General features: G+C 39.0%; 2 protein-coding genes across 2 annotated transcripts; one reads left to right on the top strand and one right to left on the bottom strand.

Annotated features, from left to right (window-relative positions):
- The first annotated feature begins 2,893 nt into the window (after window positions 1-2,893).
- On the top strand, window positions 2,894-27,958 carry RPP30 (ribonuclease P/MRP subunit p30). Its single transcript, XM_020964157.2, has 11 exons — window positions 2,894-3,026; window positions 4,750-4,805; window positions 6,067-6,123; window positions 6,597-6,671; window positions 7,576-7,647; window positions 10,690-10,779; window positions 18,824-18,940; window positions 19,503-19,532; window positions 20,260-20,297; window positions 20,843-20,922; window positions 26,423-27,958. The coding sequence occupies exons 1-11, from the start codon at window positions 2,945-2,947 to the stop codon at window positions 26,527-26,529; spliced, it is 804 nt and encodes a 267-aa protein (XP_020819816.1). The 5' UTR covers window positions 2,894-2,944; the 3' UTR covers window positions 26,530-27,958.
- A 5,267-nt stretch (window positions 27,959-33,225) lies between these two features.
- ANKRD1 (ankyrin repeat domain 1) lies at window positions 33,226-44,560 on the bottom strand. Its single transcript, XM_020964176.2, has 9 exons — window positions 44,453-44,560; window positions 43,573-43,752; window positions 41,506-41,643; window positions 40,909-41,016; window positions 39,470-39,568; window positions 37,661-37,759; window positions 37,380-37,478; window positions 37,178-37,276; window positions 33,226-34,139 (listed from the first exon to the last, which is right to left on the bottom strand). The coding sequence occupies exons 1-9, from the start codon at window positions 44,477-44,479 to the stop codon at window positions 34,029-34,031; spliced, it is 960 nt and encodes a 319-aa protein (XP_020819835.1). The 5' UTR covers window positions 44,480-44,560; the 3' UTR covers window positions 33,226-34,028.
- Window positions 44,561-60,948: the final 16,388 nt, after the last annotated feature.

Raw genomic sequence — 60,948 nt, 5'->3', positions numbered from 1 at the left:
CAAACATTCTTTTTCAACAACCCAACAACCCACAAGGTGACTCTACACATGGACATCATGAGATGGTCAATATAGAAATCAGACTAATGTATGCTTCACAGCCAAAGGTGGAAAAGCTCTATATAATCAGTTAAAACAAGACCTGGGGCTGACTATGGCTCAGATCATGAACTTCTTATTGCAAAATTCAGACTTAAATTGAAGAAAGTAAGGAAAACCAACAGACTATATATGTATGACCTAAATAATATCCTTTATAAACATGAGTGGAGGTGGTAAGTAGATTTAAAGCATTAGTATGTTAGATAGAGTGCATGAAGAACTATGGACAGAAGTTCACAATATTGTACAGGAGGCAGCAACAAAAAGCATCCAAAGAAAAAGAAGAGAAAGAAAGCAAAATAGTTGTCTGATGAGGTCTTACAAATAACTGAGGAAGGAAGGAAGGTGAATGGGAAAGGAGAAAGGGAAAGACATACCCAAATGAATGTAGAATTCCAGAGAATAGCAAGGAGAGATTAAAAAAAAGTTTTTTTAAATGAGTAATATAAAGCAATAGAAGAAAACAATAGAATGGGAAGGATAAGAGATTAAGAGAAGTTGGTGAGAATACAATAAAGAACTATACAAAAAAAAAAAAGGATCTTATTATCACCAATAACCACCATGGTTACCGATCTAGAGCCAGACAGCCTAGAGAATGAAGTCAAGTGGGCCTTAGGGAAGCATTGCCAAGAATAAGGCTAGTGGAGGTGATAGAATGCCAGTTAAACTATTTAAAATCCTAAAAGATGCTGCATTCAATATGCCAGCAAATTTGGAAAACTCAATAATGGCCTCTGGTTTGGAAAAGATCAATTTACATCCCAATCCTAAAGATGGCCAATCCCAAGGAATGGTTAAAATTACTGAACAATTGCACCCATTTCACACAACATCAAGGTAATGCCTAAGATTCTTCAAGCAATATGTGAACTGAGAATTATGAGAACAAGCTGGTTTTTGAAGAGGCACAGGAACTAGAAACCAAATTGTCAACATTCAACAGACTATGAAGAAAGCAAGGGAATTCCAGAAGAAAAAATCTACTTCTGCTTCATTGACTACACTAAATCCTTTGACTATGTGGGTCACAACAAAATGTGGCAAGTCCTCAAAGAGATGGGAGATCATCTCACCCATCTCCTGAGGAACTTGTATGTAGGCCGAGGAGCAAAGTTATCTAAACCCAGAACAATTGATTGGTTTAAGATTAGAAAAGGAGTAAGATGAGGCTGTATATTGTCACCATATTTATTTAACTTAATGCAGAGTAAATCAGGTGAAATGCCAGGCTGGATGAATCAAAAGCAGAATTAGGGCTGCTGGGAGAAATATCAACAATCTCAGCTATGCAGACAATATTACACTGATGGCAGAAAGTGAAGAGGAATTAAGAAGCCTCTTGATGATGTAGTGTCATTGGAGAGTTGGAGGAGGGTATAAAAGCTGGCTTAAACTTAACATCAAAAAGACTAAGATCTTGGCAACTGGTCCCACCACTTCCTGGCAAATACAGAAAGAAGAAATGGAAGCAGCATCAGATTTTTATTCTTGGGCTCAAAGATCTCTGCAGATGGTGACTGCTGCCATGAAATTAAAAGACACTTGCTCCTCGGAAGGAAAGATGTGGCGAATCTGGACAGTCAATTAAAAAGCAGAGACATCACTTTGCCAACAAAAGTCCCTATAGCCAAAGCTATGGAGTTTTTCCAGTAGCAATGTATGGCTATGAAACTTGGAATATAAGGAAAGCTGAGCGCTGCAGAATTGATGTTTTTAAATTCCAGGGCTGGAGAAGACTTTTCAGAGTCTCTTGGATAGTAAGGAGATCAAATTAGTCAATACTTAAAAGAAATAAGTTCAGACTATCCGTCAATACCGAAGCTGAAGCTTAAATGCTTTGGCTACATGATCAGAAGACCGGACTTATGGGAAAAGACCCTGATGTTGAGAAAGATTGAAGCCAAAGAAAGAAGAGGATGAGATGGATAGATAGTGTCACGAACTTAGAGACAGTTGGAGAGGTAGAGGAGGAGAGAAGGGCCGCCATGCTATGGTGTATGGGGTTAACAAAGAGTCAGACATGACTGAGCAATAACAGCACATGCTAAGAACTGGGGATACAAAGGAAGGTAAAAGAGCCCCTGCTTTCAAGGAGCTCAGTCTAATTGGGGTGACAACACGCAAACAACTGTGTACAAACATGCTGTATACTGGATAAACTGGAAATAATCCACAGAGGATTAGCGCACCTGGGATGCAAACGCACAAGTTCCTCACTCTAAATCCTGCACCCTTTATTTCTAATACTGATGCCAAAGGACTCTATAAATGTCTATAACCTATTATTGCCCAAAGGATGAATTTTATTTCTGTTCTCCATTTCTAAGAAATTCTTTTTCTTAGAATAAGTCAGCTGCTCAGCTCACCCCTTTCACCACCCCCCGCGTCTCTCCAGTAAGCCACGTGCTGGGGGGGGACTCAACGCCCCTTCCGGCCTGGGCTGGTCCAGAGCGGAGGGGCGGGGATGGGAGACTGGTGACTACTACAGTTGGCCTCCGGGTTACCATGGAAACTAGGCCTCGGGAGGCCAGAGCGAGGCACGCTACCATACTGAGGGAGACCAATGGGAGGAAGGAGGAGACGGGACGACTCGGAAACATTGTTTTTCAAGGCGCTGCATATTTTAACAAATGGTTGCACTTGTGTAAACTAGAAAAGTTCCCGAGCTTTGAACAGTATTTCCGAAGGGAGGTGGGGGGGAGGGGGAGAAGTGTAAGGCGGGGAGGGACGAGACCCAAAAAGGGACTACAACTCCCAGAATGCACTAGGATAAGGAAAGAAAGAGGTGGTGCTGCGCAGGCGCCTGGAGAACGTGTATCGTTTGTCACGTGTTGCCGGTATGGCGGTGTTTGCGGATTTGAACCTGAAGAAGGGCTCTGACACTAAAGTGCTTAAGGGGCTTCTGGAGAACGCAGCTCACCGTGAGTGCCCCCCATGGAGCCGGGTGGTGTGGGGGGCGCCCGGGCCGGCGTGAACGCTTTGTGATATCCGTTCTACGGGCGCCTTGCATATGGGGTTTGCGGGGGGAGGCCGCGGGATCTCAGCCCCTGACTGGGAGGGAGGGGAGCCACGTAGGGGGGAGGGGCGGGCCGGGCCCAGGATTGGAGCCGAGGGCATCACGGGGGTCCTCTAGTCCCTGAGACAGGGTCACGCGGGGGCCTGAGTGCAAAAACCAGCCCTGCTGTTCCTCGCTGGGTGACCTCGGGCGAGTCACGGAACCTTCCCTCGTCCTCAGATTCCTCCTGTGTAAAAGGAGGACCAAGGTGATGGCCAGGGACCTTTCGGACTCCCACCAATGTAGCAGTCTGTCTCCCACAGTGTCAACATCCGTTTTCCTCCTAGATAAAAGGAGGATAATGCATGCTTTGCATCCTCTTAGAGATGTGAGGATCCAGGGCGAGGATGGATGTTAAAGCGTCCCGCGACTGCCAAGCGCGATGTCGTTGTCAGCTGTTATATATGTAACAGTGTTCCGTCACGCAAGCGGAAACCGAGGCTTGTCAGTAAAGTGAAGGGACCTGCCCAAGGACACACTGATTCTTAGCCCAGTCAGGGCAGTTGGGTAACTTCAGGGGAGCCCACCCTCTCCCTCTGGTTTAACTCCTGTGCTTCAGTTTCCTGTCTAACTACCTGGGGGGGAAGGAGGTGGGGGTAGAGGCAGCCTTGCTTTCCCCCTTCTTCTGCTGCCCCGGAACTGTTTGCTCTCTACAGAGGACAACGAATTCTGTCCCTTTGAGTCCTAGAGGACAATGCTAAATCTATAGAGGAACTCATTGTTTGGAAAGTTGTAGTAGTTTTCTGGTCTTTGTTTATGAAGTCACATATCTGGGTTATCGATTTAGAAATCCAGCGTCAGTAGCCTGACCCCTTCAGTTTAGAGATTAGGAAGCTGAGGCCCATAGACTCCAATATAGGTTAAATGACTTACCTAAGCTCACATTGGTAGTAAGTAGCCGAGTCCTAATTTGAATCCAGATTATTTGATTTAGAATCCATTGTTTGTCATCGCTGGGTTTCCTTAGTTGGGCATCTGACTTTGAGTATTTTTATCGTTGTAGTAAACCAATGAAGCCTTAAGGGAAGCAATACAGGGATACCCCCCTAAATTACATTTGTCTAAGGAAAATGGGAGATACTTGGTTTATTTTATTTTTTTTCTTTTTGGTGAGGCAGTTGGGGTTAAGTGACTTGCCCAGAGTCGCACAACTAGTATGTGTTATGTGCCTGAGGCTAGGTTTGAACTCAGGTCCTCCTGACTCGAGGGCTGGTACTCTATCCACTGTGCCTCCTAGCTGCCCCTTGGTTTATTCTTAGTCAGCACTTAATGATTTCTTTAAAAAGTAAAATGCTGTTCACTGAACTTATAAAAAGTTGTTTTGATTAGTGCAGCAGTCAAATTTATTGATTATACATTGTGCAATAGATTGTATTTGTTGGAGGGAATTTCAAAGGATATAGAAAATAGAGCCCTAGTCCTCAGTATTTGCTGTACATGAAAGAAATGTGTAGTTAAAGAAATGAAGTACGCAGTTGGGGGCTGGTTAGTGCTGGGTCAGCCTCATATAATCTTGAGATCTTGGTAAAGCTGTATGTCATTGGCCTCTAGGGAAGGAAGAGTGTTTAACTTTTTGTTTAATTTTTTAGTTGGGTTTTCGACTGTTGCCATCAATCATGTTGTGGACTTTAAGGAAAAGAAGCAGGTAAGTTTCTCAATGTTTGTATCAGAGTAACAAAGTAGTATTGTGTTTCAGCCTCTTTGTGGTTTTCTATGGCAGAAGCTACTTAAAAACATGCATTTTAATTAAGCACAGAAAGCTTGGACTTTTTTCCATTCTTTCAACAAAGATTTATAAAGTCCCTACTATGTTTACTTAATTTGAGTTTCAGCAAGGATTTTCAATGTATTTAATATAGATAAATATCTGTAACATGATGAGGATACTTTCTCCACAAAGTCCTACTCCATACAAGTACCTCATATGTACCAACCACTGTGCTATGTGCTGGGAATACAGCAAAAACAGTTGCTTCCCTCAAGAAACTCATATGATTCGAAAGTGACCTGCTTGCACGAAGGATATTCCAGTAGAAAAACAAGCTCTGGCGGGCCCTCGGGGCAGACTGTCATCCAAAAACCAGCCTGGCTATATGCAGAGGGGCTCCTCCCTGGAAGATTGACTGCCATGTGGTAATTTGGGTTTTTGTGGCTATGGCAGCGCTTAAAACTGTCTGCCAAAACATTAATGGGTTTCATCGTCCACGGATAGAAGTAGTACATAAAAAGTGAACACAGATCTTTTGAAGTCTTGCAGACTACATTTGTGTGGTTTCTAGCTGTCCTATATATGGAGATGTTCACCCATATCTGTTACAGGAATGTACATGCTTAATTGTAGGAAAACAACTGAGGTAACTCACAAATAGATGTTCACATAACATGGTTTATTAGCTGCAAAGTAATATAATGGTAAAACCAATTTTATTAAAATTTTTTCTGGCATAAGGCTTGGTCATGAGGACATGTGTTGAGCACACAACTAGAAAATAGTTATTGGAATAGCTTATTAAGTTTAAGGAAATTTCTGAGTAAAAGTGTTGACTATATTCAAGGCTTCATTCTTGTTTACATTTTAAAGAGCTCAGTTTCATTCAAGTTCTTGTTAAAAGTTAACGCCCGTTTTTGTTTAAATTTTCCCTTCTATGTGTATTCAATGTTCATTATTCCATTGTGGACTGCTTTTATAACCTGAGAATTATGGTCCTTCCATGCTGTCTAGTTTTTCTCATCACCTTCTCTCATGCAGGTCCAAGGGTAGATCATTGTTTCACTAATTTTTCTGAAAGACCATTTGCCAGTACCTAACCAACACATCATAGTGTATTTACCTTTTAATGTTATCCATCTTAATACTACTTTTGATTAATTTACTCAATTTAAGTTGAACTGTTTTTATTTTGTAGGAAATTGACAAACCAGTAGTTCCTTCGGAGCTCTTTTCATCTTTGCCGATTGTACAGGTAGATATCATTTTCATGCTCAAAGAGTTAAGTATCTGATATCTGTATTTGATCTGTATCATTCCCCTCATCTACAGTGCTTTCCCGTTTTCTAGTCTAAAACTGACATCATCAAGTCTCAGCTTATCCATTTAGCCTCTCTTATGTACTTCAGCCCTCCTTATGTTTCCTCTTCACTGACCTCTTGTAGCGCTTTTGAACAGTAGTACAAGAGATACCTAATTATAAACTGTTCTGTATCAGTAATTTATGTCAGACTTTGTTTATCCCACTACATTGTATCATCCTTGAGAATAAGGGTGACATTTTATTCTTTGTTTTTCTCAGAGGGCCTGATCATGCTGTGCTCGCTCAATAAATAATTGTTGATTGGCTTTCCTGTGCTTTTTCTTTTAGTTAATATGTTTCTGTAGGGAAGAGAAAAGTAAAACAATTATACCTTGTACTTCTTTAATAGATTCTTTTGCCTACAGGGGAAATCAAAACCAATTAAAATTTTAAGTAGACTAACACTTATAGTATCGGATCCATCTCATTGCAATGTTCTGGTAAGTCAGTTTTGTTTTTCTCTTTAACATACGTGTCATAATATGCTTGTGATTTTTTTTCCCGTCAAATAATATTTAGTAATATTGAAAGGAATAGTTTTTTTTATCCTTTTAGAGTTTTCAAGTATGTATCTTGTTTGTTCCCATAGAGATTTTTCTGATCATCCAAGCTCAAAATGATGTCTTCCTTCTCTGAGTTCTTGCAGCATAAATTGTCTGTACCACTCATAGGACTACCTTCTATGATCAGTAGATTCTCTGCAAAAAAGCTCCTTTGTGACAAAATGGACAATTTTTTTTTAACTTCCTAAGTCAGTTTGAAGTGTGTTAGCATGTAACCTTTAGCTCTCTGACATGTTCCTGCTTAGCCAAGCATTTCATTGCAGCTGATACCAGTTTCAGTTTGCAGAACCCAGCTGCTAAAGAAAAACAGGGAAGACCTCAAAAAAAAAGCCTGGCTTTAGCACTTTCTGCTTCTTTACATTTTTGTAAAGCTAAAAGGAGTTTTAGACATGACTTGATCAGTTTCCTCAGCTGTGAAATGGGGCCATGGGAGGATTAAAGCCCAGAGAGTTAAGGTGGTTTTGCCCAGATCACATACCTGTTCAGTTTGCTGGAGCCAGAGCTCCTTCCAGTAAAGCACTGAGCATTTATTAAGCACTGCCTGTGTTCCAGACACCGTGCTAACCATGCGGAACACAAATGCAGGAAATGAAATCATCCTGACTTTGAAGGAATTTATATTCTAAAGGGGAGACCAGTACACATGTAAATATATACAGAATAAATGTAAAGTATGTGTATGCACAATAAATGTAAAAAGAATACAGATAGTACAAGGTGGCAAGGAAAGAAAGGCATGCATTTCCTCTTATGGCAGTATTTTTTTCTTTTCTCACAACAGAGAGCAACATCTTCCCGTGTCAAGTTATATGACATTGTTGCAGTTTTTCCTAAGACAGAAAAACTTTTCCATGTAAGTGAAAAATATTAAGTAATCTCATTTTTTTTCCCGTTATGGTTATACAAGTTTCTATCCCACTATTAACGTGTTATTTGTACGGCCTCTACCTGAAGACCACTAAGTTTCCAGGAGGAATCCTCCTCCAGAGGCCGGGCATTTTACACCTTTTATTCAGCTCTGATTGTGATAGGCAGGTTTGCCTGATATCCAGCCTACATTGCTCTCTTTACACTTTCTGTGTGTTGTTCACAAAGAAAGGCAAAAACAGTCCGCTGTTCTCTTGGAGCTCACATTCTCCTCAGAGGGAACAGGTCCTATCCCTCCTTTATGTGACAGCGTTCATGTTCCCTCTGGGTCTTCTTTTCTCCAGGCCTAACGTTCCCAGGTATCTTTCCCCTATACTTTGGGACACTGGTACTCTCTTTGTTTTTACTTTTTCCCTTCATACTTCTCTCTCTTTTTATCATCATCTTTCTCATTCTAACCCCAGGTCTTCTTTCACCCTGCCTTTTCTTCTTTCCTTTTCCCTCTCATTCCTATCTTTTCCCCTTAACTAATATGGATTTTGGTAATATTTATGCAATAAAATTTTATATTGCTTATTAATTTTAAAGGGCACACTGAACTGTTTTTCTCTTAATACACATGCCTACACTTCTTACTGAAATGTCTTTGCCTTATTTGTAGCCTTCTATTGATTTTTTTTCCCCCATTTTGGGTCTGTGACCCTAATAGAAAAATGCATTTGAATTCTTATGGTACGTGTGCTCTATTTGTTCTGTGATTCTGTTAATAAGAAATTATGTAATAAAGTTTTGAGCATAAAGGCTACATGTTGAGGGTCAGCAACCTTTAAGAAGTGGTATGTGAAGCTGATCTTTCTTTCTGATTTGCCTGGTATACTAGCAGGAAGGTCATAAAGACAAAGTGACCTCTGGTCAAAAAAATTTCCCTTCTCTCCCAATTAACAATTGTTTTGGGTTAACCAGGTCGTCTTTTTCCAATAGAAAGGGTAAACTCTATTCATACCGTTAGTATGAAATATTTTAGTCAGATTTCCCTGCCTCCCCCACTATCTAGTTCAGAAAACACTATTTCTGAAAAGAAAAAGGTAATTTTAGATGATGGAACACTTTGGGGAATTTGGGAAGGGAAGAGAATAAACATTTGTTAAGCACTTACTGTATGCCAGGCACCTTGCAAATATTTCATTTGATCCTCACAACAACCTTTGGGATAAGTGTTATTATGATCCCTATTTTTCAGTTCAGGAAGCAGAGGCAGATAGAGGTAAAATAACTTTCCCAGGGTCCCACAGCTAGTAAGTATCTGATGCTGGATTTTAACTCTAATCTTCCTGACTATAGGCCCACCATTCTGTCCCCTGCTAGGCTCCCTAGGACCTATGTAAGATATACTGGGGATTTTGGACAGCCAGAGCCTTGTTTAAGGGCACAGAAAGAGGTTCAGGAGAGGTTGCACTGAATGGGGCATGGGTAAGATACCAGAACCAGTTTTTTTTCTAGGGGCCTGTGGCACCCTAATCAACTGAGGTATTATATAACCAAGTTTAGGTTACCAAATTTGGGCTTTACTTTGTAGAAGGATTCACTACTGAATTCTTTAAATGAGATTCACATTATATTAAAATAATAACTATCATTTTAAAATTTTGATTTGTGTTCCCCAGAAAGTATAAGCATTTATCATCTTAAAATGAGATATGTCACATTGAGATTGCTTAAAGACTAGTGCTCATTTGTAAAATCCTGAAAGATATTTCTGATCGATATTTGTAAAATGCCCATCATCTTACATTTGACATTTAGCAAAATCTACAAAAATCTTAGTGATAACCTACATATTTTTGTAAACCAGTTCCTGGATTTTTTGGGAAAGAAAAGGCTTGATATCTTCTAAGCAATATTTCTGAAATTTTTAGTTAGTTCCCTGTTTTATCCAGTAGATGGAGTTATTGACTTGAAGAAGGTTGTGTGTTGGACATTCAATTCTACAACCACTGTCAACTCTTAATTTTCCTTACTAGTGGTCCTGTTTATCCCAGAGTATGACATAGAAGTTTTTGGTGACTGCTACATGAGGTAAAGTCTCAAGAAAAACACAATTGTTCCCACCACTTATTTTAGTGCCTTACATAAAATATCCTTTTAGTCCACTCTCTATCACATAGTCAAGATCTCTTGAGTAAGTTAAACAGAAATCAATCAGTGTATCTGGTGCCTCTTAGTTTGTATTGTGACTGGACTGGATTAAGTATATTTTGTTATCTTGTCTATGACAAAGACCTTTTTCTAATTGTTACAACTCTTGTCAGCTCATAATTATCCATACTAGTGGAGAAGTAGGGAGGCCTAATGAGGCCAATGCAGCTCAGAACTCCTGAGCTCAAGAGATCCAGAGCCTCAGCCTCTACCAGGGATTACAGGAAGAGGATACCATGCCCATAATTCTTGCTAAAACAAAACCTTTGTCCTAAAGCCATTCAGGTTAGAACCATTTTCTTCACTTAAGTTTTCTTTATCTTTTTATAATTAAAGCATGTGTAGTGATATCAGGGCACCTCACATGATTTCAGTTGAACCCTTCATTTTCAAGACTTAGTTAATGCACCAGAGTTACTTGGATAAAGAACTGCCATCCTTTATTTGACATAATGGATATACATTAGAGATACAAGGTGATAGTAGTGCAGTTGGAGTCAGAGTAAATGTAATTGGGAAACGATTAAAAAAAAACAGTATATCCTAGATAATGTCAATTTGTGGTTTTCTAAGTCAACATGGGCCTGCAAGGATCCTTGTGCAAAGTTTAGTGGGCCCCATGCCCCAGCTCCAGTGTAGAGAAGAGGCAGATCTGCCTTGGTAGAGGAAGCTGCCTTATCCAGGACTTCTCAGATGCCAATGAAAGGACAGGTCCAGTTCCTCTCCTTGTTCAAATAAGCCTCTCAATTTGGATTGTGCTATTTGTCCCATTATCTTTGGCATTAGAAATATATTTTAAAAAAACAACAACAATTTTGTTTTGCTTATACAGGTTGCTTGCACAAGTTTAGATGTGGATTTGGTATGCATAACAGTAACAGAAAAATTGCCATTTTACTTCAGAAGACCTCCCATTAATGTGGTAAGTGTCATACTTTGATCAGAGCTGTGATGTTTATTAAAGTAAAAAATAAGAGTAAGTGAATGGAGATAATAAGGACAGAAGAGAATTACTTTTGGGGTAACTTCTTTTTTAGGGCTAAAGGGGAGGAAGTTTAGCCTTTTAAGATATAAAGTAAACTATTGATATGAGCTTGAATAAGGTAACTAATAAAGCTTCTTAAGAGGCACATTTCTTCAGAAAGAATTAGATAATTATCAAAATGTGGAGGAAGGGCACTGGAAAAAAAAAAGAAATAAAAAAGAAGGAAAGAGAAGGAAATAAAGAAGCTTGGACTTTCTCCGAACAGCTTGAGAATTTTTCATCACCCAAGGGAGTGGGGACTAAAGGGAGAAACCTTGAGGAATCAAGATAAGAGGATTTTAGGAACAGAGATTCAGAGCTGAAGAAGACTGATAGGTCAGGTAGTTCGACCCCCTTGTTTCACAGATGAGGAAACCGAAGCCCAGAGAGGTGACAGTCACCTAGTGGTAAGTAGTAGAGCCTGGTCTAAGCTCATGTCTTCTCTTTCCAAAGCCTAAATTTTCCAATCCTGTAGCACTGGACACCTCTCTGAGGAGTTGGACTTGTTGATGGGTCTTTCAGCTGTAAATCTGTGATCCTTTGAATCCAAATCCAGGGTGCTTTTTACTGTATCATATAGAAATGACCTTATTAAAAGGAAGTTTCCCCTGGGAAAAGCAGCTCATGGAAGAGCTGAGCGCTAATAAAGTCATCCTATGAGTGGATTACTATAAACTTGAGCTTTGAGCTTCTACTGAAACATATTTTCCCTTACTCTAGTTTGTCTCCTGTTTTGTCCTATTCTCTCTTTCCAAGGTCACATCTGAACCAAATATGTGATCTAACTTCAAAATCAAATCATGTTTGGTAAATCTGGTTAATGTGTGTGTGTGTGTGTCTGTGTGTACATATATTCTGATAACTCTATTTCAGTATAATTGATTTTCTTTGTAATCCTATGTGTTTTATTTTGTGCATTGAAAAACATTATTCGGAGAGGGTCCATAGGCTTCACTATACTGCCTCATGTAAGAGTTCCCTATACCAGTGAAATCACTGAAATGATACAAAAACTCCTTAAGAGCCCCTGCAAGAGAGGAGTCTGGGCCCTCTGGCAAGCAGAGCAGCGGCAGCAATGAGCTGACGAGGAGAAGTGTCAAAATGGACCCCCAGATTCCCTGAGTTGCTGTTCTGTGGGGCAGATTTTCATTAATTCAGTCATTTCTTAAGGTTAGAGTAATATCTAAATCAGGGGTTCCTAGCCTGGGGTTTGTGAACTTTTTTTTTTAATCTTGATAATTATATTTCAGTATAATTGGTTTCCATTATTTAAAGTTGTGTATTTTGTTATGAATTTTAAAACATTTTCAGAAGGGATCCATTGGCTTCATCAGACTGTCAAAGGGATCCATTACTGAAAAAAGATTCAGAACCCCTGATTTAAATGGAAAAGGGTTAGATGAGAATTTTTTTTATAACTCCTGTCCTCACCTATTAAGAAAGTATAATTCAAGAGTGAAATAAAAGGCAAAGGCAAGTTCCCTTCTTTGCCCTCCAGTAATCGTTTATATACTACGTATGAAACAAAGACAGGATGTAAATCCTTGATCTTAGAAAGCGACACAGGAGAGTGAAAGGAATACAACTTGCTCATATTGATTATTGTGGCAGCCAGTCAAGTTGGGTTTCGAATATTGCTGTGTGTACTTGCTAGAGATCTTCTTAAAATTACACAAGTAATTTTACATTCACTTAGCTTAGTAAGGATCAGAAAGAGATTCTTCCCCCCCCACACATAATAGTATTCTATTTTTTTTTTCAATTACGTGGAAAGATAGTTTTTAGTATTTTAAGTTCCCAATTTTTTTCTCCCTCCCTCCCCTCCTTTCTGCCCAAGATAGCAAGCAATCTGATATAGGCCATACATGTACAATCTTATAAAACATGTTTCCACACTAGTCATGTTGTGAAAGAAGAATCAGAAAAAAAGGGGGAAAACCATGAGAAAGAAAAAAAGAGAGAAAATAGTATGCTTTGATTTGCATTCCGACTCCATAGTTCTTTCCCTGGATACGGATAGCATTTTCCATCAGGAGTCTTTTGGAATTATCTTAGATCATTGTATTGCTGAGAAGAGCTAAGTCTGTCAAAGCTGATTGGTGAACAATGTTGTTTTTACTGTGTACAATGTTCTCCTGATTCTTCTCACTTTTCTCGGCATGAGTTCATGTATGTCTAGAAAGAGGTTCTTGTTTCTTTCAAGGAATTCTTAGGACTCACGGATCAACTTTTTTCTTGGTAAAAGTGGTTGGCAAGCTTTTCACATTAGCTTTGTTAGTGCCCCATCAAAACCATCATCAGTCATTAACTCTGGTGATGTGGTTTGTTTCCTTTTTTAGTGACATTTTGATCAAAATAAAATAAATAATTTATACTAGTCCAGCAGACTAAAAAATAAGCTTGAGAACCTTTGACTTTGGAGGAGCTAACATCCTAGAAGAGTGAAGGGAGGATCCATGGAAGACATTATTTCACTCTGTTCACATAGCCATTACCATTATGCACTGAACAAATGTTTGGAGTGCAAAATCTGCATTAAAATACAGGTCTTTCTGATTCCCAAGTCCTGTTCTTCCTACTATTCCATTCTCTAGACATTGATGGCTTGATGTCACCTTGGAGGGATGTTTCCAGTAGAGTGCCTTGACTGTGCTTGACCTTGTATTTTTTAACATTTTCATCAGTGACTTGCATGAAGGCATAGATGTTATCTTTCTCAAATTCATAAGTCTTTTAATAATAATAAGGATAACACCAAATGACAGATTGAAGTTCTAAAACTTGGATAAAATAGTGGGGTGAATGAAAAAAGGTGAAATTTAATAGGAAGCAATGTCTTTTACTTGGGTTCAAAAAAATCAGCTTCTTAAGCCCAAGCTGGGTCAAGCACAATTTTTGTTGTTCAATCATTCGGTTGTGTTCACCTCTTTGTGACTCCGTGGACCATAGTGCCCCAGACCCTTCTATCTTCCACTATCTCTAGATCTATGTCCAAGTTCATATTTGTTGTTTCCATGATACTATGTCCATCTCATCCTCTGCTGCCCCCTTTTCCTTTTGCCTTCAGTATTTCCAACATCAGGGTCTTTGCCAGTGAGTCCTATCTTCGCATTATTTGGTCACAGTATTTAAGCTTCAGCTTCAGTATTTGACCTTCCAATGAATAGTCTGAATTTATTTCTTTAAGTATTAACCGATTTGACCTCCTTGCTGTCCAAGGGACTCTCAAAAATTTTCTATGGCACCACAATTCAAAAGCATCACTTCTGCAGCTCTCAGCTTTTCTTATAGTCCAAGTCTCATAGCCATACATTGCTATTGGAAAAACCACAGCTTTGGCTATACAGACCTCTCTTGGCAAGGTAACATCTCTGCTTTTTAGTATTCTGTCCAGATTTGCCATAGTTTCCTTCCAAGGAGCAAGTGTCTTCTAATCTTATGGTTGCAGTCACTATTTGTGATGATCTTTGAGTTCAAAAATATAAAATCTGACATGATTACTTCCATTTCTTCTCCCTCTATTTGCCAGGAAATGATGGGACCAGCAACCAAGATTTTAGTTTTTTTGATATTAAGTTTCAAGCCACTCTCCTCTTTCACCCTCATCAAGAGGCTTCTTAATTCCTCTTCACTTTCTTCCATCAAAAACTTCAGTCTACTTGACTCCAGACCCAGCACTCTATCCACTGTGTTACCTGGCTTCCCCAAGCACAATTAAGCAATGGGTTATCTGGAAAAGATCTGCATGTTTGGTTGGAGAAGCTGCAGGCTCAGCATGAGTCATCACCAGTGTCATGGGACTGGGCTATATTGAGAGGCACAGTGTCCAGGACCAGAGAAGTGACAGTGGCGCTGTGTTCTCTATTCAGATCACTGCTGGAGTATTGTGTTCACTTTGGGCCACCACATTTTAGGAAGGACATTGAAAACCTGGAGAGTTTCCAGTAGGGGACAACCAGACTGTCTTTGAGTTCAAGCATTTGAAGGATGGTCATATGGAAGAGGGATTGTTTTTGTTTTGGCTCCATAAGGCAAAAGTAGGAGCAAAGAAGCAAATTTAGATTTGATGTAAGGAGAATGTCCTAGTACTAAAAGCTTTTCAAAGCTGGACTTGGAGAGACTAGATTTCTCCCCTCTTGAGGTCTCTATGCAAAGGCTGGATGACTGTTGTCAAATGTTAGTAGAGAGGCTTCTTAAGGGCTCCTTTGGAATAGGTGGTCTGTGAGGTCTGTCCCTCCAATTCATCACAGCCTGCTTTCTGTAATTTACTTATGGTCAGTTTTATTGACACCTAAAGATGGTTTCAAGTCTATTGAACATTTTCAGTGATTGTTTGCATGCTTGTTTTCCTTCTCTGGTTAATGCTTTCTTGTTATCAGTTAAGATTCCTTTCTGTTATTTGACTAATTCACTTAGAGGTGCCCAGAATTATTGAGAGAGCAGGAGTTGGAATTGAAAGGGGAAATATATTGCCTACCTAAATGCTGAAGGGGTCATATGAGCTCCATTTTTCATTACACATAACCTTTCATTTCAATTCAAAAAGCATTTATTAAGCACCTACAATATATTAGGACTAAATTGTGTTATTGGATTGATTCATGACTGTTGATTTTCTCTAGAGCTAACAAACAAGAATTAAAGATTTAAAAGTAATTTGTCAAAAGAACATTATTCTCTTTTAGGTAACAAGCAGCTAATTTCTGTTAAAATTATCATGGAATAAGCAATCAAGTACCCATTTTTAAAATCTCACTTTTCTCTGAAGCTCTGCTTATTACTTCTAAGAATTTTATTACCAGTGTTCCTTGATTCGAAGTATTGTGCACCTGTTCTGAGTTTATAATGCCTTCTTAATTCTTACCACTCATTAGGGAAAAAAAAAATTAATTCCCAGTGCCAGAATATTTGGTCAATAAGAATAACAAAGGCAAATCATGCAGAGACATTACCCCTGTTCATGGAGAGAGCCATTCTGAATAACTGTTGATGAGCATAGAAACAGTTTGCATTTTGGTGTTCTTAGAGGCAGAAGGCTAGGTGTTAGTAGGTTTGTATTTTAACTCAATGCAACAAGAAAGTTTATTTGAGAAATACTAACACCATTCATTAATACTTTATCAAATTTATTCCAGAATTTTCTTGGGAGTTTAAAAGTAAGCAGAATAAATTGGATTCCAGAACATAAAATCTCATTATTTATGTTTTTTTTCCCTCTTTAATAATATGGATCATGTATAGTAGCTTTCCAAGAAATCATTTTCTCCTGTAATAATTTAAATAAATTAAGATTGTAAGGTCCATGAGTACCAGGATGTTTATTTTCGACTTTTGCTGCCTGCACCTAGCACCTAGTAGATACTTAACAATGATTGTTGAATTAAATTAGATAAAACCAGTTAGGATTATTGAGGAACCTCTTCATTCAGGGTTTTTAATAAAATGAATGGAGGATAATTAGGACAGAAGAGAATTACTTTTGGGGTGACTTCTTATGGCTGAAGGGAGGAAGTTCAGCCTTTTAAGATATAAAGTAAACTATTGATATAAGCTTGAATAAGGTAACTAATAAAGCTTCTTAAGAGGCACATTTCTTCAGAAAGAATTGGATAATTATCAATCAAAATTGTCACTGAAAATTTTCCCCCAAACCAAGCTGAAGATGTTTCTGACTTAATCTCAGTTGTTTGGGGGTATTGAATGAAAAACAGCAAGATCTCACACACTTACATTGTGCTTATATCTTTTGCTGTTTGCTCTGACTATAGAAATTTGCTATAAAGAGATAAAGTGGGGACAAGATTTAGAGCCCAAATATTTCAGGATAAAACATCCTTAGCTCTGCGTGAATTCAGATAATTCACAGTTCTCCAACCATGTAGTATCAAATCCTTATAGCCAGACTCAGGAGTAGCCAGATGGGCAGCATTCCTTTTTAAAGGAACATAATGGGGAAACTGAGCCAGGAGGATCCCATCTTAGACTGAGGCTAAAATTGTCCTCTCAGCTTTTATGAATGTATTTTCTCACCCTCTCACTGCCCTTCCCCAGTAGAACAACAAAAAAGAAAAGCCGTCATAAGAAATAAACAGTAATATGAAACAAATCCTCACATTTCACCTTCTGATTTCAAAAAAGGGAAGAGATCCAGAATCTTCAGTCTAGAGAGCAGTGAGCTTGACTTTGATTCCTTGAAGAATTCTAGAAAAGGTCATTGAAGAGATCGTTAGCAATCATGTGGAAAGTGGTGATTGCCAAGAGTCAGCACCACTTGGTCAAGAATAGATCATGCCATACTATCCTCACTTCCTTTTCTGTCAAGGTTATTGAATTGGTAGTTGAAGTAAATTCTAAAGAATATAGTTTACCTAGATTTTAGCAAAGCACATGATAAAGCATCTCATACTGTCCTTGTGGAGAAGTCAGATTTATGTGAATCAGATGTGGATTAATTGGTAACACAATTAGATAAATGCAGAACTGGATTCAGAGTATAGTAGTATAGTATATTCAGAGTATAGCAGGTAATGGCAGCATGTCTCCAGAGGAGGGCCGCAGGGATCTGTACTCAGCCACATGTGATTTAACATTTTTATTACTGATTTGGATAAAGACACTCATCAAATTTGCAAGTGGGACAGAGCTGGGAGAAAAAGCTAACATGCTGGCCAGTAGTCTGAATCTAAAAAGATGTTGACAAAATATAAAAGCATTGGATTGAATTAGTAAGATGCAATTCAGTAGGGATAAAGGTAAAGTCTTACACTTGGGTTAAAAAAATAGAGACTCACAAATACAAAATAGGGAGAGGCATGACCAAAGTCCTGAAGAAGATCTGAGGGGTGTCAGGGGACTACAAACTCAAAATGAGTCAGCAATGTGCTGTGGCGTTGGAAAAAGCTAATGTGATCTTGGTCTTCACTTAGGGAAGCATACATAGCTTCCAAGAATAAAGAAGTGATTGGTCCTCTATACTCTGCTCTAGAGAGACCCCATTGGGAAGCTTGTGTCCAGTTCTGGGAGCCATAGTGGAAATAAGGACATAAGGAAGCTGGCATGCCCACAGAGACAGGCAGCCAGGATGATAAAGAACCAAGTCCCTCTTAGGTTTGGCCCTGGAGAAAAACATGCTGATATCTGTGTTCAGTGATCTGAAGGGCTGTCACATGGAAAAGGGTTAGATTTGTTCAGTCTGACTCTATAGGGCAAAACAAGAGACGTTGAATAGAAGGTGCAAAGATAGAAATTTAGGGCTGATGTCAGGAAAAATGGCTTGACAGTGAGAGCTCTCCAAAAGTGGAATGGGCTGTCGCTAGAGTTGGTAGGTTCCTATTCATTAGATAGAGGCCTTTGAGCAGAGGCTTCATGACTACTTGGCAAGTTGGCTAGAGTAGAGATTCTTTTTGGTTATGCATTAATTGTGGCCACTCATATTCCTTCCAACGCTCACATTTTTTGATGTGGGTATAATGGAAAGAGCCCTGCGGTTGCGTTGGGAGAGTTGAGTTTAAATCTTGGTTGTGATGCTTTCTAGCCATGTGACAATTAAGTCCTGTCATCTTTCTGATTCTTAGTTTTCTCACCTGCAAAATGGAGAAGACTTTTCTTCAACAACTCTATGAGTTAAGAAAGCATTTTACAATTCTTAAAGCCTTGTGTAAATGGGGATTCATCATCATCATCATCTCCCCATCTCCTTGGGGAAAAGGGAAGGGGAGCTGTTTGAATCCCTTGTTTCATTCATTACCAGCTAACTGCCAGAGATACTGTAGCTTATTCTGTGGGAACCCTCTAATTCCTGAGCATATATTTATCCTTATTTTGTTCTTTAGTTAAGATATGACTGTTGAAATTATGTACTAAATGAAAAACAAACAGATCTGTACAGTGGAATAGAGCAATTGAGCATTTTCCATTTATCTTTTTTATTGTTTTTGGCCAGGCAATTGAACGCGGCATTGGCTTTGAGATTGTTTATTCTCCTGCCATCAAAGACTCCACGATGAGGAGATACACCATTTCCAATGCCCTTAGTCTGATGCAGATCTGCAAAGGGAAGGTATGTCTGCACTCTGAGAAAGCATTTCAGATTCTAGCAGATTAATTCTTCCTGACACAGTAGGATCAAATTTCCTCCCTTTATCCCAGTAACTTAATGCAAAAAGTATTCGAGGTACAAAAACAGGTTATATCACATTATAGGTTATTTTCAGGTTTTAATGGGAAGAGAAATCTTGTGGAGCCTGATTCCCAAACAAAACCCTGTAGACACCAGGCCTGCAGTGAGAATTTAGTATGGTGGAAAAAAGTGGAAATGCTAGATAAGAAACAGTGTTTATCTTTAGTAGACTAAATTAAAGTCATCTGACCTTTCTCAACCCTTTTTGAGCTCATTCAGCCTTTCTGAATTTTTCTATTTGGGAAAAACTGTGCTTCCCTTTGTGAGCCATCTTTAGTTTTATGCTCTTCTCTTCCCTGCCTTTGATATTTACCTTATTTTCCAATGAAATCTGTGTTTGAGCTACAGCTGATAAAAGTCAGGTTTTTGCATTGAGTTTGAATAATCTTGCGTATTTTAAAATGTGTATCTGATTAATTTTGATGACTTTTTTATTTTGTAGAATGTAATTGTATCTAGTGGCGCAGAAAGGGTAAGTGGCATTGCATATTTTGTTTTCTTGTCATGGCTTAAATTTTTTAAATATTACATTCTAAAGAAAAAAATTTAACTAGCAGCATTATCAATGCCGAGGTACCTGGTTTGAGCGAAAAGAGCTCTCACTGCCCTTGAAATCAGAAGCCCTGGATTCAAGTGCCAGGTCTCTGGGCAAGTGACTTAGCCCCTTTGACTCTTAGTTTCCCCATCTATAAAGTGGAGATCATATTTAGGTTCCCTTCCTCACAGGTTTATAGCAGAGGGAAATGTTTTGTTAACTGGAAAGTATTATATAAATGTCATGTATTGTACCTAAGTTGATTAAATGAGATAGTATCAGTCAAAAAGCATGTATTAAATACTTGCTATGTGCCAGACATTGTATAGAAATGACACTTAATACATAAATATATGTTATTTAAAGCCCTTTATTTTCTCAGTAACATTGTCTAGATATTTGACTGTTCATTCCATGTGAATTTCAAGGAATTTGGGGATCCCTGGTAGGACCCTAGAGCTAGAACTGGCGGGTACCTTAGAGACCATCAAATCCAATCCCTTTACAGTCAGAATTATGAAAATCACAGCCTGTGTGATGACTGTAGTAGTATTAGTTTTCTTTTCCTAACTTGCCTTTTTGAGTGCCCAGTTACTTATTTACAAAGCAAGTTGCTGAATTGTTATAAATAACTTTATCACAATTTAAAACTTTTGTTTTTCAGCCTTTAGAAATAAGAGGACCATACGATGTAGCAAACTTGTATCCTTTTTTAAAATCATTGTTATTAATGCAGATTTTGGCTTGGTTGGTAGAAATGTTAATGTGATCTAAAATATTTCTCCTTTATCAATGCATTATTTAAATTCTTGACCTTTTCTAGGATGGTTGTAGTTTATTCTATATTCAAATTATTTAACAATTACTGCTTTTGCTTAATTTGAGGATTAAAAAATATGTTATGCATTCATAGTTAGAAAATGTTAAGAAGCCAATCATTCTAGTCAAGCCTCTGATGAAACTCTGCTGATCACTAGAGGAAAAAATGGACCAAAGAGAAGTGCTTCCTTAAAATAGTTTTATTTTTACTAATTCTCTTTCTTCAAAGACTCCAAGATTTTTTTTGGAGGGATGTACAGGTAGGGTATGGATGGATGGAGATTGCCAATTAATGGTTTTAAAAAAAAACTTATAAAACTGTGTTTCCTATATGACTAGATAACCTCACATCTTATTTTTGTGTGTTCTGACCCATGTTAAGTCATCTTTTGTTGGTGTGATATTGAAACCCTTAATGAACCTGGCAGAGGCTTGTTGTTTGGGCTCTCTGAGAGTGATGCCAAGGCAGCAGTATCCACAAATTGCAGGGCAACACTTCTTCATGGAGGTGAGTGGTATGCTGTTTCATAGACTTGAAATATATTTGCATTTAAATTTCTGTGCCTCTGGTTTTGTTTTTGTTCAGATAATGCCAGAGATTTCCAAAAAGATACAAGTATTTGCTAATAGCAGGCAGTCAGTCAATAAGCATTTATTAAGCACCTGCTATGTTTTAGGAACTGTGCTAATAAAAGAGGTAAAAGACAGTCCCTGTTCTGAAGGAACTCACATCCTGGCCTCCTGGTTTTTCCTCACAGAAGACACTTCCCTCTCAGCCACATGTATTTTCCATAGCTTTTCCCTGTGCCTGGAATGCTTTCCATCTTCTGCTCTGACTGTTGACCTCCCTGGCTTCGTTTAAGTTCTGACTAAAATCCCATCCTTTGCAGGAAGGTTTTCCCAACCCCTCTTAATTCTAGTGCCTTCCTTTTGTTAATTATTTCCTTTTTATGCTGTATATAGCTTGCTTTGTATATAGTTGTTTGCATGTTGTCTCTCTTACTAGATTGTAAGCTCCTTGAGGTAGTAAATGTTTCTTGATTGAATCAGGAGGCAATCTTTTTTGTCTTCACTTGGCTTTATATTTCTAATAGATCTAGGCAGTTTCATTTGTGATAGCTTGAAATATTGTGTCCTGACTTTTAAAATTATTAAGGTTTTTAGGGAGTCCAGTAATTCTTAAATTATGTCTCCTTGATTTTTTTTTCTATTTCAGATGTTTTTAATATCAGATATCTTATTTTTCATCCATTTTTTCAAACTTTTGATTTGATTCTAATATTTCTTCCTGTCTCATGGAGTCATTGATCTCTTCATTTCTTCTAAATATTCGTATAGTTCTTATGAGAAGTCCATTTTTTCCTTTGAGCCTTCATTTGTAGTTATAAGGAGTTATTCTTCTAGACTATATTTTTGGGGCATCTCTAGATATGCAGTAAGGTTTTTATACTAGCCAATGTCTTCTTTGTTTTATTCATCTCTCCAGCTTTTGTTCTTGAAAAATTCAGGCCAAACTTTCCCGTGCTGCATTTTTGGGTAGGATGGTTCCTCTGCATGGTCCTAGCCTGGAGCACCTGGGTTCTAGCCTGACTCCACTGCCCAGGCTTTGGCCTCCCTGATGCTGTGAGTTTCAGGATCCTCCTTGGCATCTCAGGACAGAGTGCCAGGAGCCTCAGAGTTCCTTCAATATCTGTCTGGGGCTGAGCATTGACTACCATGCTGTACTGGTCACTGCCATTCTCTGAGTCTTCCAGGACACAGAGCCATAAGGGTGATATGTATCTGTAGCCTGCCTCTGTTCACACTAAAGAGCTACTGGCTTTGACAGCCCCCATTCTTGTTGCCTGGGTGCTTTTGGCCGCCTTCTTAGGGAGTGCTGGAGTGGAAGAAGTCACTTAGTGCAGTGAAATCTTACTGATGATCTTGGTCATTATTCAGTGTGGTGTGAATTTCAGGTTTTTACTAGCTTAGGTATGTGGGAACTGGACTGTCTGCCTCCATTCAGGGAGCCATCTCGGCCAGAAGCCAGTATTGATTAAAATTAATGAGCCATTAATTGGAACCTGAAAAATAAAGCACACTTCTCAGTCTTTCTTATTTAAATAAAGATCTGCTTATGTGAAAGGTAGCATTTTCATGTGCTTGTAGATTTAGGGTTGGAAGGCCCTTAGGGGTGGTTATCTGGTCCAGACAATACCCCTCATTTTACATGAGGAAATTGGGGTCCAAAATCATGCAGGGAGTGACAGCGCCAGGATTCAAACCAAAATCTTTTTACTGTTGATCCAGGGGTTTTCCACTATACCCAATGAATTGCAGCCATTTTGCCTGCATTTGACCAGTTTATTTAAATAAGAGTTCTTCAAAAAAAAAACCCTTCAGACTTTTAAAACTCAATATTAAGGACTATTTTAAAATTTTTAATATTTTGTTTTTCTGAATTACATGTAAAAACAATTTTAACCATTTTCTACAATTTTGAGTTCCAGACTCTCTCCCAACTCCTTCTCCTCCCCCATCACTGAAAAGGCAAGCAATTTGATGAAGGTCATACATGTGCAGTCATGCAAAATATATTTCCATATTAGCCATGTTGCAAAAGAAAATGCAGACCAAAAAGGCAAAATGATAAAGTTTAAAAAAAAACGTAAGCTTTATTCTGCATTCAGACTCTATCAGTTCTTTCTATGGAGGTGGATAGCATTTTTCATCATGAGTCCTTCAGAATTGTCTTGGATCTTTGTATTGATGGGAATAACTAAGTCATTAGCAGTTGATCATTGTACGATATTGCTGTTAGTATGACAGTGTTCTCCTGGTTCTGCTCCCTTCACTTTGCATCAGTTCATGTAGGTCTTTCCAAGTTTTTCTTTAAGCATCCTATTCATCATTTCTAATAGCACAATAGTATTCATCACTAAAGAAGTTAATTGTTTTACATAGAGACTTGCTGAGGTCATTAAGAGAATAAGGGACTTGTCCACAGTCATACAGCCAGTGTGTGAGACAAACTTGAACCCAAGACAATTTCAAAACTATAAATGGCAGAACAGCTGATCTTCAGTGGTAGAAGGATTTGCTTCTCTGGAATTCTCTACACCAGAAAGCCAGAAAAACCAAATAGAAATGTAATTATAAAATGTTTAACAAAATAAAGAAAAGTACAAAAGTAATGTCAATTTGTGGCTTTCTAAGTCAGTATACTGCAGACAGGGATCCATTTCTGTTCAAGTTTGACACAGCTAGTCTACCCTGTTGAAATCATGCATCTGAACCAAAAGAAAAAGTCAATAAATAAACTTGTGCTATCTAGAACATTCAACCTGGTTTTTGTTTTTGTTTTTGTTTTTTTGGTTTGTGCTCAGGATGGCACTGAAAAATATTCATGCTAAATATTTTGTTTCAGCTTAGCACTTTCAGTCCAAAAAACTATTTTTAAAAATCTATCAACTGCTAACAGTCTCAATATAATTGAGTTGTGCAAATTAACCTGTACGTTGCATATGTAAAAAAGCATTCTAACCTTTTTTCCTGCTTATGATGTAATGAATCTTGATTATTATTCAAAAGTTCATAAAACCAAGTTAGAGCTACATTTTAAAAATCTGCCACTTTTGAGATCAGATTCCTCATTTTTCTTGCAAGGATTCTATCTAAACCAGGAAGCACTAGCAGAATAAAAAAGGAATCTTTTCTGCTCCATAATAACTAATTTCGTGCTGCAGTATTTCATTGTTCACAAACCTCTTCAAGAGAACTTTTCTCCAGTAGATTCTTCACAAGACTGTTCCTTAGACAAAACTTAGTGTGGTGAGAAAGTGCTTTTTGTTTTACTTGCTCACCTGCAATAACACAGTTGATTGAAATATAAAGGTGAAGGGCCTGTTATGACTCAGAAATGGAGGTGGGCCAGAAAAAAGTAATACTAACAGAGAAATCCTCCTGCAGAGCTGTAGGAAGAAAAGTGTTGTATCTTGGTGAGTTACAGACTGTTTCTAAAATAAAATTACTTTTAAAGGATATAATTTCTGAAATTTCCTAAAATGATTCACATACAGAAGTTGAGTGCTTCTGTTTCCATTAAATCAATTTAGGTTAAGGAGTAAGTTCACATGGTAAAAAATAGATATTAGAACCAATTTACAGATAAAGGTTTAAGATAATCTGTTTTATTAAAAGTGAGTTTTACATTTTTAGTTTTACAATTTTGGTTTTACACTATCCATTTATTTAGCTGTTTGTATTCTATTCCTCATGGTCTTGATGTTATGAATAAACATTTCCAAATTCAATATTATTTTCCACTTAGGGAAATGGAAATCATTGGAATTTTCCATTTATTTCAAAACTCTTTAGTCCATAATTGCAAGTAGTATTTTAATGATCTTGAATGAGATTGTATCCTTAATATAAGTCAAAGTGCTTTTAAATGGATGAAGGTGTATTAGACCCAAACAAGTTAGCCATGCCGAATGGCAAGGAAGCCCTGAGGTTTTTCTTTGTCATTTTTTAATCTCTTCATTGAAAAAGGAACATTTAAATAGATCTGTTGTCATCCACAGCTAATATTTACTGAAAGGGCATTCATTGGGTTCTTGGGAAACACATAAAATGTAAAATAGGCAGGTGTAGAGAACAATCAGTAATGCACGGTAGTGTCTGTGCTAAATGACTGGGACAGACTATAAAGGCTGTGTGGGTTGCTAATTTCTAAAGATTGCTGTGATTGGGGTAAGCTTCATGGTTAAAGTGGAGTTTAAGGTGGGCCTTAAAAGGAAGGGATTGGCATAATAAGTGGTGAGGAAGACCTTCCCAGCAGAGGAAATATATAGCCAAAGAGAGTAACAGGCTTTCCATTGCCAGGAGGATAAAGTCTAATTTCCCTAACCTGGCATTCAAAGCCCTTTAAAACTTGGTCTCTATTGTCTTCCAGTATTCCCACCATGAACCCTGTGCCCCTCCCAGATTCGTATAAGGGAAAAAGCATCATACTTAGGAGTCAGAAGAACTGGGTGTAAGCCCCAAATTCAGAAATTTGCTGGCTGTGTAACCATGGAAGAGTCACTTAACTCCTCTGACCCCGTCTATCCCCACTGCTTAGCACAGTGCCTGACACAGAGACAGCACTTAATAAATGCTTGTTGACTATAAAATAGAATAACAGTATAGTAAACTGCTTTCTGGGTGGTTGTAAAGAAAGCTCTTTGAGAACCTTAAATACTGTGTAAATGTGATCCATTTCTCCCTGAAGTAAGCCCCTGAGATCAGGGCCCTTCACAGACTTCTTTGTATCTGTAACACCTGATGAAGTGCCATAGACGTAACACGCATTCAGTAAGCATATTGTTCGTGTGGATTGTCCCATAGCAGTGAGTGAGTCCATATGGTTTGTGACTTTGTCCAGGAATGCTTGGGAGCTCAGGAATAGGCAGACATTAGACAGTGACTTTGGACAGCAAGGGGTCAGCATGAGAGTATGGAGTACGAAAGGAGGAGATGAAGGAGAGACGAAGAAAAGGAATTAGAAGGGTGCCAAAGATTGTTCTTTATACCTGCAGCCTTCTCCGTGCCACTAAAAATGTGGCTTAGATTATGGAAGCCTGGTATGCTGTGTTACTATGTCAGGTTACCTTAATTTGGAGCATTGATCACACTACATGCATGAATCAGTATCCCTATGTAAATGGGTGTATGGTAGGACTTAAAAATAAGGCTGACCGTATTTAAGCCTAAGAGAAGATCCGGTCCCTTGGTTTATTCCTTGCAGGTAATTTAAAATTCATCAGGGCACTCGCATTCATATAATGATGATGAAGTGGTAGTTGAAGATGAGTCTCTTACTTTAAGGCTGGTTAATGCCAGTGAAACCTCATTTTAGTGACTGTCATCAGACCCATAGCAACCATCATAACTCTTAGTAGGATCTTGATATTTTATTAGCTTGTTTCATTCACGGGTTGAGTTCAAACAGCAGTATATGTGTTGTTTGTTTATTTTTTTAATTCTAGAAACCAGAAAGACTGCTTTTGGAATTATTTATACAACAAAGAAGCCAAGAACAACTGAAGAAGATGACAGTGTTCCAGCCTGCAAAAAAGCCAAGTGTGAGGACTGACTGAAAGAGGCTCTTTGACTTTTACCCCCTCGCCCCTCTCCTTTCATTGACTGTCACCAACAGTCATGAAGAAAACATTTCACCAGGGTCCCTGCTTGAATCTTATGTTGGAATTAATCATTTTATAAGCCCTTTTTATGTCCCAGTCAGTAAAAAAGGAAACAGACCAATGAACCACCAGTAATAACCTTGGCATCAATTAATTTTGTTTAAATGAATAATAGAGGAATGACATGTTGTCTCTGTTTGCAAGTAGGACATTGTGGAGAACATAAATAGTTGACAGTGTTTTAATTCATTGAAATTTCACTTTATCTCTATCTCTTGTTCTTTAAATACTTTTATGCCTTTTTGTACAACAGTATCACTAATTTATTTTTTCCATATTACTATTCGAGATAAATAGTATGTTTAGGGGTATATTAAAATTTTCCCTCTGAGGAAAACTTTTGTAATACTGATTTTGAGATGAACTTGTCCTTTTTTTTTGAGGGGGGGGATACTTCCCAACAAATACTCAAATGAACCCCTTTATAAAATGTATTCCCTCCATGGCCAAGAAGCCAAATTTATTGTTAACAAAAAAGAGAGCTATGTCTTTTAACTTTATAGTGCTAATGTTGACCATTGTATTTTACTACAGTCTGTTGCTTCTCATTGACTTAATTTTTGTTGTAGGAGAAATTGTACGCATTGTTTTTACCTAATTGTTTTTACCTATGCCTTTTCCCGTGTTTCTCTGTATTCTTCACATTTTTCATTGTTTACAGTGCAGTATATTAGTTCATTATATATACACCATAGTGTATTCAGCCATTCCCTGATCATTTGGTATGTATTTTGTTTTCAGCTTTTTGTTATCCTTTTTTTTTTCTCTTTTGGTGAGGCAGTTGGGATTAAGTGACTTGCCGAGGGTCACACAGCTAGTAAAGTGTCATGTCTGAGGCTGGATTTGAACTCGGGTCCTCCTGCTTCCAAGGCCAGCTCTATCTATGCAGGTGTTACGACCTTCTGAGTTTCCAGGAACAATGTCTGGAAGCTGGAAACAGAGACTGGGACAGTGTCCTCTTCTCATCATAGTGGTGGCAAGAAACCTGAGCCAGAGTTTCCCATCACAGCCTTTCTCTTATCCAGCAAAAGGCCTGAGCCAGAAATTCTCTTGCTGTAGTCTCTATCAACCCAAAATCATTCTGCCAGCAGATCTTCCCATCGTCTAGGATTTTGGCTAGCTGCTGAGTAATAAATACCTCAGAGTGTTTTTGCCTTTTCCTGTTTATTAGTGATTTTGCACATTTTTCAGGTGATTATGATTGTGTTTCTTTTGAAAACTGTTAGGGAATGGCTTGTTATTATATACATTTGTGACAACTTGTGAGATCTATAGATTTTTACTGTCGGACTTTAATATAAAAGGTTACTCTTACCCCCACTCCCCAGTCTGTCTCTTCTTCTGATTCTGGTTGCATTGTTTTCATCTAATATATTGTCTGTTTTCTCTTCAGGCCCTCATTTGGTTATGAATTTTTCCTCATTCCATAATTATGAGAGAGTGAAACTTCCATTAGACTCTAATTTATCTATGTTTGATATTCTATATTTAGATTCCTTATATTACTCTCCGTTTTATGGGTATACGCTAACGTACTCCCTCCTGCCTCTCTGCCTTTATTTACAGTCAACATACATTTAGTAAGTCAAGCATTTAAGTGCCTACTAGGTGCCAGGCCCTGTGCTAAGTGCTGGGAATACAAAGAAAGGCCAAAAAAGTCCCTGCTTTCAAGCTCACCGTCTAGTACAGACAACAGGCCACCAACCATATATTAACAAGGTATATACAGGGTAAATTGGAACTAATCTTACAAGGAAGACACTAGCATTAAGAGAGACCTGGAATGTTTTTTTGTAGAAGATGAGATTTTAGCTACAACTTGAAAGCGACCAGGAAAGCCAGGAGGTAGAGATGGAGAGAGAAAATTCCCAGGATTGGGGGTCTCTGCCAGTGAAAATACTGGAACTGAGAGATGGAGTGTCGTTTGGGGGAAACAACAAGGAGGCCAGTATAACTGGATCCCAGAGTTTATTGTCAGGAGGAGTGTAAGATAGAAGACTGGAAAGGTGTCGGGAGAGGGAGAAGCACATTATGAAAGACCTTTAACAACCAAGCATTGTGAATTTTATCCTGGAAGTGATAGGAATTGAATAAGATGGGAGGAGGGGGGGCAACTTGGTCAGATCTTCACTTTAGAAAGACCACTTTGAAAGCTGAGTGGTGGGGCAGCTAGGTGATGCAGCGGATAGAGCACCGGCCCTGGATTCAGGAGGACCTGAGTTCAAATCTGGCCTCAGACAAGTAACACTTACATAACACTTGTGTGACCCTGGGCAAAGTCACTTAACCCCATTGCCTAACCAAAAAAAAAAAAGTTCGGTGGAGGAAGGACTACAGTGGGGAGAGAAGAGGCAGAAAGACCAATGAGAAGGCTGTTGCAATTGCCCAAATGTGAGATGTTGAGAGCCTTCACAGGGATAGTGGCAGTGTCAGAGGAGAGATGTTACAAATATAGAATTAACAGGACTTGGCAACTGATTGAATGTGGAGGGGGAAGGGTGGTTAGAGTGAAGAGTCTATGACACACATGGGTTGCCAGCCTTGATAACTGGTAGGTTACCTGAAGAAAAAAAAAGAGAATTAGGAAGAGGGGAGGGTTGGGGGGTAAAGATAAGTTCTGTTTTGGATAGGTTGAGTTTGAGATATCAACAGCCCATCCAGTTGGAGATACCTGCCCAGTAGGCAGTTGAAAATCACTGTGAGAGTTAGAAGAGGGGTTAGATCTGGCTAAAGCTGAGAATCATTGGTATAGAGATGGTAATTGAAATTGAAACCATAAGAGCTGATGGGATCACCAATCAAAGTAGCATAGAAGAAGAAAAGAGGCCCTAGCACAGAGCCCTGAAATAGTACAAGTCTCATTAGTCTCTAATTTCTAATCTCTGCACCCCTGCAAGATTACCCTTCTACATCAGTTCTGATCCAGCCATTGCCTTACTGGGAACATTGAATGGCTTTTCATGGTCTTTAATCTGGCCAAACTGCACCACTCGATGTCTACCAAAACACACCAGGTCTTTTCCTTCCTCTGCACTTTCCCTTAGGTTTTCTTCTGCCTGAATTGTCCAGCTATCAAAATCCTACCCATCCTTTAGACCTGGTTCTGGTTCCACATGCTACACTAAACCCAGCATGACCCTTGAACTGGGATGTGCCTTCTCCCCTCTAAAGTCTAATAACAGTTGGTTTATACCTTTCTTATGGTATTACTATCCTTGTATTTTGTTCTAATCTGCCCTGGGGCTAATAAACCCCATAAGCACAAAGACTGCCCTGTTCATGTTTGTATCTCTCTCAGTGCTTTGAGTACAGTAGGCATCAAAGAAGTATTTGTTGACGTAGATGGACAGCTTTTCACAAATTAGAGATAATAAATCTAAGTAATTGAGAATTGTGTTTGGAGAAACCCACAAAATGAGCCTTTGACATAAGAAGCTTACAAATCTAATAGTCTTTTCATTCCTTTCCATTTATTTCTCTCCATTGTGTTCACTTTGGGGATATAACTATTAGAATAATTCAGGGTTTTCCCCTTATATGCTGAAAGCATGAGACGTTTCATAAATGAAGAACTACATTATTAGCCGACATAAAAATTGGTATTGATCAGTTATGGGCCCAAATTTTGTACTCAGTTGAATTAGAAAATCTCTGAATCTAAACAAAACAAGACTAAAAACAGTGCTCCCACCTCCCATTAAAAATAATGTTCCTTTGTTCCGGTGCTCATGATCCTCCAAATTTACTCAATACACACATTTTTGCTGAGGATAACTCTATTCAGACCTTTAAGTCCCAGACACAAACCTTGCCTGCACATAGTTCTGTATTGATGTATCCCAAAGTATTATGCTTTAGAGGTATTGGTAAGAATGTGCATCTTGGCAAAATCAGTGTGCTGGACATGTGGAAATTGCCCAGGCAGACCATTTAAAATTAAGGTTAACTAAGTGATGTCCTCAAGATTTGTTTTTGTTAGATTATGGATTAATTATGAGAATGAATGTATTAGGGGAAAAAAATCATATGAAGTGAACCAAAAGAGGCTGAAGTGAGAGTGATTATTATTAATAATTACTGGAAAACATCCTAGAATTCTAGTGCCAGAAGTGACATTAGAGATTATGTAGTGCAATCCTCTCATTTTGCAAACAAGGAAACAGGGTGAAAGAGGGAATGTGAGTTACCCAAGGATATAAGAGAAGACTGGAATCTAGGTCTTCTAACTCTTGGTCCTGTCCTTGTTGTGAAGGTAGAAGAGGCAATTATCCTGTGCTTCCTAAATGGGCCCAAACTTATGAATAAGTAGAGTGGATAGTCCATGGGAATTTTCAAGTGTAAATGAAAAAGAAAGCTATTATTCACTTGAAGTCGTTCAGTTGTGTCCAACTCTTCATGACCCCATTTGGGGTTTTCTTGGTGAAGATACTGGAGTGATTTGTCATTTCCTTCTCCAGTTTATTTTAGAGGAAACTGGGTTAAGTGACCTGCCTAGGGTCACCTAGCTAGTAAGTGTTTGAGGCCGGATTTGAAATCAGGAAGGTAAGTCTTCCTGACTCCCAAGTCCAGCACTCTATCTACTGTGTCACCTAGCTGCCCTTACTTGAAGTACAACTGGGTGTTTTGTGAGTGTCCTATCCTGTTTACTTTAACAGAGTAGTTGAGAAACAGGTCAGTATTTTAACTACACACTTATAGACTTAAATATGTTTGAAGGATCATATATCTTGAGCTAGTAGGCTGACTAGTCATAAGATCACAGAGTTATAACTGAAGGGATCTTACAGACCATTTAACAGATTTGGAAAATAAGGCGCAAGTTGGGTAGGAGACGTGTGTGTGTGTGTGTGTGTGTGTGTGTGTGTGTGTGTGTGTGTGTGTGTGTGTGTGTGTATAAGGCAATCCAAACCAAAGTCCTCAGCTCAGGTACAGTGCCCTATCCACTGTGCAGCCTCCTTGTTTCACAAATGAAGAAACTCAAGTTCTAGGGATGTTGTGACTTGTCTAAAATCACCCTGGGGGTGTCATATACGATAGATAATTCTGCAGGTGCAAATGATGGTAGCATGATGTTAAGGAAAGCCTGGTTCAGCTGCATAACTCTCAGCAATCCACTTTATTTGTCTAGACCTCGGTTTCTTCATCCACAAAATGTCATGGTCAAGGTTAGAAGGACTGTAAGAAGATAGATAACTAACATATTCTCCATTGATGGAACTGTGAGTTGGCCCCACCATTCTGGAAAACAATTTGGAATTATGTGAGAAAAGGTACAAAACTATTCATAAATGCTTCAATTCAAGGATCCCGTTATTGGGTTTATGTTCCACAGAGGTCATTGACTAAAAATTTAAAAAGATTAAAAAGCCCCCTTTTTTCCCAGAATACTCACAGTATCACTGTAATAATAAAAATCTTACAAACAGATTGGAGAATAATAGCTAGACAAATTGTGTCATATGAATTTAATGGAATGGTATTGTACTATAAGAAATGACAAGAATTCAAACAAACACAATAATAAGTAAATAAATAAAAGACTTGTTTGTATGACCTTTGACAAGTCACGTAACCTCTCTGGGTCTCATTTTTTCTCATCTGTATAAGAAATGAGAGGGCTGGACTAGACAACTGCTTAAGTCTCTTCCTTATCTCTCTTTTGTGGCCCTGTACAGCAGAGTTAAGAAAGCAGAACCAGAAGAATAACATACACAGGGGCTACAATAAAGTAAATGAAGATCCCACTAGAAAAAAAAAATGGAATTCAGGTCAAATATGGTGGTCAGTGTTAGTTCCAGATGGCTGAAGCAAGAATACACCCACATTTTCTGTTAAATGATAAAATCACATGTAAGACTGCAAAGTTACATGTACTATCAGTCACAGTTGCTTAAAGCATTTTAATTTTATTTTGGGGGTGGGGGAGGTGCTATGCAAAGGCTGTTTATTGGGAAGTGATCAATAGGTCAGAATGTATCAATATATTTTTTTTAACTGAAAGAATTTGGACTCTGGAACTATACATCTCAAAGCCCCTTCTAGAGGTATCATTGGGTATGCTAAAAAGAGCACAATTTTGGAGTCAGAGGATCCGGGTTTGAATCCCAGCTTTGCTACTGGCCTCAGGCAAGACCTTTTTTTAAAGCACTTTGGGCCTCAGTTTCCTTATTTGTCAAATGAGAAATTTGGACTAAGAACCAATCTAACTCTAAATCCAAAGCTATGACATTTTATTCTATATATTTTAATGTCCAATGTAACTTCATACACTTCTAAATGTGGTAGATTCAACATGGGAATATGTTTTTCTTCAGATATTCCATGCCAGGCTCCGTCTCCCGCATGTTCCTTTGTACTGTTCAGTTAGTCCTTTTTAACCTTGACCAACAGCAAGACTGTTTTTTCCCCTGGTCATTCTCTTTGCCCACCACTAGATGCCTCCTGCTGCCCAGCTCTGAGGCTGCTTTGGGTCATTGTTATTCTCTGAAAGCCAAGCCTGCTAGGGTGAAAGAGAGACTGCCTCTAGTTCTCTGAAATGTCCTTTGGTGCTTGGTTTTTTCCGGGTTAATAAGGAGCTAAAACTAGGATTTTACAAGAGCATTCAAGTTTATTGTAATTACGAATACAAAAATGTACATACAAAGCAATAGAAATTTACACATTTACAGTTTGGGTGAACATTCTCTACGTTTGTGCTGCATTCCCTGTGTAATTCGACACATTGGCTTTGTTCCCTTCCCCTGCCAGACACTCACATGCATAACAATCTCTCTGAACACAACACTCGCCTGATCTCACTACAGATTCCCTGGGCTTGGTCAAAATATCGGTCAGTCCAGTCCAAGGAGCAAAACGACATACTCGACTTTGAATATTCTTAGACTTTAATCACTTTCCTTTCCCTTTTCAACCAGCCTCCTTTCACTGTCTTTTTGCTGAATTTAGCGCCAGCAGCAAAACTTCAGGAGAGAAAACAGACCACAATGCCCTCCTTGAAGTTCCTTACACTCATGTTGGCCAGGAAAATGGCCACTGTCTAATATCAATGGGCATTTGTAATGCCGCTGGCTAATTAGATTTAGCAACTATGTACCGGAACTCTCTGGAAATTTTACACAATAATTGAGCTTTGATCGCCAAAGCAGCGCTCTTGAAATCTGTGGCTTTCACTAGCAACCAAATAAATAAATAGGAATAAATAAGAAAAATAAATAAAGCAAATTCACATTGACCTAAATGGAATTTTTACGTCTCTTTTTTCCCCCCAACTGTTTGTTCATCTTTTAGCACTTTCACTAAACACTGCTTTAGAACTAGATATGTAAGGTGAAATAGGTTTCCTGGGGGTCTCCCCACCCCACCCTCAACCGTCTGGCAACTGTTGGCTCCTTTAGAATGTGGATATGCGAGAGGTTTTGTATGCGTTCTCTTTAAGACTGTCAAAGATCGCCTTCGTACCATTTTGCCACTGGAGAACGAGATCCATTGGGGTTTTCCCATCCTGTTCGGAAGAGAAAGGAACATTTTACTTCCAGGTGGAAAGGACTGATAAATTCACAATTACAAGATTTGTTTGTTGTTTAAATACAGCAATGTATCCTTTCATGGTGTGCTCTTTGCAGCTGATGTTCAGCCTCGTGGTCCCATATGTGTGCGTGATTCCTTTATTATAAATTAGGTAGCCAGGGTAGTACTTTTGAAGTCCTCCAAGCCACTTAGGCAACATTGAGAAAGAGTTCTCATCGCTGTTTCCTCCCTTCTCTTTTGAGGGTTCACACACTGGTGCCAGGATAGTTAGGTTAACTCATGTCAAATTATTTTGAACTTGCTATCAATTACATACATACATTTAGAAATTCGCTGCTCCCCTGTTTTTATCATGTTTTTATTTCTGCTGCTAGAAAAAGTGGCATTTTTTCTAGTCCTGCTATTTCTATGCCCACATGTAGAGGTGAACCTTGCTTTAAGAAAATCTAAACTTAATCAAATAGATAAGAATCTAAGAAATGCCATACTTCGTGAAAACTGTGGCTTATTCAGCCCAGGGACTTGTCTCTGAAAACAACCTAGAGAAGGCTCGCAGGAGAGTATGATCTTCCATCATGATATCAACTTCAAAGGTTAGACTCTATCCCAGAACATTTTTTTCCTCACTCTCCTTGGTAGCTGGGATTATAAGAGTGTGTTACCATGCCTGGCTAGTGAACTTATTTTTTAAAAAATATTTTTATAAATGTATTGCAACATAATTTGTTTCCTTTGTAATCCTAGGTGTTTTATTTTCTGCATTTAAAAATATTATTTTGTTAAGGTGCTCAGATTCATATAATCTAGCCACTGCTCAGCTATCTACCCAATAGCTTACAGATGGTCAGATTCCTTAAGAGTCTAGCTAATATGGTGGATCTTTAATAAACCTTGTCTTTGGCTGAAAAAAATATTATTTTGAGGAGTCCATAAGTTTCACCAGACTTGCCAAAGGAAAGGTGGTTATTCATGTGACAAAAGGATTTTCTGCTCTACCAAAAGATTCTTTGAAATAGTGAGTTCTGGGAGTGCACTTAGAAATGTTTTGATTTTAAAAAGGCAATTTTCTTTTCTGGATGGAATAAATACATTATGTAAAGTGAGGTATAATGTGGTTCAGGAAATGTAGAATGTTTTTGACAAATACTACATTTAAGGCATGTTATTTTTAATTAATTGTACTAATTAGAAATAATAAGCTTGAAAAGATAGAATCATTCGACTTATTTTGCACAAATAAATCTACATAAACTTAGTCTCATTACCTTTTTATGGACATCTGCCTCAGGATTTATAGTTTGTAAAGGACAAAAAATTTTAAATCTAGGCCATTTTTAAATGAAATTTTATCTTATAGAAATGTTACATCCTCCATTTTTATGTCTATTTTCTAGGTGGCATTTTGACATCTAGGTTTAAGGGCAGGGATCATGCCTTATGTATTCTTGCTTCAACGAACATTAATTTATGAAGTCTCTCCTGCATACCAAGCACTGCTGTAGATTCTCAAGGAGATACAAAAATAAGATACAGCCCTTTTCCAAATGGAACTCACAAGGGATATGGTACATATACAAATAGCCTTAATTCAAAACAAAGCAGAAGATATGTACACTTTGTTGTGTGCAATGTATTGTACACAGCAGGTGCCTAATAAGTGTTGAATGAATAAATTATATTTACTTTTAGAGAAGATGACTCTGAGCACACAATGGAGGAGGGATGATTATATGCACAACTCAGAAATTAAATTAAGATATGAAGGAAGTATACTTAACTCAAATGGGGAGTAGTGGGTTGTTTGGTTTTTTTTTTAACAATATAAGAGTATTTGTCCTCTTAAAAATAATTCATAGGCTTGGGGTTTTTTTTAGTGCTATTATTTTTATTATCCTGTTAATGGAATATTTTAAGGGGAGCCTGAAGGCAAATTGAAGTTGAGGGTTATGGCAGTTCTCTCAAAATATAGACAAAAGAATGTCTTGGAAAAAAGTCTGGGGGAGCTGGTAGCAGGCAGGAAGAGGAGGGCAACAGGGAGGATGGTACCTAAATTATCTAACTTAGACGTCAACATTAGCTGGAATTCATTGCGTCATTGCTCTGCTCTCCATTCTAAAATTTTCAAATATTTCAGGAAGGGAGCAGGAGCGGAAGGGGTAGCTCCTCTCTAAATGCCCCTTGGGCTTAACTCAGCTGTTGGTGTTCAAGGCAGGCAGTATTTCAGTGACTCATGAGTCTTACTGTGAAAGGGAATGCTTCTGATCGCTCTCTTGTCTTGAAGTCCAAACTTAAAGTTGGGAAGGAAATATTTTGCATAGAAAAGAAGTGACTTTGAAGTGGAAGCAGTCACTGTATTTCAAGAACAGGGCTTTGCATTGCAGAGCTATTTTTTCTTGAATAAAAGAGCAAATTAAAAGTCATCTAACTATTAAATGAAGGATTCACTTAACATAATGGAAGTTTTACCTATCTCTGGCCAACTGACCTAAGTCTTCCCCACTGTCACCATGGAAACCACTGGTGATTTTGGAAGAGACTATCTCCTCTCCTAAGAGAGTCACAGAACCCCCTAAAACATGTAGCTATGTGAATTTTTTTGAAGCTGAATTTAGGGCAGAGCCAGAAAGGACAAGGCATTCATGCTCCCTAGGAAAAGTGTGAAAATTATGCTTTTTCTGTGTTATTATTAGGTAGAAGCTTTGAGCTTTTAGAAATGTTTAAAAAATATATTATGTGGCTATAACTCATGTTATTTGACATATCATAAAACAAAAGTCATGCCATAGGGAAGATTCATAGACATTAAAAATGTGTGCTTTTATATAAAAAGTAATATTGAAAGGTATCCTTAATTGTTCTTGCCCTACTCCTTATCCCCTCCCCAAATATATCCACCCTGTGTGTTATGGTTTAGATGGCTTCCTATTCTGCCCTACCCCCAGTCCCAGTCCTGATTAAAAGGAATCCTTCAGTAGATAGAACATTTGGCAAGTGATGTAGGTGACTACTCACGCAGTTCTTGGCATTGAGATTGGCTCCATACATAATCAGCAGTCTTATCATTTTGTAACGGTTCAGCCTGACAGCATCATGCAGAGGTGCGTCCCCTTCCTAAGAGAAGGAGAATAAACAAGCTAAAGAAAAGCTGTAACAACCTCAAGTGCAGTTAGTAAATCCAAGGTTTGGAGACAGAATTTCAATCCCTTTGACTTACCCGGTCTCTGGCATTAAGGTCAGCTTCACATGCGATGAGGTGTTCCGCACACTCATATCGGCCTGTCCTCACAGCCACATGCAGAGGTGTACTGAGCAGCTAGATAATCATAAGTGTTGACAGTCAGAGACACATGGTAAGAAAAGAACCCACACAACCTTCCTTTAGTCACCAACTACCATTGCTGGAAAGAGGTGGCAAAATTGACAGTGGAATTTTTATATATAAGTAGTATGACCTCAGAATGGAGTTTCCACTGCTAAGCCAATGAGGAATTTTACCTTATCTCGAGCGTTGACGTTTGCCCCTTTGTTTAGCAAAAACTTCAGAACATCCAGGTTCCCACCACGACATGCCCAGTGAACAGCAGTGGACTCAAGCTATATAAAGACAGCAACAGAATATGAGATGCTATATGCTAGAAAGCAACACACTAGGACAGGTGGGACATAGCCCCTAAAAATCAGTGACAGCATGAGTGTTGGCAGACAGAAGTTGGCATACGGGGTGACAGAACCTCTGTGGCATCAAGGTGCTTCAGGTTGTTGGGGTCTCCTTTACTCTTTTTGTCATGGACAATTGTTTTTCCTCACTTTTAGTTAAAAACAAAAATTTTTATAAGTCTGTGTTCCACCTAGTGCTTAACATTCTGCGGGATAGGTATTACTTCTATTTCTGTATATCTGAACAACCTACAGGCTCTTAATAAATGTTAGTGATACATAAGTAGGCAGAGTGTTCACTCTCAGAAGTGATAGCTAAAACACAGTAGAAGCTTAGAACAAATCTTAATTGTCTGCTGCTCACTCTTTCCCTCACCCAATCCGTTGATACGATTTCCAGTAGTCATGGATGCTGACAACTTCCGGACCTACAATCTACAGTTACTGCATGCTATATGTATTAATAGAAGCTTCCACCACAGCAGCTAAATTTAATGAGATTTTGGTTTTCGGAGTGCCTCCTGCCACTGGCGTTAGCGTTTCTGTCCAAATCCAATGTAGGGTGCAGCTGCCAGTGGCTTTTGGTTTTTTTGTTTGTTTGTTTATTTATTTGTTTATTTATAATTCTCAATGTTTAGCTTAAAATCGACTGTAGAGATCTTTTTAAAGAAATCTATTTCCTCTACTCCCTGTGCCCTACCCTTTGTTACATGCTCCCAAATTAAACTTCTTTAAGAAAATATCATTTTCTCATTTATTGAGCAAATCTACAAAGTATATGAATCTGTAGAAATCTCAGCCATTCAGTTAGTGAGGCCTCTAGAGGGGGCACTTTCCATAAACCCACTTCATTTAGCATACACTAAATCTGAGAATCTCACTGATACAGTAAGCACACGCACACGTATGAGTGTACAGCCTCCATATGCTGCTGATGCCGTGTCACCACTGATAAGTACATAGTGAGATTGTATGTTATGAGAGGGCAATGTACTGAAAGGGACAAATTGACTATTTTTTTCTCTAAAGTGCTACTGACTCAATCACAACACAGTATCCAGACCACAATGACCACAATGAACACTGTTTGGAAACAGATTTCCCTTCTTCCTCTTCTATATTCCTTCCCTTCCTGCTCAGAGTGAAAGGAAAATATATTCCCCATGACTGCTTTCAGCCACCGTCCTTTTTTCTTTCTGTGGAGAAGTTTTCTTCTTTATGACCTGACCTTTCTCAATTTTCTCAGTCCTTTCAGCCAGATTTTTCACTGTGGCTTGTTTTTTCTTAACTGTCAAGTACTCTATTCATCTTTCCTAAGTTTCAAGCTATTATGTTTCTTTGGACAAGGCTTGAACATCTCTGGTCTTCAATTTCCTCATCTATAAAATAAGACCTCTATAAAAATGACATCTGAGGTCCTTTTCAGCTTAGGAAGGAAGGAAGGAAGGAAGGAAGGAAGGAAGGAAGGAAGGAAGGAAGGAAGAAGGAAGGAAGGAAATAAGGAAGAAGGAAGGAAGGAAATAAGGAAGAAGGAAGGAAGGAAGGAAAGAAGAAGGAAGGAAGGAAGGAAGGAAGGAAGGAAGGAAGGAAGGAAGGAAGGAAGGAAGGAAGGAAGGAAGGAAGGAAGGAAGGAAGGAAAATATTTACCATATCACGGAATTCAATTTGGGCTCCAGCATTCACTAACTTTTCCACGATGGCCAAATGTCCTTGGGAGCATGCTCGGTGAAGAGCTGTCCGTTTGTACTATTGAAAAAGACAAGGGACAAGGCAATAAATATGAAAACTCTGTAGAAATCCATTCCTTCCTCCTCAAAGTGACAGGTTGCTTAACTCCTGGGTTTTCTGGTACTTAAGATCTTGATGTCAAGTTTGCTAAAATTTCATAGCAAACTCTCAGTACCAAGCTGCCTGTCAGACATATAATAAAGATGTTGAGGTCTGTAGTGCAGCATGCAAATTTAAAAGGTTCAGAGGCACTTACATTTTGGAGGGTTTTTTTCTTTATTATATTTTGTAAATTCATTGTATACTCAGCACTTGCCATAAAAAAATCAAGCAGTTACCTTCCATCTGGGGATGTGGAAGATTGATTTTGTAGCTGATCTCAAAGACCCATCTGATTCATTTCATAGTCACAAAATACAAAGTTTTGAAGAATTTTCACAAATAAAAATAATTTACATTTACATGACTCTTTGTGGTTATTATACATATTATACATATAAGATTTCAGGTTGGCATTTGTAAGTATAAGTTGACCTCAATGGTCCCTCCCTTCTCTAAATATATGATCCTATAATCCCAACCTTGCACATGAAGAAACTAAGTCTCAGAGAGATTCAAGGTCTTGAACCAAGTCATAGCCGATAAATGGTGCAACCAAGATTAGGCTCTAAACCTTCTGAATTCAGATACACTGCTCTCCCCATAGTGACTCATTGCCTCTGGAACCATGCAGAAGCAATCTAGTACCTTTGGTGGGTTTGTTTCATATATGTAGATTTATCTTCCTAGCGAATATTAGTATATTTTGATCCAAACAATCCCTTTCAAACAAACAAAGGTGATGCCTAAACTATGTTTTCCTGTGGTTGACTTGATTGATCTGAATAATGTAAATAATAAGTATCTTTCCCTCTTCACTCATCTGGAAGGATGTTTTAAAAAGTTCAGCCATATAATTATTTTACTTTGTTAGGAGGGAAGGTTCCTTGGGTGGGTATCCTATGGAGAGCAGTGGTAAATGACTGTGATGGGAAAAACCAAAGGCATCAACAGAATAATATTTTTAAAACATTAAATTATTTCTAAAAAATCAGACAAAGGCAAGGAAGACTTAAGGAAGAGGGGAGCAGAGCATGGTGCAAGGAGGAGATCATTATTTGGGCTATCAAGTTCCTTGTTGCATGCAGCCAGGTTATTGCACAGGTGACAGGGTCTGGTGAAAGTGTTTCCAGGCGCTAAATTTGGGGGTGCTTCCCAACAACGTCGTGGTAAAGCATCAGAAACAGAAAAGGGACAAGATCTGAGGAAAGGGAGGAGGTCTTGATGGAGATTTATTAAAGCATAGTTAAGGGACTTACTTCATCACATGAATCTGGATCTTTCTCGTCAGATAAGAATTTTTCAATTACTGGAAGCTTGTTGTCCAGTGCAGCCTTCAGAAACCTCTGCACATCCACAGGTTCTGTCTAAAGACCAAGACAATTGCATGTGTGTTACTGTGGTTGCTCTAACAGTCAGCCAGTCAACAAACATTTATTAAGCACTTACTATGTGCCAGGCACTGGGCTAAGCACTGGGGATACAAAGAAAGGCAAATCTATGGTCTCTGCTCTCTAGGAGCTCACATTTTAATGGGGGAAAATATGCAAATAACTATGTTCACATAAGAAATACATAGTGTGAATGGAAGGTATTTTTGGAAGAACAGACTATATCACAGACTTACATATATCAGCATAACAACCATTCAGACACTAGACCAAAGTTCTTACTACATCCTTATAGGACTTACTATAATTTCTGGTTCAGGTTCCTTTAAAACTGGTACTTTGATTTTCTAGTGTGAATGGAAGGTATTTTTGGAAGAACAGACTATATCACAGACTTACATATATCAGCATAACAACCATTCAGACACTAGACCAAAGTTATTACTACATCCTTATAGGACTTACTATAATTTCTGGTTCAGGTTCCTTTAAAACTGGGACTTTGATTTTCTTGTATTTTTTCCTTTTCTTTAGTTGAATGATAGTTTCAAGGTCTTGTAAATTTTCAAGCTTTGATCTTTGTTCCAGTTTTTTCTTCTTGAGCTGAAAAATAAAACAAAACAAAAAACTAACATTGCACACTCTGGTGACCCTTCTGCAAAGAGTACCCTAAGGACAGATGTTCTTCACCTTTTTGGAGTCCTGGTCCCATCTGGCCATTTGATGAAACCCATGGAGCCCTTCTCAGAATAATGTTTTCACATGTGTAAAATAGAATGCGTAAGATTACAAAGGAACCTAATTATATTGAAATAATTTTTAAAAATATTAAAAAAGAAAAAAAAAGAAATCAAGTTCATATCTCACAGGTTAAGAACTCCTGCTCTCTGGACTATATCTATATGCAGAAGGTGAATTACTAGGGGCAATTGTATAGTTCAAGGAAATTTTGTTTTTTTCTCATAATATAGATTAAAATGGAAGTCTGGGCTTGACTTATTCAGATAATTGCCTCCATTCCCCATTTCACTCTGCATGTCTGTGCAAGTGTAGGACAGACTAACCCCTAAATGTTGGTACTTCCATGATAAAGAGACCTCAGGTCTTCATAGCTGTTATCATCACCACACAAAGTATGATGTGGTGCAGGAGGTTTTAGGAAGTCAGGCAACCTAAGATACATCCCTGCCTCTGTCTCTATCTAGCTGCAGGATTCTGGACAAATCATTTAACCTCTTTAATTTTCAGTCGATTTATGAATTGAAGTGGTTGGGTCCTTTTGGGTCCCTTGCAGCTCCACCACAGATTCTCTGAAACTCACTTTTCTTTCCCTTTATTGCACATGATTTAATCGTTTGAACAGAACTATGGACACCAGTAAAAATAAATCTCAAATCACTTAAAAAAGAGACCTGTAGAGACCTGTGTCTGAGGACCTGGGTTAGAATCTCAATTCTGCTGCTCACTGGCAATGTTACCTTAGATAAGTCATTTAATCATGCTTACTCTCAAGTTTACTCATCTGTAAAATGAGAGAATAAGTCTGGATGATTTCCAGTGCCCCTTCCCTCAGTTCTAAATCCATGATTCCATACCCTATTCTTTGAAACACTTGTAATCCTGTGATTCTAACATTTATCCATACCTACACATTTTACTTCTTTACTAGTAGGTTTATCACACTTGAAACTCCATTCTGTAGGTTGGCTGTCTACACAGGCAAGGAAATCAGAGAAAGTAAAGCAATTATCCAGGCTCTTGCTGTAGTGGACAATAAACCAGGTAATTGAGGGGAAAGTCATCATCTTGATTTGAATTGGTTAGCCTCTAAGACTTATCACCTTTCCGTTTCATTTTGGTCTGTGCAAATATGACCATAGGACATGACTTGGGATCCAGTGCTGATAGTCTTGTCAGACTGCCTATTAGGTTATGAGGGAGATTCTTACAATCTGTCTCTTTGAATGACTTGACTTATTCAGACCTCCATTTCTATTTTACTCTGCATGTTTGTACAAGCACAGAAACAGACTGAACACTAAGTGTTGGTACTTTCATAGTAAAGAGACCTCAGGTCTTCACAGTTACTATCATCAGCGCACAAAGTGTGATATAGTGGAAGAAAAAAAGTTTGAGGAGGTCAGGTAAACTAAGATGCATCCCTGGCTCTGCCACTATCTAGCTGTGGGATCCTGGGCAAATCACTTAATTTGCCCATTTTGAAGAGATTTTTTTTCAAAAGACTTTGTGCTATCTTAGGCAGGGGATTTAGGTATTATGAGACTTTATAGATCATCTACTTCCTTTTACAAATAGGTAAACTGGGCCTTGAACAGATAAAATGGCCTTCATTCTAGTAAGTAACAGAATCAGAATTCAAAACTAGGTGCTCAGGCTTCTGACCCATCACTCCTTCAACTACACCATACTATATCTCTGCTTTTGATGTTTTCTTGGCCCCACTTCCACCAGCTAAGATTTGTGAGGACAGAAAAAAAAATCATGGGTGCCACCAAACTTTTCTTTTCTTACCTCTGCCTCTCGCTGCTTCTCATTCTGTGAGGTTTGACTTTCCCAGATCAATGAGTGTCTTGGAAGTGTCTTCAGGTCCTCTTGCTTCTCCAGGGTCACAGCAGCTTCATATTGTCCATTTCTGAAGTCCTCTGGGAGGAAGTCCCTGGTCTCCCCACTCTCATTCTTCTTCCCTGTCACCTACAAAAGCAAAAGAGCATTTGTCTCAAGGAAATTCGAAGGATGCTGAATTCTCCTCTAGCTGCTGATTCCCTAGGGAAATTCTACCTTGGCAGAAAGAGTAGGTTTAGAATCCGAGTTATAAACTTCGATGAAAGGACTAGCCACAAATATTCTCAGGTTGTTATGAGGTGATTCCTTTTCACCATACTGGGCAAATGAAGGATTAGTTTAGGTAGATATGTTTTTAAAATATCCTTTTTGTTTGCTTAATCAAAATCTCCCTCTGCCACTTGCTCCCCAATTATTAAAAACTCATAAGACTAGTTCTTTAAAATTTTTACCATTGAGTTTTTAGGAGGTTTTAAAAATGTTATATTATTTAATTCATCCCAATATCCTTGGCTTCTATGAAGTATATCCTTTCTTCTCAGATATCTTGATAAATACGACCATTCAGCATTCAGCAATAAATCAAAAGAGAGCCATAATTCAAAGTATGCCACTAATTTACTATCAAACTTCTCCATTTTCTAATCAATAACATGTCCTATCAGATTACAATAAATTCTTTTCACATATGGCTTGGAAATATGAAAGAAAATGACATACTCTTTTCCCAATAACAACCAGACCTAGGTCTCTAGTCTACATCAAAAACAGGTTTTCAATAATACATACATACATACATACATACATATATAGGTGAATCTGTACCTACCAGATCCTCTAACTTCAGCAGCATCATCTTTGCCAGTCCTTGGTTTTTAGACAATAATCTTACTAGATGACACCCCTAAGTCAATTCTGCTGAGACTCACTGACCAAGTAGGCCTATATATATGATGGGAGGAGGAAGGCTGAGTGAGATAATCTTCCAACCTGGGAACCCAAATAACCTCCTTGCTCCTCCCACCACTAGTCAACTCAGAGGCAGGTGAATGTTCATTCCAGACCCAGTGTCTGGGAGTCAGGGAAGCACAGGGAGGGAGGGGCATTGCAGTCTCACCACACTGAATATGTGAATCAGGGGGAAATGTGAGATGCCCATTCCACTGGCAGTGACAACATAGCTCAGCAATGCTAGTCATCTGATCCATCAAGTGCCCATGGGACAGCTGTCTGTTGATATTGCACCATATCTCTACATTTTTTCCCTTTCCTTGCCAGCTTTTGTGTGAGTAACATATCAAGAAAATGTAAATGCCCCATGTATCACACTCACAATAATATCTTTCTGATAAGCAGACTTATCAGCACTTCCCTTATGGGAAATGGGGCTTCAGAACATGTAAACATCTTTAAAGGACAGGGTGTAAGTTCCTGACAGCACTTGTCTATATCTGTTTGGAATTCTCTTGAGGGTTATTGAACCAGAATGATGTCTGGGGCTAAAAAGACCCCATGACATGATATAGTGCCATCATTAGAAGAACTCAGAAGGATCCAGCTATGCATTTTGACTTAATGTTGTCACTGGACCTAATATAGCACACTGGGACTCTCAATCTCTGTATTGAAAAATAAAATAAAAATTGTACCCTTTAAAAAATATTTTCTGAACTGATTCCAATGATCTATGTCGCCAGCAAAGAAATTAAGGGTCTAAATTTAGATCTGGAAGGGACCTTAGAGGTCATTCCAACACCCTCATTTTAAAGATAAGGAAACAGGCCTAGAGGGGTTAAGTTATTTATACACTACTCGCAGAGGTAATAAGTAACAGAGTCAGCATTAGAACCTAGATCCTTTGACTTCAAATCCAGCCATGTGGCCACTGTGCCATGCTGCTTTCCTGTATGTTTGCAGTGGGATGATGTGAATCGTTTCATATAGAGTCTGGTTTTATGCTCTATTGGGAACTAAATGAATAGTCCCCCGAGAACTGAGACCCTCATGCTGTTTTGAAATTACCATTTCATATGACTAAGAGCAGGAACAGACTTTAGATGTTACCTATTTCAAGCCTTCTCATTTGCAAGATAACAAAACTGGAGGCCCAGAAAGATCATCCTTTACCTGACACCATGACCAAAGTAACAGTCAAGGAATGCAAGCCCAGGTCCCCTGGCTCCAACCCAGTACTCTTTCCACTTTCCCACCTACTCAAATGGAGTCAGGGAAGTCAAATAAGGAATAGCCACCCCATTGTAGGACTAACCAGGGCTTGTGAGACATGTGGCAGGTGAAAGATGAAATGACTAAGGAAACAAAGGCTCAGGCTTCTGAGCATTTCAATTTATTAAGCAATGCATGCCAACTGCCTAACAAACGGGGACCAGGCCCCTTCCCCAGCTTAGGGCTGGCCCTTAAATACGAGGGGAAACAGACTTTTATACATTAAAAAACGATTACTCAAAAAAGGTCAATTGATTAAAAGGAAGTAATTGAACAGGATACCATTAGGTAATCTGATCTCTATTGGAGGGAAGATTAGGGAGTTTCTAAGTTAGGAGGAGGAGAGTAAAGAGTTGCAATTCCCTGAAATCAGAAAAGGAAGTGTTCCACTCCCAACTCCCCACCCCCCAATGTCTGTGAACAATCAAAAGAATATGGAAACAGTAACTGATGGATCACTACAGGGCCAGTATTCAGATAAGACACATGGGTTGCTTGAGCTGTGCCATTGAGAGAAAACTCCTTGCATCAGTCTTTGGATCTAAGTGGATTTCTGGGCAGTATAACCAAGGTCCTTAGTTAAGGGTCTCTAGGTATCAGGTAGATGTGGTCCGGGGCTAGGTTAAAACAATGCCATAAGGGTTTCTCTCACTTCCCACAATTGAATAGTTTTCTCACAAGACAGAAATTGGACTAGACCTAAAACTGAATACAAAGGGATGTGAGCTAGATCCAGAATTGAGTCCAAGACAGAGTCAGTGTGGTTCACTCAATTCCCATAACCTCCTGCTGCTCCAATCCCTTCAATTCTCTCAGTTTCCTCAATCATGAAGGGACAAGGTGAGATTAGTTACTTTGAATTAATTGCTTTGAATTCCTAGACTGTAAGCTCTGTGAGAGCAGGGACGGTGTCTTATCTAAACTTTGCATCTTCTCCAGTACCTAGTACAGTGTTCTGCATGCAATTGGTGCATAATATTGAAAGAGGCTGCTAGAAAGTTGTGTAGAAAAGCTGCCAAAGGGTGAGTGTAGTGAGGCATAAACCTGTGATTCCAAAGTCCTTGTAAAGTCCTGGAGGGAGTGAAGTTCAAGGCCCAGGGCAAACAACAGAATACATTCCTAGCCTATATATCCAGGCAAGTCCGTGCTGGAGCCAGACGGAACCTGCTGGTCAGCCGATTGTTAAATTTTTGGTATGAGCATTTACACTTCAGAAACTGGTAAATGATACAAATCAGGGATTGATTTGTTGTTTTCTTGGTTGTCTGGATTTAAGAAAATGATGGGAGAAATATCAATAATTAATAGAAATTAAATTAAATAATAAATAAATTAAAATTAATTTATATTTTTATATATCATAATTTATATCAATCAATAGAAATTTTAAAAATTAACAGAAATAATTTATAATTAAAAGTATGTCACGCCTACACTTTTCCTCCCAGAGAGCTGGTTGTTAAACATTTACTAGCATACTGCTGTATCCAAGGAAATTAAGTTAAAATGAACACAAAGGGGATCTTTTAACTAGGAAAGAAGTCATAAAACATGCAACCACAGGGAAGTGTTGTGGAAGAAAGAGATGCTGGTCTACCAATTTTGTCTTGCCGAAGGAAGAAGAGGGAGAAGTTATGGGCTAATTGTGTTTTGATGAGTCTAGATTTTTTGGTTTGGTGGTTGTTGTTTTTTTAGTATCAATGGACAGAGCTAATTCCTCCTACCAGCTGCTTCTCTGAATCTCTGCCAATAGATTGGGGCTATCACCCTATTTATTATACCCTAGAGAAAGCTGTGAACGGAAGGATTTTTCCCAGTGGTCAACGCTTTATGAATGATGTATGTTAGAAACAGTTGTCCTGGAACGAATGAGACCCAGATATTAGTCCCCAAAGTGACCTTGAGCAAATTTCTTAACTTCTCTAAGAAGAGAAATTGTCTCCTCACCTGTAAGATAGGTGTGCTATTATGGTGTAAATTATTAATTATAGTTATAAACATTAAGGTATAAATTATTATTTAAACCCTATGTACCTCCCAGGATCATTATGAATGTAACAGGTAGCCACACAGGGTTGTCCTGGCTTCCTTCCACCCAGTTCCATACCTAAAAATGTCATGGGTTTGATAAAGACTGCCCCAGGGTTTACTTTTCATTTCTATGATTCCCTAGACCAAAACTTCCCTCAGTGGCTACTATTTCTCTGTGAGTGTTATGTCCCTCTTTTAGAATGTAAATTGCTTAAAGGCAAGGATTGTCTTTGTCTTGCATCTGTGTCTCCATGGTTCGTAGTAGTCACTTAACATGCTTCATTCATTCATTCATTCATTCATTCTTTCTTTCTTTCTTTCTTTCTTTCTTTCTTTCTTTCTTTCTTTCTTTCTTTCTTTCAGAGGCACACAAGATTTTGGAGAGTTGCATGAAGTTAGACAAGGATGAATGTGAGGGATCCAGAGTACAACTGGGGAAAAAGTGGGGTGCCCTTGTTGTCAGGGCATACCCTTGTAAAGTAAGAGTTCTGCAGAACTAGAGTACAAAGGAAGAAATTTTAATTACACTCTTTTTTTTTTTTTGCAAGACATCAGAGTTGGAGGCAGGGAGTTTTCGAATACCTGGCTAAGACAAAGGAGCTAATGAAGTATTTCCCACCTCTTAGAGACAGCTTTGCCTAAGGACTGGCCGGAAGTGGTGGAAGAGGACAGGCTAGGAGGGACTGAGGGGGACACACAGAGTGGAGGGAAGGAAGCAACATTGCGCAGACCTAGCCAAAGAACTTACGGAGAGTTGCAAGCAGAATGATTGAAGGTTCCTGAGAAAAAGATCCCGACCCCTAAATTCGAGACCTTCCAAAGACTCACCCTGGAATGATGCATTTGGGAGCAGCACAGATACCTGATCACTATTCAGGTTTCTGGAGAATCTTTATTTACTGATAAGCATCTTTATTACTAATTGACTATAAGACTAATTTGTTTTAATTGACTTATGCATTCTTTGGAGGGAGAAAGAAAAGGGAATAACATTTATTAACTGCCTACTATGTGTCAGGCACTGTGTTAAGCATTTGACAAATATTATCTCCTTTGGTCCTCACAACAACCCTGCAAGGTAGGTACCCCATTTTACAGATGAGGAAACTGAAGCAGACAGAAGGTAAGAAGTGACTTACCCAGGGTCACACAAATAATTCTGGATTTGAACTTAGACCTTCCGGACTCCAGGCACAGTGCTCTATCCCCTCTGCCACTTAACTGCCTTAGACATATTGCTAATTTACATATGTATCGCAGTTCCAGAAGTGATCAATTAATCAATAAACATTTATTAAGCTCTTTCTCCATCAGGCACTGTGTTAAGTGCTAGGGATACAAGAAACACAAAAACAGTCTCTGCCTTCAAGGATCTTACACTCTAGTCGGGAAGATAACATGATCTTCCATTTGAAAAACTCAGGATTTAAGCCAGTTTCTTTTCTTCATAGTTCTCCTTCCATTTTTTTGGAGCATTTTCTAGCTAGAGAAGTTTGTGATTGCTATCAACACTTCACTCCAATATATATGTCTTGACATAAAAAAAGCAAGACTCATTTCATATAAGCTCTGGCTGGGAAATATTTTTTTGGTCCACTGGGGTAGTTAACTAATCATTCTCCTTGCCATGCCTCTTAATCTCCTCAACCCCGATTGCCATCTACTTCTCTTGGCTCCCATTGATAATTGACTAAGCTGTGCCTACTATGAACCCAGGTCAGACAGACATTTGTCACACAAATGACGGTCACAAAAGTCATGCCAACAGTGTTAAAGGAGTTTTCATGATATTTTCCTGAGCGTCAGGTAGTTGGGGGAGAGATGGAAATGGAAAGTGTTGCTTGTGGGAAGATGGGGAGGGTATAGATAGATAGAAGGCAACATGACACGTAGCAGAATAAAGAGCACTGAATGAGGAATAAGGAAATCAGAGTTCTAGATGATTTTGCTACTGATTTGTTAAATAACCTTGGGTAAAAACAATATAACACAATACAACATAGTGCAAGAACATTCACCAAATGCCTACTGTCAGACAAAGCATCTGGGAAAGTTCTGGGAAGGTATGAATATAAATAAGGCAAGCTCCCAGTCTTCAGGGTGCTAAGAATCCAGTAGGGGGTTAAGATAGGGACACAAATAAGTATAGTAGAAAATTGGTGGTGGTGGTGGGAAACCAAAGAGGGGAAATAGTTGAAAGCAAAACAAATTTCCAGATCCTGAAGGGGAGGCTAAAAGGAGGAAAAAGGAGAGAGAAAAGAAAACAAAGAATGAGAATCTAGTGGGGTTCCTACTTAGATAATTGGAGAACAGCTGAACAAATTGCATATGAATGTAATGGAATACTATTGTGCTATAAGAAACAGCAAAAGATAATTTCAGAAAATCTTAGGGAGTATGAACTGATGCAGACAACGGTGAACATAATCAGAGCACTTTATACAGAGACATTGTAAATATAAACAATTTTGAAAGACTTAAGGACTCTGCTCAAAGCAGTGACTAACCATGTCTCCACAAGACAGAGCTAAGGTGAAGCATGTTACCCTTCTACTGAAAGGTGATCAATATAAGGTGCAGAGACATGCATTTTTGAACATGTAACAGCCATCGTGTGGATTCATTTTATCTGACTGTTCTTATTAGTGACAAGACTGTTTTTTCCCCCTTTTCTTTCTCTAGGTTAATTGGGAGGGGAAGAGGAGTTACCAACAGTGAGAGCCTTCTTAACATTTTAGAAAACACACAGATGAGAATAGACAGAAGTTCAAGAGGGAGCACAGACAAGCAGGACAGTTTTGAAAGTAATATGCAGAATTTATTCTACACTTCTAAAAAAGTAAGCAGTGTGAAATGGAGATTCACAATTTTATACAGAATCCTCTTTTGGAGTTCTGCTTTACTATGGAAATACTCTTTTTTTGGCATTTAAGTTCAGAATATTTTTTTAATTAAATGGGATTAGTGAATAGAAAAGGTATATAATCTAGACAGGCAGATTTGCCTGAATTCATAGTGATTCTACATTTGGAAGGATAGCTATCTAATGGCTCGTGCTTGTATCCGCAGTTAGAGAACAAAACTGTAACAATGGGCTGATGTTGGAACTCCTAGCCATGTGCTGGAAAGGTCCCTCTCTCCAGTGTGGTGCTCATTCACCCTTATGCTTTAAGCCAAGGGATACTAAGCAAGTTAAGGACAGGGTCAACCACAAGGATTTGTGAGGAATCAATTCAAAACCTGGAATGTGTAATCTTTAACAGAATCAATTTAAGAAAAACACTAACAGAGGTGAGGCTTTGTGCATCAGGTAAAGTCCGTCTATTGGCTCATCTTCACTGTCTTGCTTCTTTCAAAGTTCCTGTTCCACGATCAACACATATATAGCCACAGGCATCTCCCAGCTTCTCCATTCAGATGGAACTTATCACTTATGGTTTTACAGAAAAGAATTACCCAATGTGGCCAGCATCAGCTGCCACCCTGGTCATGCTCTGCTTTGGGACCACCTGTCTTCTATCATTGCTCTCTTCCTCCTCCTCCCCAAATCCCCCACCATCACTATGCATAAAAAAAAAATCTCTGCCCTCCCCTTTTCTGAGGGCTGATCTCAAGCTAGTTTTCTCTCTTCTCAAACAAGGCACTAACAAAGTATTATGAGAGGTTGGGGAAGGAGTTTCTGATTGGTGGGAATCAGGTAAAGCTTTACATCGAACCTAGTCCCTCAAGTGGCCTTGAAAGAAAGGGAAGAATTGGTGCACTACTTCACACTTCTTTGGATCTCAGTTTCCTCATCTGTAAAATGAAAGATTTAATTGTTAAAGATGCTTCCTGTCCTAAAATGGATTGATTTTCTAAGTTTCCCAAGTTTGATGAATCAGCAAACAGAAATGGTTCCTATCCTTATAGTAATGCTTGCTGCCAGGAGGCAGTTCAGTGAAGTAGGAAGAATGACTCATTTGAAATCAGAAGACTTGAGTTTGAATCTTGGGTTCTGCCACTTCCCACTTCTGTGACCTTAAACAAGCCACTTGTCTTGGTAGCTTCAGTTTCCTTGTCTGTAGAATAATAATAGCTTACATTTCTAGAGGACTTCACATACATTACCTCATTTGATCTGCAAAACAACCCTGTGAGGTAGGTGTGATTATTATCCCCATTTTACAGAAGAGGAAACAGTATCAGAGAGGTTAAATAACTTTCCAGGGTCACATGGGTGGTGGCAGAGTTTGGATTCCAAGTGGGGTCTTCCCAATTCCAACTAGAGGACCTTGAAGGTGCCTTCTAAATTTAAAGCACTGATCCTGTGCCTTTAGACTTGAGCTCCCCAAAGCTGAGAGACACTGAAATGGTCTATCAAATTTTCCTCAGCCCTTCATCCTTTGCCAGTGTCAGAGTGGTGATGGCAGCCAGCCCAGTCTTGTTAGTGACTGTTTATTAAAATTCTCACTCTCTCACACAATAGTTTCTTTGGAGGCTGGACCATTGAGCCTGGACCTGTGCTAATTTCCATAACTTCATTAAGGCAGAGCCATAAGGGATGGGGGTGAGGGTGGGAGAGGAAAAGGGGAGAAGGGGGCAGGGGAAGACTTTTTCTCAGCTATCAAAATACTTTACAGGGAACAAGAGTAAGGCCTAACTGTGGATGGAAACTGGGGGAAGAAGGAGGGGGGAAAATCACTTAGCATGTAAATGAAGACGATTTGCTTCCCCCTTTCTGAAAAGCTAAATTTGCTTCATGAGATGAAGTTTCACTGCATGGGCAATGAGATGATACTGCATTTGTATCAGGGCTATTTTTAAAAAGTCTCTCAGATTGTCATAGTAACGCTCTGAAAAGGCTTTGATGCAACTTTGGAATTACCTCACATCCAATTGCATGTGGCACCTACTTGGGATGAGCGATAAGTACTTCTGTGACTGCAAACAGAGAAAGAAAATCCATTTAACCTTTTTAGCCAATTTGTTAAAGGTAGAGTAGATATATTAAAAATGTAATTTTTGATTTTAGCTTTAGGAGAACTGGTAAAAATATTCCTGTTTGATTTGTAGTTTTATAATTGAAGGCAAAATACTTGAGAAAATCTTAAATTTTAATTCCTTGAGAATCAGCTAGAGGTAGAAAAAAAATCTTTAGGTTCATCTAATCTGTCCCTCTGCTTCTAGAAATAAGTAACCACTGGCAGATGAGAAGATATTATATATATTTTTAAATTTTTTTTTCATTATAGGCATTTCTCAATGTACTTCCCCCACTCCTCATTGAGCTTTCCTTTGTAGCAAAGAAAAACAGTTAAGCAAAACCAACCAACAAAGCAACCATGTCTTACAGTGTATGCAACATTTTGTACCCAGGGCCTCCTACCTTTCTACTGAGAAGAAGGATGTGTTTTGTCCTCTGTTCTCCAGAGCCAACTGCAATTATTCATTACAATTAATGAGTTATGTTGACTTTTAATGTTATTTCCATTTATATTATTATTTGCTTGGTTTTGCTTTCTTTGCTCTGTATCAATTCATACAGGTCTTTCCAGTTTTCTCTGAATATTTCTGTAATTGACCTCCTTGGGGGTACATGCTCAGTAATAGGATTGTTGAGTTGAAGGATATAAACAGTTTAGCTGAGCATATTTTTAGAGACCATAACTCCCTCAATTAATTTTCAGTGCTTAATAAATTGGAAGCAAAGTAGCTGCCCATCAAACAAATGAATGGAATGGAATATTACTGTGTTAGAAGGAAGAGTGGCTGTGAAAAATACCAAAAAGCATAGAAGACTTATATGAACTGATGCAGAGTGAAATATACAGAATGAGGAAAAGAATATATACAGTGATTGCAACAATGTAAATAGAAAGAACAGCAGTAACATAATAATCGAAACAATGTTGTAAAGTTATTGTGGCCACGTTCAGTCTCAAAGAAGAGATGTGAAGAAGAGGCATGATATCCACCCCCATCTTTCAGAGGTGGGGGACCACTGTTTATAATTTTAGACTTTTTTGATATTTTGGTTAATTTTGCTAAACTATTTTTAATTCTTTATTGTAAAGAATGGCTCTCCAGAAATGGGAAAGGAAGACAAAATCGAGAAAGGTATCCCTTTCAAAAACAAAATATATCAATGAAAATTTACTCTTTAAAAAATTTTAATGCTTAAAACTCTACCATCTGAATTTATGTGTTTTTAAATTTGATCTCTGCAGGTTAAACTTGTGACCTTCTGTTCTCTTCTCAGAAGAAATGACCCTCATCATCTGCAAACATTCTTTGAGACTCTTCTAGAAACAGATTTCCTTGCTAAGTGCTAGGGATGGGGGTGGGGTGCGGTGTGGGAAGATAGAGAAACAGAGGAAGGGATCCACCACCCACCTCTCCAGTCTTAGATTGTAGTACTCCCATACTCTCCTCTCCCCTCCATTCAGGCTACACTGGACCACTTGCTGTCCCCTATGTATGCCCTACATTTTCTCAGCTCTGAGCTTTTGCTTATGCCTTCCCTTCTACCTAGAATATATTCTTCCTTTCACCTGTTCCCTAGTCATCCTTTAAAACCCAACTCAAATATAATTTCCTTCAGGAAGCCTTCCCTGATCATCCCAACTGTTGGTTAATGATATGACCTTTCCTTCCTCAAACCATGCACAACCCTTAGCCATGCACGTCTCTGATTCACTGATGCATTATTTGACATAATAGGTATTTGGGGATATATATTTTTTCTTACTTAATTGGAAAGTTCAGAAGAGCAGGTACCATGTTTTATCAAAATCTTGCATCTTCTCCAGTGTTCACTATGGTGCTTTGTGCACAGTAGGAACTTAATAAATATTTGTAGCGTATGAGGAGTTCCTTATACCAATGAAACCACAACCTACTCATATTAGCATTAAACACAATAGCAAGGTCTTTATCTTTACAATATCTAGTCACTATCCATTATAGACTGTGGTTGAGATTTCCCCCACCCAATTCACACTTCTCTATATTAATCTTGGAATGATTGCCATTCCAAGTGCTCTCTTCTCTTGCAAATTTATTTCATGATGGCCACCTTTCCAGCTTCAGGAATTCCATTTATAGCTCCCTTTTTTTTTTTTAAAGGGAAACCTTGGAAGTAAAGGACAAGCAGAGGTATAACTCAGGAAGGGAAGCTAAAGATTTCGCCCAGGCTTCTCAACATCCATCTGACTAGGGTCATGTATCTTCCCTCTTCTAAATATTCCTCATTTGATTTGTGGTCCTGCCAGCCTCATGGCCTCTCCCATCTCTGGCACAACCACTTTTTCCTCCTCTCCTGTTTCCAGGCTGTGACTCTGATGGTCTTCTTCCTATTTTGCCCTTCTCTCAGCCTGGAAATGACTGGCCCAATGCACAGTAGGCACATTACTGCATCCCTGAGTAAAGGGAGATGTCTGCCATTAGTACCTGCTGCCTGCCTCCTCCTCCAGGCAGCTGTGGGCTGGGAGAGGGGATTTCCAAGGTCACCAGCTTGACTCTTTTAGGGACAGTCCGATGCTCCCCCAACCCAATTATCCTCAAATGGGGAGAATTTAACTCCTCTCTCTGACTTCAGTGAAGGTGATGGCTGGCTCCTTGTGCCCACCAAGATCATGAGATCTTTCTGTATTGAAGATGAACCCCACCAAACTGGTTTTTTTCCCTTGGTGGGGCACTCCTTATAGCAAAGTGAAGGAGTCTTGTGCCCCCCAAGGAAGTTTTTCCCTGCAGGTCTTTTCCCTTAGCACCATAGTTGCCAGTTATAGCTCTAGGGACAGGGAGATAGCAAGAGTGTATACAAGTTGTCCTTTACCTTTCATCCCACAGCTCTACAACTGGCTGCTAGCTCAGCATGCTTGGGCTCCCCAGGGCCCACAGGAATGTGACAGTGTCTACCCTTTGCAGTCTCAGTTCTCCTGCCTACCTCCGTTTTTGGTGCTGTTTGGATCGGGGTGGGGTGAGGGAAGGGAAAGAAGAGTCAGTCCACAGAAATGACTTATTGGTAGGCTGTTCTGCATCCTCAGCTTTCCTGGCCCCCAGCGCAATGTTCGTGGAAATGGAATGCAGGAATTTCTGACCCTGGGGAATGGGAACTGTTACTGATCAGTTGACACACAGCAAGCTACCTTAGTGTCCTGCCTCTGTTTGCTCCCTGGTGTTCAGAGCCCTGCTCTTCTCAGAAACTGGTTGTAAAAACAAGATGGGGGAATTTATAGCTACTGCACTCCCCAGCTATGATTGAGACTTGTCCCATGACAGAGCTACAACAGCGGTGACTCCTCATCTTTAATGATTAAAAAAAGGCAATGCGAGGTAGTGCAGTGACTTCACACTCAAATAGAAATGGACCCCATATTGACTTAGAAAACCTCAAATTCACATCATCTGTATTGTATTTTTCATTTATTTATTTATTCATTTTTTCAGCATTTTCTAATTACATTTTAATCTGGATCAGGCTGTATTTGGAATTGTTGCTAACCACAATTTTAACATCTCTGGTGTAGTGGACAACTTGAGTTTAAATTTCACTTCTGATATTTATTAGCTGGCTCTGGGCAAGTCACTTAATCTCTGGGCCTTCCTTATTCTCCTCATCTGTAAAATGAAGCATCAGCACTCGATAATTTCTAAGGTCCCTTCAAGACTCTAAATCTATGATCCTATGAACAGAAAAGGAATCTTTTCTAAGCAGCATTCCCATAAGAAAGGAGAGGTCTTGTTTGGAAGGCCTGACTGTTCCCTTGCTAAGGCGAGGGGGACTCTTGGGTGGGTGGGGGCAGGGGATAAAAAACATCAGGCCTCCCAGATCTTTGCTCCTCTTTAGGGCTCTGGGTAGCTCAGATTTCACCAAAGAATTTATAGTGCAGACTGACGCCTCTGAGCTTGGAATCATCTCAGCACTAAGTGGAGTGTCTGAGGAGGGCCGAGCACTGTCTTCTCTGTATAAGCCAGGAATTGTTTACCAGAGAAGAAAAATGCACTCTCACTGAAAAGGAATGCTTGGCAAGGAAATGGCCTCTGAAGGCATTGCAGGATCGCTCACTAGGGACTTAGTGTGGGTTAGTAACAGATCAAGCCGTTAACCTGGGTAAAGCCTATGCAAACACTGGGAGGCTGTGATCTCTGATCTCTAAGGGACTGTTAAGACAGAGAACAGTGATTTTAACATGCTGGTTATGTTGTTTTCTACCACCCAGGACTTTGATGGACAGGTGCCCCTTTACCTAGGAAAACCACGTGGCAAAATGAAAAAAGACAAACAAACATTAAGAAATGAAATTTAAAATGCATCAGAAAGAGAGGCTCAATTTCTTCATGTGAGTTTCTCTTGTCCATCTAGTTCAACTTGGTATCTGGTCCAAATTCTTCTTCCAAAACCACATCATGGTCCTATGGTTTCAGTGTAATGCCAGTGGTTGCCTGCCAGGACATTTAGAAGAACTGGAGAGCGTTAGTGAATGTCCTTATTTGGTGGCATCCCAAAGTCTCCTTGTCTCTTCTTCCTCCCTTTTCCAGGATCTGAGAAGCTGAGGCCCACATTCCCTAGCTCCTGTCGTTGAGATTGTCTTTGAAATCTCTAAAGCTTCCCTGCCCCCACCCATTCCCAGTCTCTTCATCCCTAGCCTGACACTTGGCCCTTCAGCTGTGAAGGCAAGCAGATAACATCCAAGTGGTACCTCTCTCCCCCATCCTCTTCTCCCTCTCTCTCTTCCTCTCCTCTTCTCTTGTCATCTTGTCTCCTCTTGTCCTCTCTCTCTCTTTCTCTCTCTCTCCCCTCTCCTCTCTCTCTGAACATCTGTCTCTCTGTCTTTATGTCTCTAAGTCTCTGTTTCTCCGTGTCTCTATCTCATCTCTCTATTGCTATGTCTCTGTTTCTCTTCTTTCTATACACTATTTAACTTCCTGGGGAGAAGAGAGTAAATTAAGGAGAAAACCCAGAGGGGATGCAGTTTGAAGTTCATTGGTTCATAGGGCTCCCCCCCCATGGCAAATCATAGCTATGAGCCCAGGACCAAGTACTAAGACCAATTGCCCTTAGAAACAGCTTGTCTCTCCTTAGGAAAATCTTTCCAAAAGGGCCCAGGTGCTCTTCAGTATAAACTTAATAACAGAATGGGAGTCACCTTCCTCATGCAGCATTGATGATCCTTATCAAAGTAGGAAGAGCAAGTTATAAAAGTAGTCCCTGCTAGATGTGGTGGCCTAGGCCTGTGATACCTGCTTGGGGCTGGCTGAGGCTGGCGGATCTCTTAAGCTCCAGAGTTCTGAGATGCTGGAGGGCTTAAAGCTGAAGCCATCATACTAAGTCCAGCTCCAGGATGGGAAGAAATGACTCTCAACTTGGGAGGTTGTACCTAAGGAGGGACAAACTGGCCCAAGTCACAATGAAGCAGGTCAAAGCTTCCTTTCCCATCAGCAATGGGATCTGGTCAGTCAATGGCTGCTGCATGTCCAGCCTGAGAGAGAGAGGGAGACTCAATTTCAAAAAAATACACATAATAAATAAATAAATTTAAAATGAATATAAATTAAACAATTGGATAAATGAATATATAAATAATTAATTATGATTGCTATTAATTACTCATTAAATATTAATTACTGGTCTCTGCCCCCTAATAATCTAGACCTTATCTAGCCAGTTTTCCTTGATATAAACTTATACATAAAAATCTATAAATCAGGAGGAGACAAATCAAAATTTCAGACTGGAAGACTTCCAATATTTGGGGAAGGGTTAAATATATATGTGTATACATACACACACACACACACACACACACAGAGTCATTTCCACTGGGGAAGTAACCAACATACCATGAAAATATCATAGCATCCACAAGAAAAATGTAGCCCCAGTTGGTCCTTGGAAGCTTCTTTTCAGGAAATTCTCAAGAGCTCTTTGCATTTGCCAGTTGGAATGATGGTTCTGTGAATTTTCCCCCATAGAAGCTCATTACAACATCAGAAAATGACAAATCAATCACACTGTGGTAGAATGATTGACAGACTCTACCAGTGGCCCAGAAACGGAGCTAGGAGGTGGGATGGGGGAGGGGATTTATTCCCCCCCCCCAAAAAAAAACCCAGCCAGTCAGTGACCCAGAGACTTTGAGAGGGAGACAGCTTAGCTAATCCTAAATCAAATTCACCATAGTTTAGTTTGAATTGAGCAAAAGAGTGATTAAGATTTAGTTTATATTCTGTGTAGATGAGGGAAGATTGCTCAAAAAAACCAAACCTGAATTTCTTTAGTTCTCAAAGAGCTTCTAGCAGGGACACAACCTGAGCTGGGCTTAAATAGAAGTAAGATGCCTAGCAGAGGAAAGACTCAGGAAGAGTCAGCAAGAAAGAAGCCCATGGTCAGAGTAGACCTGAAGGAGTGGATATTGTAAATTTCTAATTGATATTTTAAGGGAGTTCAATACATAGGCCCATAGATTTAGAACTGGAAGAGAACTAAGAAACCTTGTAGTCTAGTCCCCTGTCTTACAGATAAGGAAACTGAGGCTTAGAAAGGTAAACTAATTTGTGCAAAGCCGTTTCAATTCAATGAAACAGCTCATTAAGTCTCTACTGTGTGCCAAGTACCCTGTGAAATGCTAAGGATATAAAAACAAAACAGTTCCTGCCCTCAAGGAGCTTATATTCCATCAGGTTACGCTCTAACTTTGTAGATTTAGAGCTGATTTAGACCTTAGAGACCTTTAGTCCAACCCCTTATTTTATAGATGAGAAGCTAGACCACAGGTGTGATGTGATTAGACCAATGTCATTTCAATTCAATTTAACAATTCACTAAATACCTACTATGTGCAGGACAGTTAGTGCTGAGTGCTGGGGCTAGAAAGAAAAGCAAAAGAAAGTCCCTGCTTTCAAGGAGCTCCTAATCTAATGGGGGAGACAAGCTGGGGCCGGGGGAACACCCAACAACCTAGGTACAAACAAGTTATATAACAGATACGCTGGAGATAATCAACAGAAGGAAGGCACTATCATTAAAAGGGACAAGGAAAAGCATCCTGTAGAAGGTGGGATTTAAGGAGAAAAATGAAAATAGTCCTTGTCCTCAAGGAACTTACATTCTAGTGAGGGGGAAACAGCACGGGCACAGATAAGTAAAAATAAACTATAGCTAAGGCAAATGGAAAGTGAAAACAGTAATTTGGGAGGGAGAAAAGTTGATGTTAATAGGATATTTAGTTAGCAGGAGACAGCGTGATATAATAAAAAGAACACTGGTCTTTGAGTGACCTGAATTCAAATCCCGTCTGTGACATGTGCTCACTTTGTGAACTTGAGCAAGTCACTGTTAGCTGGTTGCTTTCTCTTTAAAACGGGAATTAAAGTTAATACTTCTACGATCCTTCTTACAGAGTTGCTGTGACCAAAAGTGTTCTGCAAACCATAAGAACCATCAGAAATGAGGTGCTAGAGTAGCCAGCCCCTTTTGAATATAGAAATTTTATATTTCTTTTAAACATGGTTCTTGGGAATTTATTCCGTAAGATTATGGATTATATTGTACATACTCACTAGATTGGAAAAAGGGGTCTCTCTCTGATTTCCTTTCAGCAATTTATCAGGGATATTTTCAGAAGGATTTCCCTCCTCTTCCCTCTCCCCCCTCCTTTTGAGTGGAAGGTTAGATGACCTAGAAGGTCCTTTTCTACAAAATGATTCAATGATTCAAACTGATACTCTCAGTCTCTGGGAAATGGGCCAAGAAGAAAGAAGACTGCTGAGCTTTTATCCAGGAAATCTTTGACTCTGTCCAGGTGGGGCTTAAATTTCTCTTGGGGTTGGGTTTTTTTTCTTTCTTTATTTTTCTCTCTCCCTCTCTCTCTCCCTACCTGTCCCTCTCTGTCTCTCTGTTTCTGTCTGTCTCTCTCTTCCTCCCTCTCTTTTTCCTTCTTTCCCTTCTTTGCTTTTTTCTTTCTTTCTCTCCCTCCCTCGCTCTCTTTCTTCCTTTTTTCTCCTTCCTTCCTCCCTCCCTCTCTTCCTTCCTTCCTCCCTCCCCTCCTTTCTTTCTTTCCTTTTCTTTCTTTCCTTTCTTTCCTTTTC

This window comes from Phascolarctos cinereus, unplaced genomic scaffold (genome assembly GCF_003287225.1).
Source record: "Phascolarctos cinereus isolate Bilbo 61053 unplaced genomic scaffold, phaCin_HiC Scaffold_3;HRSCAF=262, whole genome shotgun sequence".
In the NCBI taxonomy this organism is placed as follows: Eukaryota; Metazoa; Chordata; class Mammalia; order Diprotodontia; family Phascolarctidae; genus Phascolarctos; species Phascolarctos cinereus.
The sequence above is the reverse complement of the archived record's forward strand: the minus strand, read 5'-3'. Positions and strand labels throughout refer to the sequence as shown.

Excerpts from the sequence above, each read along its gene's own strand:
- RPP30 (XM_020964157.2), top strand. The coding sequence starts at position 2,945 with ATGGCGGTGTTTGCGGATTTGAACCTGAAGAAGGGCTCTGACACTAAA. Across the intron at positions 6,124-6,596 it reads CATCTTTGCCGATTGTACAG|GGGAAATCAAAACCAATTAA; the intron begins GTAGATATCATT and ends TTTTGCCTACAG. Across the intron at positions 18,941-19,502 it reads TGCAGATCTGCAAAGGGAAG|AATGTAATTGTATCTAGTGG; the intron begins GTATGTCTGCAC and ends TTTATTTTGTAG.
- ANKRD1 (XM_020964176.2), bottom strand. The coding sequence starts at position 44,479 with ATGATGCTGCTGAAGTTAGAGGATCTG. Across the intron at positions 37,760-39,469 it reads AAATTGAATTCCGTGATATG|CTTGAGTCCACTGCTGTTCA; the intron begins GTAAATATTTTC and ends GTCTTTATATAG. Across the intron at positions 37,277-37,379 it reads ACCTTAATGCCAGAGACCGG|GAAGGGGACGCACCTCTGCA; the intron begins GTAAGTCAAAGG and ends TCCTTCTCTTAG.